Here is a 67,761-nt window from a genome sequence, read left to right as displayed (position 1 = left end):
AGAAGGAAGTCTAAGGTGGCTTCATCTGGTATTTTTTATTGGGTAAGGCAGCTGAAAACCCTCAGTATTTATGTACAAATCATAAACTCTTCCAAACTATAGGGACAATTTTAGATAGTTTAGGTTTCTAATGGGTATGAACTGGGAGACTTTATTTTATTTTGAAGATTTTTTTTTTTGAGAGAGAGACCTACACACGCACGCACACACACACGCACATGCGCACACCCATGAGCAGTGGAGAGGGGCAGAGGCAGAGGCAGACAGCCCCATGAGCAGGGAACCCCACAAGGGGCTGAATACCAGGGCGGAGAAGTAGCAGGCTGAGACTACATCATGTAGCAGGAGATCAGCTAGATACCTTATCTAAACATTGCAAACACCTACAAATCCAACAGGAGATCGAAGAGAAGAAGAACAGCAATTTTCGAAATGGAAAATCAACCACTTTCTGAAAGGTAGAACTGGCGGAGATGAATCCAAAGCGACGGGAAATAGAATGCGGGGGTGGGGGGCGGGGAAGAGGCTGGCTCCCGACAAGCAGCAGAGCAATGGAGCACGAAATCAGGACTTTTAAAAGTCTGTTCAACTGAGGGACATCGCTCCAGAGGCTAAACCGGGGTGAAGCCCACACAGCATCAGTGTGGCCGCAGGTCCCACTGGGTCATAGAAGGATCGGGGTGTCTGAGTGTTGCAGAGCTTGCAGGTATTAGAATGGGGAAGCTGGCTACAGAGATCAAGCCAAGGAGTGAGTTCTCACCTTGGGGTTACCGTGAACCGGTCGCAGGCTGGATGAGCTCAGAGCGCGGCCAGAGGCCAGGGAGACGGTAGTGATTGGGCACTATTCTCTGAGGGCGTGCTGAGGAGTGGGGCTCCGAGCTCTTGGATCCTCTGGTCCAGAAACTGGGAGTCCGACATTTTCATTCCCGTCCTCCAGAACTCTACGGAAAGCGTTTAGGGAACAAAAGCTCCCAAAAGTGAACCCGAGCGGATTACTTAGCCCAGCCCCTGGTAAGGGCGGTGCAATTCCGCCGTGGGCAAAGACACTTGAGAATCACTACAACAGGCCTCTCCCCCAGAAGATCAACAAGAAATCCAGCCAGGACCAACTTAACCTACCATGGAGAGCAGGTTCAATACCAAGGAAAGCAGCGGAATTCCACAGGAGGAGAAAGCAAAGCACAGAACTCATGGCTTTCTCCCCATGATACTTTAGTCTTGTGGTAAATTTAATTTTTTTTTCTTCTTCTGCTAAATTTTTTTTAAACTTTTACCCTTTTCTCTTTTAACGTTTTTTAACTAGTTTATCTAATATATATATATATTCATTTTTATATTTTTCTTTATTTGTTTTCTTTTTTAATTTTTTTTCTGAACCTCTTTTTATCCCCTTTCTCCCCTCCATGATTTGCGTCTCTTCTGATTTGGTTAAGCACATTTTCCCTGGGGTCTTTGCCACCCTTTTAGTATTTTACTTGCTCCTTCATATACTCTTATCTGGACAAAATGGCAAGGCGGAAAAATTCACCACAAAAAAAAAGAACAAGGGGCAGTACCAAAGGCTAGGTACCTAATCAATACAGACATTGGTAATATGTCGGATCTAGAGTTCAGAATGACGATTTTCAAGGTTCTAGCCTGGCTCGAAAAAGGCATGGAAGATATTAGAGAAATCCTCTCTGGAGATGTAAAAGCCCTTTCTGGAGAAATAAAAGAACTAAAATCTAACCAAGTTGAAATCAAAAAAGCTATTAATGAGGTGGTGCAATCAAAAATGGAGGCTCTCACTGCTCGGATAAATGAGGTAGAAGAAAGAATTAGTGATATAGGAGACCAAATGACAGAGAATAAAGAAGCTGAGCAAAAGAGGGACAAACAGCTACTGGACCACCAGGGGAGAATTCGAGAGATAAGTGACACCATCAGAGAAAACAACATTAGAATAATTGGGATTCCAGAAGAAGAATAAAGAGAGAGGGGAGCAGAAGTTCTATTGAAGAGAATCATTGGAGAGAATTTCCCTAATATGGCAAAGGGAACAAGCATCAAAATCCAGGAGGGGCAGAGAACCCCTCCTCAAAATCAACAAGAATAGGTCCGCACCCTGTCACCTAATAAATTGTAAAATTTACAAGTCTTAGTGACACAGAGAAAATCCTGAAAGCAGCCTGTAACATACAATGGTAAAAATATTAGATTGGCAGCAGACTTATCCACAGAGACCTGGCAGGCCAGAAAGAGCTGGCATGATATATTCAGAGCACTAAACGAGAAAAACATGCAGCCAAGAATACTCTATCCAGCTAGGCTATCATTGAAAATAGAAGGAGAGATAAAAAGCTTCCAGGACAAACAAACACTGAAAGAATTTGCAAACACCAAAACAGCTCTACAGGAAATATTGAAAGGGGTCCTCTAAGCAAAGAGAGAGCCTAAAAGTAGTAGATCAGAAAGGTACAGAGACAATATACAGTAACAGTCACCTTACAGGCAATACAATGGCACTAAATTCATATCTCTCAATCGTTACCCTGAATGTTAGTGGGCTAAATACCGCAATCAAAGACACAGGGTATCAGAATGGATAAAAAAACAAAACCCATCTATATGTTGCCTACAAGAAACTCATTTTAGATGCGAAGAAACCTCCCGATTTAAAGTGAGGGGGTGGAAAACAATGTACCATGATAATGAGCATCAGAAGATAGCTGGGGTGGCAATCCTTACATCAGATCAATTAAATTTTAAGCCAAAGACTATAATAAGAGATGAGGAAGGACACTATATCATACTCCAAGGGTCTGTCCAACAAGAAGATCTAACAATTTTAAATATCTATGCCTCTAACGTGGGAGCAGCCAACTATATAAACAAATTAATAACAAAATCAAAAAAACACATCAACAATAATACAATAATAGAAGGGGACTTTAACACTCCCCTCACTGAAATGGACAGATCATCCAAGGAAAAGATCAACAAGGAAATGAAGGCCCTAAATGACACACTGGACCAGATGGACATCACAGATATATTCAGAACCTTTCATCCCAAAGCAACAGAATACACATTCTTCTCTAGTGCACATGGAACCTTCTCCAGAATAGATCCCATCCTGGGTCCTAAATCAGGTCTCAAGTGGTATCAAAAGATTGGGATCATTCCCTGCATATTTTCAGACCACAATGCTCTGAAGCTAGAACTCAATCAAAAGAGGAAATTTGGAAAGAACCCAAATATATGGAGGCTAAACTGCATCCTTCTAACGAATGAATGGGCCATCCAGGAAATTAAAGAAGAATTGAAAAAATTCATGGAAAGAAATGATAATGAAAACACAAGGGTCCAAAATCTGTGGGACACAGCAAAGGCAGTCCTGAGAGGAAAATATATAGCGGTACAAGCCTTTCTCAAGAAACAAGAAAGGTCTCAAATACACAACCCAACCCTACACCTAAAGGAGCTGGAGAAAGAACAAGAAAGAATCCCTAAACCCAGCAGGAGAAGAGAAATCATAAAGATCAGAGCAGAAATCAATGAAATAGAAACAAAAAAAAAAACAACACAAAAAAAACCCCAATAGAACAAATCAATGAAACTAGGAGCTGTTTCTTTGAATGAATTAATAAGATTGATAACCCCCTGGCCAGACTTATCACAAAGAAAAGAGAAAGGAACCAAATTAATAAAATCATGAATGAAAGAGTAGAGATCACACTAACACCAAAGAAATACAGACAATTATAAGAACATACTATGAAGAACTCTAGTCAACTAATTTGACAATCTGGAAGAAATGGATGCCATCCTAGAGACATATAAGCTACTACAACTGAACCACAAAGAAATAGAAAACTTGAACAGACCCATAACCAGTAAGGAGATGGAAACAACCATCAAGAATATCCAAACAAACAAAAGCCCAGGGCCAGATGGCTTCCCAGGGGAATTCTACCAAACATTTAAAGAAGAACTAATTGCTATTCTCCTGAATCTGTTCCAAAAAATAGAAATGGAAGGAAAACTTCCAAACTCATTTTATGAGGCCAGCATCACCTTGACCCCAAACCAGATTAGGATCCCATCAAAAAAGAGAACTATAGACCAATATCGTTGATGAACACAGATGCGAAAATTCTCACCAAAATACTAGCCAATAGGATCCAACAGTACATTAAAAGGATTATTCACCACGACCAAGTGGGATTTATTCCAGGGCTGCAAGGTTGGTTCAACATCCATAAATCAATCAATGTGATACAACACTTTAATAAAAGAAAGAACAAGGACCGTATGATACTCTCAATAGATGCTGAAAAAACATTTGGCAAAGTACAGCATCCCTTCCTGATCAAAACTCTTCAAAGCATAGGGATAGAGGTCACATACCTCAATATTATCAAAGCCATCTATGCAAAACTCACCGCAAACATCATTCTCAATGGAGAAAAACTGAAAGCTTTTCCGCTAAGATCAGGAACACGGCAGGGATGTCCATTATCACCACTGCTATTCAACATAGTACTAGAAGTCCTAGCCTCAGCAATCAGACATCAAAAGGAAATTAAAGGCATCCAAATTGGCAAAGAAGAAGTCAAACTATCACTCTTTGCAGATGATAAGATACTATATGTGGAAAACCCAAAAGACTCCACTCCAAAACTGCTAGAACTTGTACAGGAATTCAGTAATGTGTCAGGATATAAAATCAATGCACAGAAACCAGTTACATTTCTGTACACCAACAACAAGACAGAAGAAAGAGAAATTCAGGAGTCTATCCCATTTACAATTGCACCCAAAACCATAAGATACCTAGGAATAAACCTAACCAAAGAGGCTAAGAATCTATACTCAGAAAACTATAAAGTACTCATGGAAGAAATTGAGGAAGACACAAAGAAATGGAAAAATGTTCCATGCTCCTGGATTGGAAGAACAAATGTTGTGAAAATGTCTATGCTACCTAAAGCAGTCTACATATTTAATGCAATCCCTATCAAAATACCATCCATCTTTTTCAAAGAAATGCAACAAATAATCCTAAAATTTATATGGAACCAGAAAAGACCTCGAATAACCAAAGGAATATTGAAAAAGAAAGCCAACGTTGGTGGCATCACAATTCCGGACTTCAAGCTCTATTACAAAGCTGTCATCATCAAGACATCATGGTACTCGCACAAAAACAGACTCATAGATCAATGGAACAGAATAGAGAGCCCAGAAATAAACCCTCAGGTTATGAAGGGGCTGCGGGAGGGGGGTGGGGTGGGGTGGGAGGTTGAGGAACCAGGTGGTGGGTAATAGGGAGGGCACGTACTGCATGGAGCACTGGGTGTGATGCCAAAACAATGAACACTGTTATGCTGTAAATAAGCAAATAAAAATAAATAAAAAAATTATCTGTATATATATAAAAAAAAGAACCAGAATATTGGTAAAGGGTTAAAAAATAAAAGTTGTATTTATGAAGTAAAAAAAAAAAAAGAAATAAACCCTCAACTCTATGGTCAACTAATCATCGACACTGCAGGAAAGAATGTCCAATGGAAAAAAGACAGCCTCTTCAATAAATGGTGTTGGGAATATTGGATGGCCACATGCAGAAAAATGAAATTGGACCATTTCCTTACACCACACACAAAAATAGACTCCAAATGGATGAAGGACCTCAATGTGAGAAAGGAATCCATCAAAATCCTTGAGGAGAACACAGGCGGCAACCTCTTTGACCTCAGCCGCAGCAACGTCTTCCTAGGAACATCGCCAAAGGCAAGAGAAGCAAGGGCAAAAAATGAACTCTTGGGATTTCATCAAGATCAAAAGCTTCTGCACAGCAAAGGAAACAGTTAACAAAACCAAAAGACCACTGACAGAATGGGAGAAGATATTTGCAAATGACATATCAGATAAAGGGCTAGTGTCCAAAATCTTTAAAGAAATTAGCAAACTCAACACCCAAAGAACCAATAATCCAATCAAGAAATGGGCAGAAGAGGGGCACCTGGTTGGCTCAGTGGATTAAAGCCTCTGCTTTTGGCTCAGGTCATGATCCCACGGTCCTGGGATCGAGCCCTGCATCGAGCTCTCTGCTCATTGGGGAGCCTGCTTCCTCCAATCACTCTCTCTGCCTACTTAAAATGTGATTTCTGTCTGTCAAATAAATAAAAAAGTGATCTTTAAAAAAATAAAAAGAAATGGGCCGAAGACATGAACAGACATTTCTGCAAAGAAGACATCCAGATGGCCAACAGACACATGAAAAAGTGCTCCACATCACTCGGCATCAGGGAAATACAAATCAAACCACAATGAGTTATCACCTCACACCAGTCAGAATGGCTAAAATTAACAAGTCAGAAAATGACAGATGCAGGCGAGCTTGCGGAGAAAGGGGAACCCTCCTACACTGTTGGTGGGAATGCAAGCTGGTGCAACCACTCTGGAAAACAGCATGGAGGTTCCTCAAAAAGTTGAAAATAGAGCTACCCTATGACCCAGCAGTTGCACTACTGGGTATTTACCCTAAAGATATAAACGTAGTGTTCTGAAGGGACACGTGCACCCGAATATTTATAGCAGCAATGTGTACAATAGCCAAACTTGAAGTCCACCAATAGATGAATGGCTAAAGAAAGGTGGTATATATACACAATGGAATACTATGCAGTCATCAAAAGAAATGAAATCTTGCCATTTGAGACACTGTGGATGGAACTAGAGGGTATCATGCTTAGTGAAATAAGTCAATCGGAGAAAGACAACTATCATATGATCTCCCTGATATGAGGACGTGGAGATGCACCATGTGGGGGAGTAGGAGGTAGGAGAAGAATAAATGAAACAAGATGGGATTGGGCGGGAGACAAACCATAAGTGACTCTTAATCTCACAAAACAAACTGAGGGTTGCTGGGGGAATGGGGGTTGGGTTATGGACATTGGGGAGGGCATGTGCTATAGTGGGTGCTGTGAAGTGTGTAAACCTGGCGATTCACAGACCTGTACTCCTGGGGATAAAAATACATTATATATTTATAAAAAAATAAAAAAATAAAATTAAAAAAATCCCGAAAGGTATCACCGTCCCTGATTTCAAACTACATCACAAAGCTGTAGTTAAAGAGTATGTTACTGGCACTAACACAAACACACAGATGAATGGAACATACTGAGAGCCTAGATAAGCCCCACACATATATGAACAATTTGTCTCTGATGACAAAGGAACCAAGAACATAGAATGGAAGTGTTAGGGTCTGTGATCAAAGGAATGAGACTGACACAAAGAAAAAATCAAGCAAAGCTTTATTTCGCGCCATGCATCAGAAACCAAACTGACCAGTAGGTGCCCGAGCCTTGCTGGGGGCCACCGCCTCCCAGACCCTGCGGTCCCTCCTGGAGGCTCCCTGCCCCACCCTCACTGTACCACAGGCCACTCCTGGCGAGGCTGCTCCCCGGACGAGGCCACAGCCAACGAGGCTCCCAGCAATGCTGCTCCTGACAAGGCTGCACCGTCGGCTCCTGAGAGGCTGCTCCCGGAGGCGACACTGTCTGAGGTGGCAAGGCTACTTGCAGCAGCGCTGCTTCTGTTGCTGCTGATGATGCTCCTGCTTGGGGCGACGCTACTGCTGTTGCTGCTGCTGATGCTCCTGCTTGGGGCGGCGCTGCTGCTGCTGTTGCTGCTGCTGCTCGAGGCGACGAGGCTGCTCCCAATGACACCCCTACCAGCTACTCTGACTCCTCCTGCTCCCCTCTGCACCCTCACAGACCAGCTTTTATAGAGGTGGTTGAGCCCGGCCCACACACAGGTGGCCAATTGAATTTCAATTTACCCTAGTAGATATCTTTGCTCCCCATGGATTGGATGTATTCACCTGGCCTGAGCCGCCCTTGTATTTAGACTTTGCTAGTAAGTTCCCCTGGGAGGGGTGGGGTCAATCTAAATTCACTACATAAACACAAAATGACTCCCTCTGGCCAATCAGGCCCTACAGGAAGAAAGATAGTTTCTTCAACAACTGGTGTTGGGAAAACTGGAGAGCCACATGCAAAAGAATGAAACTGGAACACTGTCTTGCACCACACACAAAAAGTAACTCAAAATGAATCAAGACTTGAATGTAAGTCCTGAAACCGTAAAATTCCCAGGAGAAAACCAAGGCAGTAAACCCCTTGACATGTGCTTTAGTGACATCTTTGTGGGTATGACTCCAAAGGCAAGGGAAACAAAAGCAAAAATAAACAAATGGGACTCCATCAAACAAAAAATCTTCTGCCCAGCAAAGAAAACCATCATCGAAATGAAAAGGTAACCTACCAAATGGGAGACGACATTTGCAAACCGTGTATCTGATAATGGGTTAATATCCAAAATACATAAGGCACTCATACAACTCAACTACAAAAAGACAAACAACCTGATTAAAAAATGTGTAGGAAACCTAATAGACATTTCTCCAAAGGAGACAGATGGCCAAAGGCACTAGAAAAGATGCTCGACATCACTAAGTCATCACCCTGTTCATATCTATGTATCTATATATCTATATCTATATATCTATGTATATAGATATCTGTGTGTGTGTAAGGTCCAGATGTACAGCTCTGTAATTCAACATCCATATACACTACAGTGTGATCACCATTACAAGCATCACCATACAGTTGGCTTCCTTCACACCATTTACCCCCTTCTCCTCTGGTAACCACTAATCTATTCTGGTATCTTTGAGATTAATTTTGTTGGTTTGGGTTTCTTGGGTTCTTCTTCTTATTATTTTTTTTTTTTAGATTTCAGATAGGAGAGAAATACAGTATTTGTCTTTCTCCGCGTATTTTACTTAACATAATACTCTCACATTCCACCCATGTTGTTGCAAATGGTAAGATTTCATTCTTTTCTGTGGCTGAGTAATATTCCACGAAGCATCTGCCTTCAGCTCAGGTCATGATCTCAGGGTCCTGGGATCAAGTCCCTACGTCGTACTCCCTGCTCAGTGGGGAGTCTGCTTCTCCCTCTCTCTCTGCCCCTCCTCCAGCTTGTGCTCTCTGTCTCAAATAAAGAAATAAAATATTTTTAAAAAAATGAACAGGAAGAAACTGTGAACAACCTAGAAATGGACACTCAGAAATACAACCTTTCTCTTGGTTATTTTAGGGATTTCTGCCCTTGTTTGGGAGCTGGTGATCCTCTTCTGTGAAGGATCTGGCTCTTTACTATCAAGAGCCAGATAGTAAATATTTTCTGCTTCACAAGCTAGACTCTCTGTGTCCCAAGGACTCAGCTCTGCTTGTACAGCAGGAGGGCAGTCAGGGAGAACAGCTAAGTAAAGAGGTGTGGCTAGGATCCAATAAAACTCTATTCACAGAAACAGGACATCTGCCAGATGAGTCTGTGTATTTAGGAAAGCAAGCAATTGTCATAGCCCTTGACAAAAAGCTCTACCTGGCAGTGAGGGAACAATGCTTCAGAGCACTTCCCTGTTTCTTTGAGATGAACAGGAAGGTGTTGGGAGCCTGGCCCTGCCCCATGCAAGGCACAGCTTGCTTCCTTATGTGATGCACAACTGTTTTATTTTTCTTCCCTGATGTGGCCAATTGTTAATGTAGATTAACTTTGGGACACCCTGTGTAGAATTATCCCAAGTCCTCTGGTGTAACAGGTAGCCCAGAAGGAGGAGGCTCTGAGATGGGGTGGGTGATACACAGTACTCCAGGACACTGCTTGAATATGCACATTGGTATCCACCAGAAATCTTGGTGCAAACGACAGAAGCTGACCCTAAGCGTGGGAAGCAGAAATCAGACCGTATTAGCAGGCTCTCTAGGACTTAGGGAAATGCTATGTGGCCAGGTGTGCTATGAACAGGAGCACAGCACAGTGGCTACAGTGATGGATGTCCTCCCCCACCATCCACCGCCCAATCCTCGGGGCCCCTGCTTTGGAGTCAAAGCCCTGGGCACAGACTGTGAGCCACATGCCATGCCTGGCTGCCACAGAGGTGGAATCAGAGCATGGGCCTTCCTGGTTCTGTTTGCCACCTGCCCTAAGACCACACTTCATGGTGGGGTGGGATTGCCTCAAAGCAAGATCAGGTAGCAAAAAGAAAGAAGATGGACAAAATGTTTTCATCTGCTACAAGCCACACATCTGGATTTCATAGTCTGCCTGCCAGGGAACAGTAAAACCCACTGTGAACTTGATGAAGGGAAGGGCTGTGTCTCTACTGGCTTTCTTAGGCCTGTCTTAGGTGACTGCCTCAGTCCTCGAGCGATACAGGCTCATCGCTGAACATCTGGGAAGCACACCATGGCCTCTGGGAGCTCTGGCCTGCTGCAGCATTCTTAGGGCTGCGGTGATGAATCAGTATGGAGTCACTGCCAATACTGCAGTAGGTCACACCCCCGGTTTTTTTGGTTTTTCTTTCCTTTGAGAGGGAAAGAAAGCATAGGGAGGGGAGGGACAAGGAAAGAGAATGAAGCAGTTTCCATGCCCAGTGCAGAGCCCAGTGCTGGCTGGATCTCAGAACCATGAGACTGTGAACTGAGCTGAAATCAACAGTCAGATGTTGAACCGACTCCACCGCCCAGGTGCGCCATAACTTCAATTATTAAATAAAATTATAAAATAAAATAGAATGAGGGGAACCTGGGTGCCTCAGTGGGTTAAACCTCTGCTTTCGGGTCAGGTCATGATCCCATGGTCCTGAGATCGAGCCCCACATCGGGCTCTCTGCTCAGCAGGGAGCCTGTTTCCCAACCCCTTTGCCTGCCTCTCTGCCTACTTGTGATCTCTGTCTGTCAAATAAATAAAAATAAAATCTTTAAAAAAAAGATGCTTGACATCACTTATCATCAGGGATATGCAAATCAAAACTACAATGAGACATCACCTCACACCCTTTCAGAATGGCTAATCTTAAAAAATGCATGGAAAAACAAGTATTGGCGAGAATGAAATCTGGTACAGCCACTCTGGAAAACAGTATGGAAGTTTCTCAAAACTTTAAAAATAGAACTACCCTAAGATCCAGCAATCACACTACTGGGGTATTTACCCCCCACATACAGAAACACGGATTCAAAAGGGCTATGTGCACCCCTATTTATAGCAGCATTATTTACAGCAGCCAAAGGATGGAAAGAGCCCAAGTGTCCATCAATTGATCAAGGGATAAAGAAGAGGCGATATGTATACACAATGGAATATTAACCAACCATAAAAAAGAACGAAATCTTGCCATTTGCAATGACGTGGATGGAGCTAGAGAGTATAATGCTAAGGAAATCAGTCCATCAGGGAAAGACAAATACCATAGGATCTCACTCAAATGTGGAATTCAAGAAGTGAAACAAATGCTCAAAGGAAAAAAAAGAGAGTCGAACCAAGAAACAGATTCTTAGCTATAGAAAACAAACTGCTGCTTACTGGGGGGTGGGGTGGGGATGAGAAAAATAGGTGAAGGGGATTAAGCTCATTGGGGAGCTTGTTTCCCCTTCTCTCTCTGCCTGGTTCTCTGCCTGCGTGTGATCTCTGTCTGTCAAATAAATAAATAAAATGTTTAAAAAAAGTCACTGAGGTGAGCTAAACTAAGAGAAATATCAAATGAGAGGTGTAGCTTATAAAAAATTGGCATAGGGACACCTGGGTGGTTTAGTCGGTTGGGCATCTAAGAGTTCAGCTCGGCTCCTGATCTCAGGGTCATGAGATGGAACCCTGAGTCTGGTCCGTGCTCAGTAGGAGGTCTGCTTTTCTCCTCCGTCTCCCTCTTCCCCTCCCCCACTCGGATTCTCTGTCTCTCAAAAATAATCTTTTTAAAAAGATTGGCATATACTTATATATATATATATATAGACACATATATAATTAGTTTTACATAATATATACATATATATAGTGGTACAAAATGTATCTTCTCAGTTACTATATCCTAGACATAAATTCCTATCATTTTCTATCATAATTCCCAATCATAGATCACAGAAATATCCCCATTCATGTTAACCCTAATGTAGTTTTTTTTTTGAAAAATTTATTTATTTATTTATTTGACAACAGACATCACAGGTAGTCAGAGAGGCAGGCAGAGAGAGAGGAAGGGAATCAGGCTCCATGCTAAGCAGAGAGCCCGATGCGGGGCTCGATCCCAGGACCCTGGGATCATGATCTAAGCGGAAGGCAGAGGCTTTAACCCAATCAGCCACCCCGACGCCCCTGTGGTTTTCCATTGTATGGCTGCAGGATACTCAGTTGCTGAAATATAGATGAATACTGAAGATATTCCCAAATGTCTCCAGTCCATTCACCTTAAGTTTTCTTCAGTGCTAACCCTTGGAATGTTGAAAACCTCGATATTGTACATCCATACCCTAGCTTGTAAGATTTGAGGATTTTTTTTTTGAAGTTTATGTAAATAATCTCTACACCCCACGTGGGCTTGAACTCATGATCCCAAGACAAAGAGTCACATGCTCCTTAGACTGAGCCAGCCAGGTGCCCCAAGATCTGAGGATTTTAAGAGTAGCTATTTAGGATGCCTGGGTGGCTCAGGCAGTTAAGCATCTACCTTCAGCTCAGGGCTTGATCCCAGTGTCTTGGGATCCAGTCCCTCATCAGGCTCCTTGTTCCAACTATACATGAATGGAGAAAAATACACAGGATTTTAACAAAAGTTTTCTCCCAGAGAACAGGATCATGAGTGAATTTTAGTTTTGAAAAATTCTTTCTCTAGTTTCCATTTTTCTACAATGCATATGTTCTACATTTGATCACAAAACATCAGAGCTTAAATATATATATATACACACATATATATTTTTAAAAATATATATTTTTTAAAGTTTTATTTGTTCATTTGAGAGTGAGTGAGAGAAAATACAAGCGGGTGGAGGGGAAGAGGCAGAGGGAGAAGCCGACTCCCCACTGGGACCCCAGGATCCCGACCTGAGCCCAAGGCAGATGCTTAACTGACTGAGCCACCCAGACACCCCCGAACATGTGTACATATATGAAAATTATAAATGCCGTGCTGGAATATACACAAGGGGCCCTGGAAGGCTGAATGTTCTAGCAGGACTGACAGGTCTCTTCATTCTTGGGCAATTTGTCATCAGGACCATTTACCCTGCTTCCCCCAGCAGAGTCTCCTGGTGCCTTTCTCCCTCTCCTCTGGCCACACACACGCCCTGGGGAGAAGTTCCGCCTGCAGCATGCCTGCCCTTGCGAGAGTCTTACTGTCTTTCTCCCCAGCTAAGGCGTGAATGCTCTGCTCACAGGAAGGGTGGCTGTCCACACTTTTCCTCTTCTTTGCAGACAGCCCTGCACAAGTGAGGTGCTCAAGGAGTGTGCGAAGACCACGATCTTTATGGGACAGATTCTAAATTTGTAATTCGAGTCCAAAGGAATGGAAATGAGTGGAGTGTTTGCTTTGGTATGTGTGAGTGTGTGTGTGTGTGTGTGTGTGTGTGTTTCTTCCTTTCCTCCAATTTTTTTGCTTCATTCTTCCCTCTCTGTTTCATCACAAAATATGAGAGATCAGCGGTGCTCAGCAGAAAGGGAGTAGGGATGGTCAGATGTCGGCACCTGGAGAGATTTTTTCCTTGGGTTTGAGGGCTCACCCAAATAATCCAGGATGATCTCATCTTGAGATCTTTAATCATACCCACAAAGACACTTTTTCCAAACAAGGTCACTTTCACCCTTTTTGGGGATTAGGACATAAACATACTTCTTTTTTTGTGGGTGAGCATGACTGTTGAGGGGAGAAGCTCAGGAATTCTGTTTTGAGATGTCGGTTAGACGATGTGGAAGCAGGGTCTGGAATCCTCTGGAGAGTTCAGGCCAAAGATATAACTTTGGGGATCATCAGGTTACAGAAGGAAATTAAAGTCACAAGATGGAGATTACTGGGAAAGCGATGTGTATAGAAAAGAATTGTCAAAGGAGCCTGGGCATGAGGGAGACCCAGTGAAGGAGGCTGAGAAGGAACAGGGAGGGAAGTCGCATGTGTGTTTTGCTTGGTCCTGTGATGCTTGGGGTCTAATAAGCTCCAAAATGAGAATCGACCTTTGGGTGCAGCACATGGTAATCGCTGGTCCACTTTGACAGGCACTTTGGGCAGAATGGAAGATGGATGGGCTTCCAAAGAAAAGGAGAAGAGAAAAACTGGAGACAGGGAATGTACACAATTTTTTCAAACTTTGCTGCAGAAAGAATGCAGAAATGTATGAGTGAGAGATGGAGGAAATGTCATCTTGAAGGCAGGGAGCCTCGAAGAGATGGGAAGCTGACAGCAGGCTTCTATGCTAATGGTGGAAGAGGGGATCCAACAGGGTGGAAAAGAAAAGGAGAATCGCTTGCACAAGGTTCTGGACTAGTCAAGACAGGAGATAGGTGTCACTGCCCAAGGGGAGGGCTGGCCTTCGCTGGGAGCGCTGAACTGCCCCCATAGCTGAGACAGTCCAGGATGGGGAGAGCTGCAGGTAATGGCCAAGATGCTGGCTTCTGTTTGATGCATGAATGAATCTGACCAACTTTAAACCTTGGTCCTGAATTACTGGAATATGATCATCTCTTCTTCTCAGGGAAGAATGTCATATTGGAATCTGGGATTGATTGCAATTTCTCCTTCATATAATGAAAGAGTTTGGGGGCACCTGGCTGGCTCAGTTGGTGGGGCATGAAATGCTTGGTCTCAGGATGTGAGCTTTGGCCTGAGCTGGGTACAGAGATTACTTAAAAATAAAATCTTTAAAAAATGGTCATAAGTGTGCACAACTCTTAAACAATTTAATTCAAGTTTCTTTGGTTTTGCTATTTTTTTTAACTGCTCAAAGAGTCTATTCTTTAAAAATCATCTTCTATAATTTCTTACACATGTGGGGAGAAGTATTCCTCATATGGTTTTGAAAGCCATTGTGTTTCAATATTTGTCTTCAAGGATACTTTCAGTGCTTGGGGAAACATAGCACATTGCTTGAAGAGGATGGGAAAAGGTGATTTTTCAGTGATCTTCAAAATTCCAACTTTTTTTTTTTTTTTGACAGAGAGAGATCACAAGTAGGCAGAGAGGCAGGCAGAGAGGCAGGCAGAGAGAGAGGAAGGGAAGCAGGCTCCCTGCTGAGCAGAGAGCCCGATGCGGGACTCGATCCCAGGACCCTGAGATCATGACCTGAGCCAAAGGCAGCGGCTTAATCCACTGAGCCACCCAGGCACCCCAAAATCCAGCTTTATTAAGAATAAATACCAAATGCTGAAGGAGGAAGAAATGATCATTCTTGTGATAATGTTGGTTTCATTAGTGTTTCCATTTCAAATGTTCTCAGGTATTTTTATCTTAATAGCACAATGATTAAAGATGTGAACTTAAGGAATTTCCACATAATCCAAATCGCTGTTTTTAAAACTGGGAACATTCATCAAATTACCTACGGAGAAATTATTGTTCTAATTCCCCCATGGGATCTTCCATGAGACATTTTAAACCCATCATCCTTTAATTTAAAAGAGGCAGACAACAATTGGAAGCATTCAATTTCCTTCTTCTGTCTTAAAAATCATCCACTTAAACCAGCTCACAGTAGAGTGGTAGGGATATACATACTTGTAAAACGAGGAATTTGGTTGGTGGGGGGCATTAAAACTACAGGTGTAGGTAGTCTCATCTCACTGTCTTTCCAATTGGTCAGGGAAGTCAATAACTTTCAGGGCCTGTGTGGGTAAAGGCCTTGACCTTTAAATAATCTGGGTTGGCCTGAATTTAATTTACATTTGCAGTGCCCACTTTCCACCAGGCGAGGGCGGTAAGGACTCACAGATTCACCCATGCGAGGTCCAGGAGCCCTTTTCCTCAGAAGCAGAAAGATGGAGAATCCCTTTCCTTTACTTACCAAAGGCCAGATACTTCACTTTAAACTATGATAAACATAAGCGCCTCTCCTGAAGACCCCTGGCAATCCAGTCAACGAGTTCAGGATCAGGTTCCAGCTCTGGGATGATCAATTTGTGGACGATGAGGTGAAGCACTAATGAGGGAAGGCCCAGGACATTTCTGTCAACCTAAACAAATCTGAGAGTCTGGGTGGGGAGGAATCATGGAAAAAGGGAGAGAGAACCCAAAGATGAAGGCCAAAGGGCTAGTCTTGCTCTGGGTGTTGACGATAGTCCACCCTTCCTCAGAGCAAATAGGCAGCAGCTAAGAAACTCTCTTCTGAGTCCTGGTCTGCTTTTGTCCGTGAGTATGGCAGTTTCACCACATTCCATAAAGACATCCCTTAAGAAACTCTAACATGTTTAGGGGCATCCAGGTGGCTCAATGTGTGAACTGGCTGGCTCTTGATTTCAGCTCAGGTGGTGTTCTTATGGTCTTGAGATCGAGCCTGGCCTCTGGCTCAGCACTCAGCACGGAGTCTGCCAGTTCCTCTCCCTCTGCTCCTCCCCCTGCTTTCTCTCTCTCTCAAATGAATAAATAAATATATATAATCTTTAAAAAAAAGAAATAACATGTTTATAAAGTGAGACATTCTGGAAGTTACTCTTTAAGACAAAGAAATAATGAGAAAAATGAGGGAGAGCAAAGAAACAGTGACATGCCTTGTCAGTCATCTGCAGAGACTGGGTGGGAAAGATATTGCAGAAAGAATTTCTAGTTCTTATAGCTTTTAGGGACAACAGTATGGAAGGTCCTCAAAAAATTAAAAATAGTTCTATCATATGATCCAGGAATCCCACTGGATTCCAGTTCCAAAGGAACTGAAATTAGATTTCAAAGAGATATCTGCACTCCTATGTTCATTGCAACACTTTTCACAAGAGCCAAGATATGGCAATAACCTCAGCATCTGTCATCAAGTGAAAGGATAAAGAAAATATGGTAGGCACACACAATGGAATGTGATCCAACCCTAATTAGGGAAGAGACCCTGCAGTTTGTGACTACAAATGACATTGTGACAACATGGATTTAGCTTGAGGGCACAATGCTAAGCAAAATAAGCCAATCACAGGATTAGTACTACCTGCTACCACTTATAGGAGGACTTTAAGAGCCAAACTCCTAGAAGCAGAGAAAATGGTGGTTACTAGAGGTGAAGGGAGGGGAGAATGGAGAGGGGATGGTTTTAGGCTACCAAGTTTCAGGTATGCTAGGTACATAGTTCTGGAGATCTACAATACAGTATAGTGTCCCTAGCTCACAATGTTTCTTTATCTACTGAGAATTTGCTAAGGGAGTAGATCTTATGGTTGTGTTCTTACCACATACACACAAAATAATGAGGGCAAGAGCGTGGGAGGGAACTTTGAGAGGTGATGGATGTGTATGACCTTGATGATGGTGGCCGGAATCCTGGTTACTTGTCCCTGATGTATTTAAACTGTTGGAAAAAGAAGAAAAAGAGACAGAGAAAGAAAGAGAGAAAAGAAAAAGAGGGACAAGAGAAAAAATGAGAGAAAGAAGGAAGAAGGGGTAGGGAAAGGAGGGAAGATGGAGGAAAGGTGGAAAGCAGCAAGAGAGGGGGAGAAAGAGAAAGGAAGGGAGGGAGAAAGGAAGGGAAGAATGAAGGAGTTTCTGGCTGGCTTGCTTGGTGGAACGGGTACCTCCTCACGCTAGGATCATGAATTCCAACACCAAGTTGGGTTATATGATTATTCAAATAAACGTAGAAAAAAAGAAAGGAAGAAAAAGAACTTGTAGTTTTTTTTATTCCCCCGTTTTTAAAAGATTTTATTTATTTGAGAGACAGAGGTCACAAGTAGGCAGAGAGACAGGCAGAGAGAGAGAGGAAGCAGGCTCCCTGCACAGCAGAGAGCCTGATGCAGGGCTCTATCCCAGGACCCTGGGATCATGACCAAGCCAAAGGCAGAGGCTTTAACCCACTGAGCCACCCAGGCGCCCCTAGAACTTGTAATTCTCAAGGAAATTTAAAATAATACTAGACTATGTGGATCAGACTCATTTCACAAAGTCATTTATTTCATGTACCTTTTTTCCTTTTTCAATGAAAGCCAATGTGTTTCTAATATTTCACACTGGATTCCCAACAAATTAAAAGACTTTTTTGAACAGCACCTTACAGGTTTCTAATATTTCACACTGGATTCCCAATACATTAAACGCATTTTCTGAACAGCACATTACTTATAGGGCTGAACATCTGAATTGCTACTTCAGCAGCAGAGAGACAGACACGTGGGGTAAACTAGACTGAAGAGTTTGGAAATGTGGGTCATGTTTTGGCTCGTTTCTCATTGGGCGGCCTTAACCCTGTTGCTAAACCCTCCAAAATCAGTTTCCCTTCTTTGTGCGGCAGGATCTCTGTGATCGCGGAGGAGCTGGACACGCGGACACGAAGTCCGCTCTGGACGGTGGCCCAGTGCGTGGACCGTGGTCGCCCCGTGCGACCCCCTACAAGGCGGAATCCCCGGAGTTCCGAGCGCTGAGCCGAGCCCCTTTGGCTGGTCACCCAGCCTGCCGGTCCCAGTGAAGACTGAGGCCAGGCTGACTTGTCTCCTCGCGGGAGCCATGAACCAGTCCCATGCAGGCACCCGCCTTTGCATGGTGCTGGGACTCCTGGGCCGGCGCTAGGCCGGCCTTGGCTATCCGATGGGCTACGCGGGTCTCGGGCTACAAGTGTGGTGGCCTCCAGGGCTCATGGCACAGCCGCCCAGCGACTCTTCCACCTTCCTCCAGGCCCGTGTTGGGTATTGCTGTCAGTACTTCTGGGCGCCCGGGGTCCAGGAGGCAGGGGAGCCTGTTCTAGAGTGTTCGCAGCTCGGGTAGCCCCAAGTTCCCAGCGGGGGACCCGCCGTGCCCGCTGTGCTGCCCCGTGACAATGCCGGCCTCAGGGGCTGATGTGGCACTGCCCCAGGCTTCTTGGCCCACCTAGGGCCTGTTTCCCTGCCTTGCCCAGGGAGAATGGAAGTTCTTCCTGAGGGCCTGCTCTCAGCTAGTGTGGCGTTTTCTGCACTTGGCCGTGCGTGATCCGACCGCCCAGAGCCCGAGGCACGCGAAGCACAGTCACAGCCGCTTGGTTTGTAAACAGGAGCGCGGGGCTGCCTGGAGCGCCCTGGGCGGCGGGCCTGCAGGAGGACACTCTGGCAGCAGCACACTCTGGCGGGGGTTGGGAAGGAGGCGAGGGCTGACACCCTCTGGTCTTCCTTGAGGAGAGCTGTGCGTGCTGCTCCGCTGGGTGTTCGTGAACCCCACAGAAATGGATACAATCTCTCCCGGTTGGCCTTTCGGAGTTACTCTGGGAGGCGATGTGTGCGCCATCCGTGTCGGATCCCGGAAAATTTCACTAGGGGACACGGATGTCAGATGCTTTATGAATTGTTTCTCCTTCTCCGATTAAGTGTTCTCTTTCAGGGGGTACTTTGGGGGCGAGGAGGACACTGCGTGGGATTTCCCCGTAAGTGATGGGATTAGTCTCTATGTTGCTGTGTGCAGGATCCTGACGTCCTTCCTAAAAATGATTCTACGAATGTCTCTTGTTACTTTTATTTCACTTTTACTACCAGCCACGATGTAGCAGAACCACTGTCAACCTGGAATCTGTCGCGGATCAAGGTGAATATGTAATCTCATTTGACCAGTGGAAACTGCAGAAACCCAGGCCAGGAGACATTAAAACTTTGGACCAAAGACATTTAATTAACGGAACCAGTGGTTGACAAAGTGTGTTCCTAGGACCCGCAACAATAACATCCCCCAGAAACTGGTTAGACATGCGGATTCCCAGGCTCATGTGGACTCTACATACCCCGGAGTGGGGCCCCGCAATCTGTTCTCACTTGTTTCTGATACATGCCCACGCTGAGAACCACCAACGTATGGGGACTGAGGGTATTTGGAACTAGAATGAAGATTTCCAGGTCCAGTCTGGCACTACTATGAAAATTCTGGTGTGCCTGGGTGGCTCAGTCCCAGAGACCTCTCTTGATTCTGGCTCAGCTATTGATCTCAGGGTTGTGACTGCAAGCCTGGCTTTGGGCTCCATGATGGGCAGTGAGCCTACTTAAAAAATAATAATAATTAAAAAAATATTCGGATCCTGCTGGTGCTTCTCTAATAGTATTATGTTAGAGCTTCTTTGTCATCTGTGTTTCCTAGAAGAGCACTATCCTATCAACCTTCTGCCATGGTGGAGATGTTCTGCACCAGCACTATCCAGATCCATTGCTATGAGCCCCATGTGGCCATTGAGGACTTGAAATATGCCTAGGGCCATTTTCCTTTTCATTCTCCTTTTTTTTTTTTTTTTGGTAGATTTCATTTAATTATTTGGGAGAGATCACAAGTAGGCTGGGAGGCAGGCAGAGAGATAGGAGGAGTCAGGCTCCCTGCTGAGTAGAGAACCCAATGCAGGTCTTGATCCCAGGACCCCAGGATCATGACCTGAGCCAAAGGCAGGGGCTTTAACCCACTGAGCCACCCAGGCACTCCTTCATTCTCTTCAATTTAAAGAGACAGATGAGGCCAGGGACTCTGGTATTGGACAACTCTGCTGAAACAGTTAGTGAACGTGCGTATGGTTGGGGCTTAAAAACAATCCTGGGGGCACCTGGGTGGCTCAGTGGGTTAAAGCTTCTGTCTTAGGCTCAGGTCATGTTCCCAGGGTCCTGGGATCGAGCCCCACATCGGGCTCTCTGCTCAGCAAGCAGCCTGCTTTCCTCTCTCTCTGCCTGCCTCTCTGCCTACTTGTGCTCTCTTTCTGTAGAATAAACATCTAAAATAAATAAATATATATAAAAAAATCCTGGAAATCATGTGGCCTTCTCTTCCCAGCCTTACCTGGTTCTAAAGAGACGTGGGTTCTGTCATAAACCAGTGGTCTTAATGCATAAAACACAATGCATTTTTTAAATGCAGAGATGCATCGAGAAGAAACCAAATATGACCTATATTTCCATCTCTCACGGACCATTATCAGTCAATGTTTTAGTGTGTTTCTTTTCTGTGCATTTACATAATTACAGCCATCCTGTAGAGATAGCTTTTTGACCCATTTTTTCATGTTTACTAATATTATGTAGTTAGGACGTGAAACATTTCTGCATCATTAAAGAAACTCTCCGAGGAAAGCAGTCACCACCACCAGAACCCACAATGGTAAGGAGAAGAATTGTGGACTGAAATATTGCCTTCTGACCACCACATCTTGCTAGTAGCTGACAAAGGTCATTAACTCTTTGCCTAGGAAAACAGGATTATACTGTCCCCAGTTACATAAAGACATGACAAAAACATGAAAAAATGAGTTATGACATTCTTACGCTCACTCCTAAGCTAAAGAAACAATGAAAACAATTGAGAAGAAGCTAAGTAAATTTTCTGTCATTCTCTGGATAGAAAACTAGAAAGAATTTCTAGCTCTTTAAGATAGTTAAAATTATACTAAACTATGTGGATCATATTTTCATAGAGCCTAGCCACTATTTAATAGACTTTTTTTTTTTTTTTAAAGAGTAACAAGCCTAATGGTTTCTTGTATTTCAGAATTGATTCCCACTAAATTCAATTTCTCTTTGGAAGATCACATTTCTTCTTACTGTTAGATTTGAACCTTACAATTTTTATTTGTTCGGCAGTTTAGTGGAAGGAATAGTATGTGGAAGAAACTGGTGAAAGCTATGAAGTAAAGAGTCTGGGTCGAGTCTGGCCTGAGGCATTTTCTGCTGGATGATCTTGGACCCAGTTACTGAGCCGTGTGAGTCTCATTCTCCTGTTCTGGGCATCAGGAAAGGTGATGAAGGTCTTGGGACTTCCAGCCCCTGCTCTGGGCTCTCTGAAATGAGATGATGTAAGCAACTGTGCGTACCTGTCCGCAGCTGTGAGTGCAACCCAGTCTTCCCTGATGAGAGCTAATTCAGGGCCGACTGTTATTTCTAGAAAAGGTTGACTCTTAAATTTCATTTTATTTACCTTAATTCACTGCCTAGGTAGCCCACTCCACTTCAGCGGCTGTTTCTCCTAACAGTTTCCATCCTCCACAATTCCAGTAAGTAGATCGAATTGTCATTCTTTTTTTTTTCTTTTTTTTTTATTCGTTTATTTGTTTATTTACAGCATTGTTTTGGCATCTCACCCAGTGCTCCATGCAGTATGTGCCCTCCCTATTACCCACCACCTGGTTCCTCAACCTCCCACCGCCCCCTGCCCCTTCAAAACCCTCTGGTTGTTTTTTCAGAGTCCATAGTCTCTCATGGTTCATCTCCCCTTCCAATTTCCCTCAACTCCCTCTCCTCTCCATCTCCCCATGTCCTCCATGTTATTTGTTATGCTCCACAAATAAGTGAGACCATATGATACTTGACTCTCTCTGCTTAACTTATTTCGCTCAGCATAATTTCTTCCAGTCCCGTCCATGTTGCTACAAAAGTTGGGTATTCATCCTTTCTGATGGAGGTATAACACTCTATCCTGTATATGGACCACATCTTCCTTATCCATTCATCCGTTGAAGGGCATCTTGGTTCTTTCCACAGTTTGGTGACCGTAGCCATTGCTGCAATAAACATTGGGGTACAGATGGCCCTTCTTTTCACTCCATCTGTATCTTTGGGGTAAATACCCAGCAGTACAATTGCAGGGTCATAGGGAAGCTCTATTCTTAATTTCTTCAGGAATCTCCACACTGTTCTCCAAAGTGGCTGCACTAACTTGCATTCCCACCAACAGTGTAAGAGGTTTCCCCTTCTGCACATCCTCTCCAACACACGTTGTTTCCTGTCTTGCTAATTTTGGCCATTCTAACTGGTGTCAGGTGGTATCTCAATGTGGTTTTAATTTGAATCTCCCTGATGGCTAGTGATGATGAACATTTTTTCATGTGTCTGATAGTCATTTGTATGTCTTCGTTGGAGAAGAGTCTGTTCATATCTTCTGACCTTTTTTTGATATGATTATCTGTTTTGTGTGTGTTGAGTTTGAGAATATCTTTATAGATCCTGGATATCAACCTTTTGTCTGTACTGTCATTTGCAAATATCTTCTCCCATTCCGTGGGTTGCCTTTTTGTTTTGTTGACTGTTTCCTTTGCTGTGCAGAAACTTTTGACCTTGATGAAGTCCCAAAAGTTCATTTTTGCTTTTGTTTCCTTGGCCTTTGGAGACATATCTTGAAAGAAGTTGCTGTGGCTGATATTGAAGAGGTTACTGCCTATGTTCTCCTCTAGGATTCTGATAGATTCCTGTCTCACGTTGAGGTCTTTTATCCATTTCGAGTTTATCTTTGTGTACGGTGTAAGAGAATGGTCGAGTTTCATTCTTCTACATATCGCTGTCCAGTTTTCCCAGCACCATTTATTGAAGAGACTGTCTTTTTTCCATTGAATATTTTTTCCTGTTTTGTCGAAGATTATTTCACCATAGAGTTTAGGGTCCATATCTGGGCTCTCCACTCTGTTCCACTGGTCTATGTGTCTGTTTTTATGCCAGTACCACGCTGTCTTGGTGATCACAGCTTTGTAGTAAAGCTTGAAATCGGGTAACGTGATGCCGCCAGTTTTGTTTTTGTTTTTCAACATTTCCTTAGCAATTCGGGGTCTCTTCTGATTCCATACAAATTTTAGGATTATTTGCTCCAGCTCTTTGAAAAATATCGGTGGAATTTTGATCGGAATGGCATTAAAAGTATAGATTGCTCTAGGCAGTATAGACATTTTAACAATGTTTATTCTTCTAATCCAAGAGCATGGAACAGTCTTCCATCTTTTTGTGTCTTCTTCAATTTCTTTCATGAGTGTTCTGTAGTTCCTCGAGTACAGGTCCTTTACCTCTTTGGTTAGGTTTATTCCCAGGTATCTTATGGTTCTTGGTGCTATAGTAAATGGAATCGATACTCTAATTTCCCTTTCTGTATTTTCATTGTTAGTGTATAAGAAAGCCACTGATTTCTGTACATTGACTTTGTATCCTGCCACGTTACTGAATTGTTGTATGAGTTCTAGTAGTTTGGGGGTGGAGTCTTTGGAGTTTTCCATATAAAGAATCATGTCATCTGCGAAGAGAGAGAGTTTGACTTCTTCCTTGCCAATCTGGATACCTTTTATTTCTCTTTGTTGTCTGATTGCCGTTGCTAGAACTTCTAATACTATGTTGAACAAGAGTGGTGAGAGTGGGCATCCTTGTCGTGTTCCTGATCTCAACGGGAAGGCTGCAAGCTTTTTCCCATTGAGGATGATATTTGCTGTGGGTCTTTCATAGATAGATTTTATGAAGTTCAGGAATGTTCCCTCTATCCCTATACTTTGAAGCCTTTTCATCAGGAACGGATGCTGGATTTTGTCAAATGCTTTTTCTGCATCAATTGAGAGGACCATGTGGTTCTTCTCTCTTCTCTTATTGATTTGTTCTATCACATTGATTGATTTGCTTATGTTGAACCAACCTTGCAACCCAGGGATGAAATCCACCTGGTCATGGTGGATAATCTTTTGAATGTGCTGCTGGATCCTGTTTGCTAGGATCTTGTTGAGAATCTTTGCATCCATATTCATCAGTGATATTGGTCTGAAATTCTCCTTTTTGGTAGGGTCTTTGCCTGGTTTGGGGATCAGGGTAATGCTGGCTTCATAAAAAGAGTCTGGAAGTTTTCCTTCTGCTTCAATTTTTTGGAACAGCTTCAGGAGAATTGGTGTTATTTCTTCTTTGAAAGTTTGGTAGAATTCCTACCGAGAATCCGTCAGGTCCTGGGCTCTTGTTTTTTGAGAGGTTTTTGATCACTGCTTCAATCTCATTACTAGATATCGGTCTATTCAGGTTGTCAATTTCTTCCTGGTTCAATTTTGGGAGTTTGTAGTTTTCCAAGAATGCATCCATTTCGTCTAGGTTGCTTAGCTTATTGGCATATAACTGTTGGTAATAATTTCTGATGATTGTTTCTATTTCCTTGGTGTTAGTTGTGATCTCTCCCTTTTCATTCATAATTTTATTAATTTGGGCTTTCTCTCTTTTCTTTTGGATTAGTGTGGCCAATGGTTTATCGATCTTATTGATTCTTTCAAAAAACCAGCTCCTACTTTCATTGATACATTCTACTGTATCTCTCGTTTCCACCTCATTGATCTCTGCTCTAATCTTGATTATTTCCCTTCTTGCATGTGGATTTGGTTTGATTTGTTATTGATTCTCCAGTTCTTTAAGGTGTAGAGACAGCTGGTGTATTCTGGATTTTTCAATGTTTTTGAGGGAGGCTTGGATGGCTATGTATTTCCCCCTTAGAACCGCCTTTGCTGTATCCCATAGGTTTTGGACCAAAGTGTCTTCATTCTCATTGGTTTCCATGAATTGTTTAAGTTCATCTTTGATCTACTGGTTGATCCAAGCATTCTTAAGCAAGGTGGTCTTTAGCTTCCAGGTGTTTGAGTTCCTTTGAACTTTTCCTTGTGATTGAGTTCCAGTTTCAAAGCATTGTGATCTGAGAATATGCAGGGAATAATGTCAGTCTTTTGGTATCGGTTGAGTTCTGCTTTGTGACCCAGTATGTGGTCTATTCTGGAGAAGGTTCCATGTGCACTTGAGAAGAATGGGTATTCTGTTGTTTTAGGGTGGAATGTTCTGTATACGTCGATGAGGTCCATCTGGTCCAAAGTTTCATTCAATGCTCTTATTTCTTTATTAATTTTCTGCTTCGATGATCTGTCTATTTCTGAGAGAGGCGTATTAAGATCTCCTACTATTATTGTATTCATATCAATATGACTCTTTATCTTGATTAATAGTTTTCTTATGTAATTGGGTGCTCCCATATTGGGGGCATAGATATTCACAGTTGTTACATCGTCTTGTCGGATAGTCCCTTTAAGAATTATGTAGTGTCCTTTTGTATCTCTGACTACAGTCTTTAGTTTAAAATCTAATTTATCTGATATGAGAATCGCTACTCTGGCCTTCTTTTGAGGCCCATTGGCATGAAAGATGCTTCTCCATCCCTTCACTTTCAGTCTGGGTGTATCCTTAGGTTCAAAATGGGTCTCTTGTAGACAACATATGGATGGGTCCTGTCATTTTATCCAATCTGCAACCCTGTGTCATTTTATGGGCGCATTTAGGCCATTCACATTGAGAGTGATTATTGAGAGATAGGTTTTTATTGACATCGTGTTGCCTTTGAAGTCTTTCTGTCTGTAGATCGTTTCTATATTTCTGTTCAATGATATTCTTAGGATTTTTCTCTCTTTTATAGGACCCCCCTTAATATTTCCTGCAGTGTTGGCTTGGTGGTTGCATAGTCTTTTAAGCCTTGCCGGTCTTGGAAACTCTTTATCTCTCCATCCATTTTAAATGTCAGTCTTGCTGGGTAGAGTATTCTTGGTTGCATGTTCTTCTCATTTAGTACTCTGAATATATTTTGCCAGCCCTTCCTGGCTTGCCAGGTCTCTGTGGAAAGGTCTGACGTTATTCTAATGGGCTTTCCTCTGTACGTAAGGAGCTTTTTTGTCCTAGCTGCTTTTAAGAGGGTCTCGCTTGTAACATAATTCCTCATTCTAACTATAAGGTGTTGTGAGGACTTTCGATAATTTAAAATCTTGGGAGGAAATCTCTCTGCCTCTAGTACATGAACGTTGTTTCCATTCGTGAGATTGGGAAAATTTTCATAGACAACTTCTTCCACTATATCTTCTAGACTTCTTTCTTTTTCCTCCCCTTCAGGGATTCCAATAATTCTGATGTTGGAACGTTTCATGGCATCATTTATTTCCCTGATTCTGTTTTCGTGGCTTCTGAGCTGTTTGTTCCAGGCTTCCTCCTGATCCTTTCTCTCTATCTGTTTGTCCTCCAGATCACTAATTCTATCTTCTGTCTCAGTTACCCTAGCTTTTAGAGAATTTAGATTAGATTGGAACTCATGGAGAGCATTTTGAACATCATCCCTGGTGGCTTTCAGTTCTGCCCTAACATTGTGAACATCATCCCTGGTGGCTTTCACTTCTTCCCTAACATTGTGAACATCATCCCTGGTGGTTTTCAGTTCTGCCCTAATCAATTATCTTTGGTCATCCATGGCTTTCTCCAACCTAGCTATTGCCTGGATAATTGTTAGTCTGAATTCCTTTTCTGACATATTGTCTATGTCGATAGCCATTAGCTCTGTTGCAGAAGGCCCATCCTCTGTATTTTTCTTCTGTTGGGTATTCCTCCTCCTAGTCATTTTGGAAAGAGATGACTGAACAGATGCAGCTGGACTTATCGATTGTGGTGCAGTCAATGTTCACCCTGGAACGCTTCTGTGCAATCAGGATTCCCCACTCAAATGAGAGAAAAAAGAAAAGAAAAAGAAATAGAGAAGAAGAAAGAAAAAGAAGGGGAAAGAAAAAAGGAAAAAAGAGAGAGAGAGAGAGAGATAGGAAAAAAAGGGAAGATAAAAGAGAAGGCTCAGCCCAAATGGGCCACAAGGTAAGATTTATGAAGTATACAAACAAAAACAGACAAACAAAAATACTGATAAAAGTATATGACAAGAGAAAAAAAAATATATATATATAAGCAAAAAAAAAAAAAAAGGGAAGAACCTCATCCGAAAGAACCCCAAGTTTAAGATTTATATATTATCAGGACAAACACAAATTCACAGAAACACCGACAGAAGGAAAAATTGGGAAAGTGGTTATAAATTCTCAGTGTGGGTGAGGAAGGTTATTTTGATTCTTCCTGAAGGTATCTTGATGTTTTTGTTAAGGGACTCAACTTTCCTAAGTTACAGGGGGATTAGAAACTGGTTTGTCTATAGGGGTAGCATTGATTGGGGAAAGGGGATTACCTTGACGTTTAACTCTATATGTATAGTAGAAAATAAAAATTAAAAAAGAATAAACTAGACTAAACTAAATTAAAATTAAAAAAGAATTTAAAAATTAGAAAAGCAAAAGAAAAACACGGGTGTATGTATCAAAAAGTTCAGGTTAGAAGCTTATTAAAGAATTTGATGTACTGGACATCTCAGTGTGGTGGTAAATAGCTTAAAAATTATCTGTATGTATAAAAAAAAAGAACCAGAATATTGGTAAAGAATTAAAAATAAAAATTGTATTTATGAAGTAGTGGTGGTTGTTCTCTTGTAGTCTTTTTTTTTTTTTTCTTTCTTCCTGGTTGGTTTTCTGGGGGAGGGGCCTGCCACGTGGGTTTTCAGACAATGATGTTCCCTGAGTTAGGTCCTCCCTCTCCCCTCAAGGGGGTGGGATCTGAGGAAACTGTTTTTTTCAGCCTCTTGTTCTCTGGGGGTTTTTATGTTCTTTCATCTGCTTTCTCTCGCTTGACAGCTTTTGATGGTTTTTCGAGGTTTAGAGGAGAGCAAACTGCATCCCGACCTCCCTCTCAGAGAGAAGCCCCAGAATGTTTTGGAAATGCTGCTGGCTGAGTCGGTTCTGAGTCACTGTCCCTGGGGATGCAGGAGCTCCTCCTTGTACCCAAAACCAGGGCAGTGGCGGCTGTCTAGGCAGCTCCAGACCGCCAGAGAGGTTCTGAGCAGAGATCGCACACTGAGATTTTCCCGCTGTCCCGGGCTGGGAACGTCTGGTTTTTCCAGATGCCAGAGCTCCAGGCTAGCACCTATAAGCACCTATCTCAAGGGAGGGTGTGGGATGCGCGCGTTTCAGGATTGCCGTCTGGCCCGGCTCCCAGCCCCTCACGGGATCCAGACCCCACTCGTTCTCGGGCACATTGGCGTTCAGGGGGACTGGCTGCTCAGGGACGGAGACCTGATTTCTCTGCCGCACTCTCTCTGGCTCAGCACCAGGGGAGGCTGTCCTGGGTCCGGGGACTTAGGTCCCTGACTCTAACCGCCCAGGTTCCCACTATTACCCCCAGTGATCCTTTGCTCTTTGTTTTTTGAGTGCTTTCAACCAGACCCCAAGTTAATGCTGGTCCCCAGATGCAGAGCACTCTCGTGTTGGGGTATTACTTTCCAATCGGTCACCTCTGGTGGCTCCCTCCCCCTTTTGTTTATCTTCAGATATCAGTCCGAGGCTCCCCATCTGCTTTACCTGCCACTGGCTTCTTCTGCTCCTGTAGAGATCCAGACGTGTATAATTCTGATCTCAGGCTGATTTCATGGGTGGTCAGAGTTCTTTGGTAGGTAATCAGCTCACTTTAGGGTACAGGTTGAAAAGGTGCCTCCTCCTACTTCCCCGCCATCTTGACCTACAGTGAGAATCTTAAACAGGCTCCATGCCCAGTGCACAGCCTGATGCAGGGCTTGATTTCATGACCTTGAAATCATAACCTGACCCAAAGTCAAGATTTGGGCACTGAACTGATTGAGCCACCTATGTTTCCCATATTGATGCTTTTAATTCTTGCAACAACTCTACAGTTGAAACACAATCGTTATCCCTATTTTACAAAGGAAACAACTCAGTACAGAAAGGTTAAGTAACATGCCTAAAATCACCTAGCTAGCAAGTGGTGGGGCCAGGATTGGAACCCCAAAAACTGGGCTGCAGAGTCCTTGCCGCTTGGTCATTGGAATAACGCATTAAATGATCATTTATACAATTTCAGTGAATGATTTTATTCCATATAATGTTGAGAACCTCAAATTTTTCCAAAATTTCAGCTATTCTACAATTCAACTTGTATTTCTTGAAATGCAACAGTGCCAAACAATAAGAGTAATCTTTAATATAGATATTGATCGTGTTTATGGTAGTCAGCATTGTAAAGGGATTCTATTGAATGCACAGAAACCGTGTCATGCAATCCATTGATAAATAGTGGGGAATGAATAGTTTACAGAATCAGAATACATAAGACATAACAGAGAAGGTCTTAAGGATCATGTAGTCCAATTGCCTGATTTCATTCATTCATTCAATTATCCACACTCTGTGTGCAGGCATAAACTGCACATGAATCACATAAAGATGATTAGGACATGCTTTCTGACTTCAAGGAAATCACCACTGGGCTATGAGAGCCCTCAGCTCAAAGGGTGGTGGTGGTGGGTTTTGTGTCTGGGTTCATACCTGTGTCTGCAATGTACTGATTGTTAACTAAGAAAGGAGAACTAAAAACCCCCAATGGTACTTTACTGTTATATATAAACCGTTCTATAGAAACATCTATAATAATTTAATTTCTATAAAGAGAATGTGTTCATATATTCCAGTAGTTAAAAATTAATTTTTAAAAGTTCATGCAAATGGACTCTTGGTGGTAAAACCACAATGTGTTTGATTGCACTAGGCTAATAAGCAATTGTTTTATTCTGTTTTGTCCCACAAAAATTAGCAGATACCAATACAGAAGCAAGTCATTAAGTCTGAATCTGGTTGAGTTGGGCAAGTTCAAACCTTGGTTGTAGAGCCAGTATGAGCACAGGGGGACCTTTATGATGAGTATCCTGGGTCACTCCATGACATGGAGAGAGTTGGACCGCAGGCCCCCTGGCCAGGGACATAGTGCTTCAGGGACTCCAAGTCTTCCCTTCTCCAGCAGCTGCTTCAACCTCTCTCCCCACAAACTAGCTTCTCCTGGGTCCCAGCTGATGCTAGAAATGGGCTTTCACCACAGTGCTGAGTTGATGTCTCTCCAGTCCAACAGAGTAGTCAGACAGTAAAAATCTCTGTTTAAATTTCAGATTCTTTGCCATCCCTATCAAAATACCAACAGCATTTTTCACCAAACTTAAACCATCCTAAAATTTATATGGAATCACAAAAGACCACAAGTAGCCAAAACAATTTTGAAAAAGAAAAACAAAACTGGACGTATCACAATTCCAGGCTTTACATTGTATGACAAAGCTGTAGTCAAAACAGTATAGTACTGCACAAAAAAAGACATACAGATCAATGGAACAGAATAAAGACCCCAGAAATAAGCCCACAATTATATGGTCAATTAATCTTGGATAAGGCACGAACAAATATCCAATGGGAAAAAAGTCTCTTCAACAAATGGTGCTGTGAAAACTGAGCAGCTATATGCAAAAGAATGAAACTGGACCACTTTCTTACATCATTTATAAAAGTAAATTTGAAATGGATTAAAGACCTAAATATGAGATAGGAAACCATTAAAATCCTAGCAGAGTGCACAGGCAGTAACTTCTCTGAAATCAGCCATAGCAACATTTTTCTACATATGTCTCCTGAGACGAGGGAAATAAAAGCAAAAACAAAGTATTGTGACTACATCAAAATAAAAAGCTCCTTCATTGCAAAGGAAACACAACAAAACTAAAAGGCAACATATGGTATGGGAGAAGGTATCTGCAAATGACATATCCAACTAAGGTTTAGTATCCTAAATCTATGAAGAACTTCTGCAACCCAATAGCCCCAAACAAATGATCCAACTAAAAAAAATGGGGGAAAAAATGAACAGACAACTCTCCAAGGACATACAGATGGCCAATAAGACGAATGAAAAGACACTCGACAGGGTGCCTGGCTGGCTCAGTGGGTTAAAGCCTCTGCTTTCGGCTCAGGTCACCATCCCAAGGTCCTGGGATCCAGCCCCACATGGGGCTCTCTGCTCAGCAGGGAGCCTGTTTCTCCCCACCCCGCCCCCATGCCTGCCTCTCTGCCTACTTGTGATCTCTGTCTGTCAAATAAATAAAAATAAAATCTTTTTTAAAAAAAAAGATGCTCGACATCACTTATCCTCAAGGATATGCAAATCAAAACGGCAATGAGACATCACCTCACACCTTTCAGAATGGCTAACATAAAAAAACGCATGGAAAAACAAGTATTGGTGAGAATGAAAACTGGTACAGCCACTCTGGAAAACAGTATGGAAGTTTCTCAAAACGTTAAAAATAGAACTACCCTAAGATCCAGCAATCACACTACTGGGGCGCTTACCCCCCAAATACAGAAACACGAATTCAAAAGGGTTACGTGCACCCCTGTTTATAGCAGCATTATTTACAGCAGCCAAATGATGGAAAGAGCACAAGTGTCCATCAATTGACCAAGGGATAAAGAAGAGGTGATATGTATACACAATGGAATATTAACCAACTATAAAAAAGAATGAAATCTTACCATTTGCAATGACATGGATGGAGCTAGAGAGTATAATGATAAGAAAGTCAGTCCATCAGGGAAAAACAAATACCATAGGATCTCACTCAAATGTGGAATTTAAGAAATGAAACAAAAGCTGAAAGGAAAAAAAAAAAGAGAGAGAGACAAACCAAGACACAGATTCTTAGCTATAATAAACAAACTGCTGCTTACTGGGGAGTTGGGTGGGGATGGGTAAAATAGGTGAAGGGCTTAAGTAATGCACTTGTTGTGATCATCACGAGTGATGTACAGAATAGATGAATCATTGTATTGTGCACCTGAAACTCCAGATTCCTAGGAAAGAAACTCACTGGCTCATTTTAGTTCAGGTGCCCTGCCCTGATCCAATGATTTCTCAGCATGATCTGCTTATCCCTTAAATAATGTTAGCAGTAGATAGTAGTCCCAGTCAAGCGTGTCAGGGTGTGGGGGAGGAAGGTTGAGGAACAAGAGGTATGGGTTAGGTGAAGCAAAGGCAGGGAGAAAAGCTGACCAGACGATGTAGCTGTGGCTAGGACAGTCTGTACACTAGGAAACACATCTCTATTAAAAATGCACTGATCCAGGTGTACTTGGCTGGCTCAATCAGAAGAGCATTCAACTCTTGATCTTGGGGTTGGGATTTTGAGCCCTACTTTGGGATTAGAGACTACTAAAAGCAAACTAACTAACTAACTAATTGAATTTTTTAAAAAAGGAAAGAAAGAAAGAAACTTGCATTAAAAACTAATGTGGGGTGCCTGGGAGTCTCAGTGGGTCAAGCCTCTGTCTTTGGCTCAGGTCATGATCTCAGGGTCTGGGGATCGAGCTACACATTGGGCTCTCTGCTCAGTGGGAAGCTTGTTTCCCCCCACTCTCTGCCTGTCTCTCTGCCTACTTGTGATCTCTCTCAAGTAAATAAAATCTGAAAAAAATCTCTGAAAAAAAAATGCACTGGAGGTACCTAGTGGCTCAGTCAGTTGTTTCTGCCTTTGGCTAAGGGCATGATCCTGGGGTCTTGGGATCGAGTCCCACGACACACTCCCTGGTCAGCAGAGAGCCTGCTTCTCCCTCTGCCTCTGCCCCTCCCTCCACTCATGCTTGCATTTCTGTTCTCTCCCTCATGTTCAAATCAATAAATAAAATCGTAAAAAAAAAAAAAGGCACTGATCCGATCTAGCAACTCCATTTCTGGGTGGATATCTAAAGGAACTGAAAACAAAGTCTCCAAGAGATGTCTGTATGCCTGTGTTCACAGCAGCATTACTTAGAGTAGCCAAAAGGCAGAAGCAACTGTACATCAAGAGGTCAGTGCATAAACCAATGGGTACACACACAGTAGAATATTATTCAGCCTTAAAAAGGGAGGAAATTCTGACTCATGCAAGCACATGGATGCCCCAAGGGGACGTTATGCCAAAGGGAAAAAAAAGTCATTCACAAGCAAAAACAGTGCATGAGTCCATCTCTATGAGGTAGCTAGAGCAGTCACGCTCATAGAGACAGCAGAATGGCCAGGGGCTGGAGGCAGGGAGGATGGGGAGTTAGTGTTTCATAGGGACAGGAGTTTCAGTTTGGGAAAATGGAGAGAGGCCTACGTGAATGGGGTGATGGGTGTAGAAAGGGCTAAGTCTAATGGTTGAGGCGTTCATAGTAACTTTTACTTAATGGTAATGTAATGGTAACTCCTCCATTATGTGCATTTTACCAAAATCTTAAAAAACAAAATAAAAAATTTTAATACAGAAAAAAGAAAACACTCAAATGTCCTAAGATACTAGAAAGGAGTATACACTCTGCCACTTCCTGACGGTGCACGGGAGAAGAATGAGGCACAAACAAGTCAGCCACAAAGAAAGGGAGCAGGGGACAGCAGTAGAAAAGACTTTGTCCTGAAAAACTCCTCAGTCCCTCTTTTATTAGATAGAAACTGTAACCCACAGAAAAGCCAAAGAAGGCCAAACATTAGCCTTGTAGATAAACAAGAAGGAAGGCAAAATATGTCTGGTCAAGCAGTAGAAAGTTTAGAGTTGAACAAGCACATTCAAAGGACTTATCTAACTAGCCACAGGTGCTCCCCGGGGTAGAAAGGGGAGAAAATGGGAAAATGAAGCATCCCCCGCTGGTCAGCTTCAAGACCGTACATCGTCGTCTCCCAGAAAGTAGAGTACGTGTTTTTCTTCTTTTTTTTTTTATGAAAAAGATGTTATTTATTTCGTTGACAGAGATCACAAGCAGGCAGAGGCAGGCAGAGAGAGACAGAGAGAGAGGAGGAAGCATCTCCCCACTGAGCTGAGAGCCCAATATGGGACTGAGTGGAAGGCAAATGCTCTAACCTACTGCCCCACCCAGGTGCCCCAGTATATGTTTTTCTTAAAGCTATATCTAACATACATGTTAACGAGTAAAATTTCCCATGGGTTCTATTTTAAGAAATACCTTGTTCTGAGGGACCATTGCAACCCCCCACCCTAATAATCTGATGGCAAAGTCTTCTCCCCACTTGCAAAGATTTCGACAGGGGCCATGTGTGAAGTCCGCCCACAGCTGGGTGCTCCTGCCTTCAGGGCCATGTGGTGCCAGTCAGTCCTGAGCAGAAGCAGAACAGACCGTTCTGCACACTGTTCAGCACAGACTCTGGATGCTTTGTGATTCAGTCCTGCAGGGGTGGCTTACCCTCTGAAGAAACACTTTTCTCCTCACCAGGTGCCTTGGAGTCTCTCCTCATGGTATAAAACCTGCATTTCCTGGCGATGTCCCAGACCAGCGATAGCACAAAAGAAGCCAAAGTAAAACCAGAACAGTCCTCAGCTTTCCTTGGAGATTCCCTTAGGAATCCTCCTCAGACAGGCCAGAGGTGATATCCCAGCTGTGTTATTTACTCGCTGTGCCTGTCCCTCCACATCTTAGACCTCAGTTTCTTCATTTACAAGATGGAGCTTCATGGGGGTAGTTAGGGAATGAAATAAGAGCATTGGCTACATTTTTTTCCTGTTCTTATTGTTTGTTGAGACGTCTACTCAGACTTCACTTTAGCAAAGAAGATCTTAAAAAATGAGGTCCATAAACGCCTGTGTGGTGCAGTGGGTTAAGCCTCTGCCTTTAGCTTAGGTCATGGTCTCGGGGTCCTGGGATCCAGCCTCGTGTCAGGCTCTCGGCTCAGCAGGGAGCCTGCTTCCTCCTCTCTCTCTGTCTGCATCGCTGCCTACTTGTGATCTCTGTCTGTCAAATAAATAAAATCTAAAACACATACACATGCACACACACACGAATCAGATACATCTATAACGGATTTCTCAAGTATTAATATGAGACTGTTAACCAGGACATTAGAAAGTTATCAATAAAGGGGCACCCTGGTGGCTCTGTTGGTTGGGCATCTGACTCTTGGTTTCCATTTAGGTTGTGACCTCAGGGTCATGGGTTCAAGTCCCACATTGGGCTCAGAACTTAGCGGGAAGTCTATTTGGATTCTCTCCTTCTCCCCCTCCCCTACTCCCCTGCACAGGTGCATGAGAGTCTCTCTCTAAGAAATGAAGACATCTTTAAAAATTTTAAAAGTAAAATTAAATAGCCATCATCCACCTCAGAGAGTCAAATCAGTCTTGTAAATCCACTTCCAGTAAGTTTGTGGGGTGCTTAAAATCCAGATGACATTTCTTTCTGTTTCCCAACTTTTTATTTTGAGCAAGTTTAAGCAAGAACTAACAAAATAGTAGAACAGATACCTTTAGAAATGTTAAGTTGCTGATGTCCTACCACACCTGCATATGTAGAACATATGCACACAGACATGCACACATACGGACATAGACTTAAACATTCCTTTGTTGTTTTGGTAGGGTCACTGTCATAAGTAAACTGCAGACATTGTGACACTGTCAAGTGGTGGGTGGGGACATCCCCAGACGATCAGATGATATCAGGTGATCAGAGTGCCTTGAATCTAGCCACAGCTTTACCATGGCAGATTTTATAGTATGCGAAAACTTCTGGCTATAAAATCACAGAGGTAATGAGCGCCTGGGGGGCTCAGTGGGTTAAAGCCTCTGCCTTCGGGTCAGGTCATGATCCCAGGGTCCTAGGATCAAGCCCCCTGTCAGGCTCTCTGCCTGGTGGCACACCTACTTCCTCCTCTCTCTCCGCCTGCTTCTCTGCCTACTTTGATCTCTGTCGGTCAAATAAATAAATAAAATCTTTTAAAAAAAATCACTGAGGTGAGCTAAACTAAGAGAAATACCAAATGAGAGGTGCAGCTCTCAAAAAATTGGCATAGGATCACCTGGGTGGCTCAGTCAGTTGGGCATCTAAGAGTTCAGCTCAGCTCCTGATCTTAGGGTCCTGAGATGGAGCCCTGAGTCTGGTCCGTGCTCAGTAGGAGGTCTGCTTTTCTCCTCCCTCTCCCTCTTCCCCTCCCCCACTCGTGTTATCTGTCTTTCTAAAATAATCTTTTTTAAAAATTGGCATATACTTATGTATATATATATAGTCACATATATAGTTAGTTTTACTAATATATATATATATATATATAGTTGTTAAAAGTGTTTCTTCTCAGTTACTATGTCCTAGACATAACTTCCTATCATTTTCTATCATAATTCCCAATCATAGATCACAGAAATATTCACATTCATGTTAACCCTAATGTAGGTTTTTTTTTAAGATTTTATTGATTTACTTATTTGACAGACAGATCTAACAGGTAGTCAGAGAGGCAGGCAGAGAGAGAGGAAGGAAAGCATTCTCCCCGCTGAGCAGAGAGTCTGATGCGGAGCTCAATCCCAGGACCCTGAAATCATGACTTGAGCCAAAGGCAGAGGCTTTAACCCACTCAGCCACCCTGACGCCCCTGTGGTTTTCCATTGCATGGCTGCAGGATACTCAGTTGCTGAAATATAGATAAATACTGAAGATATTCCCAAATGTCTCCAGTCCATTCACCTTAAGTTTTGTTCAGTACTAATCCTTGGAATGTTGAAAACCTCAATATTGTACATCCATACCCTAGCTAGTAAGATTTGAGGATTTTTTTTTTGAAGTTTATGTAATTAATCTCTACACCCCACGTGGGCTTGAACTCATGAGCCTGAGACAAAGAGTCACATGCTCCTTAGACTGAGCCAGGCAGGTGCCCCAAGATCTGAGGATTTTAAAAGTAGCTATTTAGGATTCCTGGGTGTCTCAGGCAGTTAAGCATCTACCTTCAGCTCAGGGCTAGATCCCAGTGTCTTGGGATCCAGTCCCTCGTCAGGCTCCTTGTTCCAACTATATATGAAAGGATAAAAATACAAGGGTTTTTATAAATTTTTTATTTTTCTAATTTTTTAATAAACGTATAATATTTATTATCCCCAGGGGTACAGGTCTGTGAATCACCAGGTTTACACACTTCAAAGCACTCACCATAGCACATACCCTCCCCAATGTCCATAACCCACTTCCCCTCTCCCAACCCCACCTCCCCCCAGCAACCCCCAGTTTGTTTTGTGAGATTAAGGGTCATTTATGATTTGTCTCCCTCCCAATCCCATCTTGTTTCATTTATTCTTCTCCTATCCCCCTAACCCCCCATGTTGCATCTCCACATCCTCATATCAGGGAGATCATATGATAGTTGTCTTTCTCCGATTGACTAATTTCACTAAGCATGATACCCTCTAGTTCAATCCACGTTGTCGCAAATGGCATGATTTCATTTCTTTTGATGGCTGCATAGTATTCCATTGGGTATATATACCACTTCTTCTTTATCCGTTCATCTGTTGATGGACATCTAGGTTCTTTCCATAGTTTGGCTATTGTAGACATTGCTTATATAAACATTTGGGTGCACATGCCCCTTCGGATCACTACGTTTGTATCTTTAGGGTAAATACCCAGTAGTGCAATTGCTGGGTCATAGGATAGTTCTATTTTCAACATTTTGTGGAACCTCCATGCTGTTTTTCAGAGTGGTTACACCAGCTTGCATTCCCACCAAGAGTGGAGGAGGGTTCCCCTTTCTCCGCATCCTTGACAGCATCTGTCATTTCCTGACTTGTTAATTTTAGCCATTCTGACTGGTGTGAGGTGATATCTCATTGTGGTTTTGATTTGTATTTCCCTGATGCCGAGTGATGTGGAGCACTTTTTCATGTTTCTGTTGGCCATCTGGATGTCTTCTTTGCAGAAATGTCTGTTCATGTCCTCTGCCCATTTCTTGATTGGATTGTTTGTTCTTTGGGTGTTGAGTTTGCTAAGTTCCTTATAGATTTTGGATACTAGCCCTTTATCTGATATGTCGTTTGCAAATAACTTCTCCCATTCTGTCAGTTGTCTTTTGGTTTTGTTAACTGTTTCCTTTGCTGTGCAAAAGCTTTTGATCTTGATGAAATCCCAATAGTTCATTTTTGCCCTTGCTTCCCTTGCCTTTGCCGTTGTTCCTAGGAAGATGTTGCTGCAGCTGAGGTCGAAGAGGTTGCTGCCTGCGTTCTCCTCAAGGATTTTGATGGATTCCTTTCTCACATTGAGGTCCTTCATCCATTTGGAGTCTATTTTCGTGTGTGGTGTAAGGAAGTGGTCCAATTTCATTTTTCTGCATGTGGCTGTCCAATTTTCCCAGCACCATTTATTGAAGAGGCTGTCTTTTTTCCATTGGACATTCTTTCCTGCTTTGTCGAAGATTAGTTGACCATAGAGTTGAGGGTCTATTTCTGCGCTCTCTATTCTGTTCCATTGATCTATGTGTCTGTTTTTGTGCCAGTACCATGCTGTCTTGATGATGACAGCTTTGTAATAGAGCTTGAAGTCTGGAATTGTGATGGCACCATCTTTGGCTTTCTTTTTCAATATTCCTTTGGCTATTCGAGGTCTTTTCTGGTTCCATATAAATTTGAGGATTATTTGTTCCATTTCTTTGAAAAAAATGGATGGGATATTGATAGGGATTGCATTAAATGTGTAGATTGCTTCAGATAGCATAGACATTTTCACAATATTTGTTCTTCTATCTTCCATCCAGGAGCATGGAACATTTTTCCATTTCTTTGTGTCTTCCTCAATTTCTTTCATGAGTACTTTGTAGTTTTCTGCATATAGGTTCTTAGTCTCTTTGGTTAGGTTTATTCCTAGGTATCTTATAGTTTTCGGTGCAATTGTAAATGGGATTGACTCCTGAATTTCTCTTTCTTCTGTCTTGTTGTTGGTGTACAGAAGTGCAACTGATTTCTGTGCATTGATTTTATATCCTGACACTTTACTGAATTCCTGTACAAGTTCTAGCAGTTTTGGAGTGGAGTCCTTTGGGTTTTCCACATATAGTATATCATCTGTGAAGAGTGATAGTTTGACTTCTTCTTTGCCAATTTGGATGCCTTTAATTTCCTTTTGTTGTCTGATTTCTGAGGCTAGGTCTTCTAGTACTGTGTTGAATAGCAGTGGTGATAATGGACATCCCTGCCGTGTTCCTGACCTTAGCGGAAAAGCTTTCAGTTTTTCTCCATTGATAATGATATTTGTGGTGGGTTTTTCATAGATGGCTTTGATAATATTGAGGTATGTGCCCTCTATCCCTACACTTTGAAGAGTTTTGATCAGGAAGGGATGCTGTACTTTGTCAAATGCTTTTTCAGCACCTATGGAGAGTATTATATGGTTCTTGTTCTTTCTTTTATTAATGTGTTCTATCACATTGATTGATTTGCGGATGTTGAGCCAACCCCGCAGCCCTGGAATAAATCCCATGTGGACGTGGTGAATAATCCTTTTAATGTACTGTTGAATCCTATTGGCTAGTATTTTGGTGAGAATTTTTGCATCTGTGTTCATCAAGGATATTGGTCTGTAGTTCTCTTTTTTGGTATGATCCTTGTCTGGTTTTGGGATCAAGGTGATGCTGGCCTCATAAAATGAGTTTGGAAGTTGTCCTTCCATGTCTATTTTTTTGGAACAGTTTCAGGAGAATAGGAATGAGTTCTTCTTTAAATGTTTGGTAGAATTCCCCTAGGAAGCCGTCTGGCCCTGGGCTTTTGTTTGTTTGGAGATTTTTGATGACTGTTTCAATCTCCTTACTGGTTATGGGCTTGTTCAGGTTTTCTATTTCTTCCTGGTTCAGTTGTGGTAGTTTATATGTCTCTAGGAATGCATCCATTTCTTCCAAATTGTCCAATTTGTTGGCGTAGAGTTGCTCATAGTATGTTCTTATAATTGTCTGTATTTCTTTGGTGTTAGTTGTGATCTCTCCTCTTTCATTCATGATTTTATTTATTTGGGTCCTTTCTCCTTTCTGTTTGATAAGTCTGGCCAGGGGGTTATCCATCTTTTTGATTCTTTCAAAGAACCAGCTCCTAGTTTCAATGTTTTCTTTTTTTTCCTTTTTTTTTTTTTTTTGGTTTCTATTTCATTGATTTCTGCTCTGATCTTTATGATTTCTCTTCTCCTGCTGGGTTTAGGGTTTCTTTCTTCTTCTTTCTCCAGCTCCTTTACGTGTAGGGTTAGGTTGTGTACTTGAGACCTTTCTTGTTTCTTGAGAAAGGCTTGTACCGCTATACATTTTCCTCTCAGGACTGCCTTTGCTATGTCCCACAGATTTTGAACTGTTGTGTTTTCATTGTCATTTGTTTCCATGAATTTTTTCAATTCTTCTTTAATTTCCTGGATACCCATTCATTCTTTAGAAGGTTGCTGTTTAGTCTCCATGTATTTGGGTTCTTTCCAGTTTTCCTCTTGTGATTGAGTTCTAGCTTCAGAGCATTGTGGTCTGAAAATATGCATGGAAGGATCCCAAACTTTTGATACCGGTTGAGACATGATTTGTGACCCAGGATGTGATCTATTCTGGAGAAGGTTCCATGTGCACTAGAGAAGAATGTGTATTCTGTTGCTTTGGGATGAAATGTTCTGAATATATCTGTGATGTCCATCTGGTCCAGTGTGTCATTGAAGGCCTTCATTTCCTTGTTGATCTTTTGCTTGGATGATCTGTCCATTTCAGTGAGAGGAGGGTTAAAGTCCCCTACTATTATTGTATTATTGTTGATGTGTTTCTTTGATTTTGTTATTAATTGGTTGATATAGTTGGCTGCTCCCACGTTAGGGGCATAGATATATAAAATGGTTAGATCTTCTTGTTGGACAGACCCTTGGAGTAGGATATAGTGTCCTTCCCCATCTCTTATTATCGTCTTTGGCTTAAATTTGAATTTGATCTGATATAAGGATTGCCACCCCAGCTTTCTTCTGATGCCCATTAGCATGGTAAATTGTTTTCCACCCCCTCACTTTAAATCTGGAGGGGTCTTCGCGTCTAAAATGAGTTTCTTGTAGGCAACATACTGATGGGTTTTGTTTTTTTATCCATTCTGATCCCCTGTGTCTTTTGATTGGGGCATTTAGCCCATTAACATTCAGGGTAACTATTGAGAGATATGAATTTAGTGCCATTATTAGCCTGTAAGATGACTGTTACTGTGTATTGTCTCTGTGCCTCTCTGATCTACTCCTTTTAGGCTCTCTCTTTGCTTAGAGGACCCCTTTCAATATTTCCTGGAGAGCTGGTTTGGTGTTTGCAAATTCTTTCAGTTTTTGTTTGTCCTGGAAGCTTTTGATCTCTCCTTCTATTTTCAATGATAGCCTAGCTGGATAGAGTATTCTTGGCTGCATGTTTTTCTCGTTTAGTGCTCTGAATATATCATGCCAGCTCTTTCTGGCCTGCCAGGTCTCTGTGGATAAGTCTGCTGCCAATCTAATATTTTTACCATTGTATGTTACAGACTTCTTTTCTCGGGCTGCTTTCAGGATTTTCTCTTTGTCACTAAGACTTGTCAATTTTACTATTAGGTGACGGGGTGTGGACCTATTCTTGTTGACTTTGAGGGGGGTTCTCTGCATCTCCTGGATTTTGATGCTTGTTCCCTTTGCCATATTAGGGAAATTCTCTCCAATGATTCTCTCCAATAGACCTTCTGCTCCCCTCTCTGTTTCTTCTTCTTCTGGAATCCCAATTATTCTAATGTTGTTTCGTCTTATGGTGTCACTTATCTCTCGAATTCTCCCCTCATGGTCCAGTAGCTGTTTATCCCTCTTTTGTTCGGCTTCTTTATTCTCTGTCATTTGGTCTTCTATATCACTAATTCTTTCTTCTGCCTCATTGATCCTAGCAGTGAGAGCCTCCATTTTTTATTGCACCTCATTAAGAGCTTTTTGATTTCAACTTGGTTAGATTTTAGTTCTTTAATTTCTCCAGAAAGGGCTTTTATATCTCCAGAGAGCGTTTCTCTACTATCTTACATGCCTTTTTCGAGCCCGGCTAGAACCTTCAGAATCGTCATTCTGAACTCTAGATCTGACATATTACCAATATCTGTGTTGATTAGGTCCCTAGCCTTCGGTACTGCCTCTTGTTCTTTTGTTTTTGGTGATATTTTCCGCCTTGTCATTTTATCCAGATAAGAGGATATGAAGGATCAAATAAAATACTTAAAGGTTGGCAAAGACCCCAGAAAAATTCGCTGTAACCAAATCAGAAGAGACCCCAAATTGTGGGGTGGAGAAAGGGGATAAAAAGAGGTTCAAAAAAAAAAAGAAAAAAAATTTAAAAAATAAAACAAATAAAGAAAAAATATAAAAAAGAAAGAAAAAATATATATTTTAGATAAACTAGTTAAAAAACGCTAAAAAAGATAAGGGTAAAAGTTATAAAAAAATTTAGCAGAAGAAGAAAAAAGAAAGAAGAACAGAAACAAAAAAAAAATTGAATTAACTGCAAGACTAAAGAATCCTGGGAAGAAAGCCATGAGTTCCGTGCTTTGCTTTCTCCTCCTCTGGAATTCCGCTGCTGTCCTAGGTATTGAACCTGCTTTCCTTGATAAATGAACTTCATCCTGGCTGGATATTTTGTTGATCTTCTGGGGGAGGGGCCTGTTGTAGTGACTCTCAAGTGTCTTTGCCTGAGGCGGAACTGCACCTCCCTTACCGGGGGCCAGACTAAGTAATCTGCTTGGGTTCGCTTTTCAGAGCTTTTGTTCCCTGAATGCTTTCTGTAGAGTTCTGGAGGACAGGAATGAAAATGTTGGCCTCCCAGTCTCCGGCCCAGAGAAGCCAAGAGCCTGGGGCCCCACTCCTCAGTGCGCCCCCAGAGAACAGCACCCAATCACTCCCATATCCCCAGCCTCCAGCCATGCTCCCAGCTCACCCAGTCCGTGACCAGTTCAAGGTAACCCCGAGCTGAGAGTTCAGTCCTCGGCTCTGTCTCTGTAGCCAGCTTCTCCATTCTAATACCTGTAAGCTCTGCGACACTCTGACACCCCCGAACCTTCTGTGACCCTGCGGGACGTGGGGCCACGTTGACCTCGCATGGGCTTCACTTCGGTTTAGCCTCTGGAGCAATGTCCCTCAGTGGAACAGACTTTTAAAAGTCCTGATTTTGTGCTCCGTTGCTCCACCACTTGCCGGGAGCCAGCCCCTTCCCCCGTGGTCTATCTTCCTGTCGTTTTAGATTCACTTCTCCACCAGTCCTACCTTTCAGAAAGTGGTTGATTTTCTGTTTCTAGAATGGCTGTTCTTCTTCTCTTCAATCTCCCGTTGGATTTGTACGTGTTTGCAATGTTTAGATAAGGTATCGAGCTGATCTCCTGCTACCAGATGTAGTCTCAGCCTGCTACTTCTCTGCCATCTTGACTCCTCCAATACAAGGGATTTTAACACAAGTTTTCTCCCAGAGAGCAGGATCATGAGTGAATTTTAGTTTTGAAAAATTCTTTCTCTAGTTTCCATTTTTCTACAATGCATATGTACTACACTTATCACAAGACATCAGACCTTAAATATATATATATATATATACATGTTTTTTAAATATATATTTTAAAGTTTTATTTATTCATTTGAGAGTTAGTGAGAGAAAATATAAGTGGGTGGAGGGGAAGAGGCAGAGGGAGAAGCTGACTCCCCAATGGGACCACAGGATCAGGACCTGAGCCGAAGGCAGATGCTTAACTGACTGAGCCACCCAGACACCCCCAAACATGTGTTCATATATGAAAATTATAAATGCTGAGCTGGAATATACACAAGGGGCCATAGAAGGCTGAATGTTCCAGCAGAACTGACAGGTCTCTTCATTTTTGGGCAATTTGTCATCAGGACCGTTAACCCTGCTTCCCCCAGCAGAGTATCCTGGTGCCTGTCTCCCTCTCCTGTGGCTGCACACATGCCCTGGGGAGAAGTTCCACCTGCAGCATGCCTGCCCTTGCCAGAGTCTTACTGTCTTTCTCCCCAGGTAGGGCGAGAGCGCTCTGCTCACAGGAAGGGTGGCTGTCCACTCTTTTCCTCTTCTTTGCAGACAGCCCTGCACAAGTGAGGTGCTCAAGGAGTGTGCAAAGTTTTGTGGGTTGATATTTCTTCACTTCATGCTAGGTAATTACCCCAGGCCTCTTGACATTTCTCAACCAGAACAATTCTGTAAGTGGTGATTTTATCCTTTCATCTTCTGCTGGATTGATATGTATGTATCTTTGAGGTTCGAGTTCATGCTGAAAGATCACAAATCTGGGCAGCGCACACCCTGCCAGTCCGTCAGACTAGTTTAAATTATGGCTGATACTGGAAACAGGCTCGGAGAAAATACACTTGTGTCTCTTTGTGTGGAAATGATTTATAGAAAGCTTGTCTTATAGCTACAACACATAGCTAAATTATATTTGTGCTCCTAGAATTAGATTTATCCTGTTTTTCTTAATTTTTTTTTTCATGTGAGAAGACCATGATCTTTATGGGACAGATTCTAAAATTGTAATTCGGGTCCAAAGGAATGGAAATGAGTGGAGGTTTTGCTTGGGTACATGTGTGTGTGTGTGTGTGTGTGTGTGTGTGTGTGTGTGTGTGTGTGTGTGTTTCTTCCTTTCCTCCAATTTTTTTGTTTCTTTCCTCCCGCTCTGTTTCATCACAAAATACAAGAGATCAGTGGTGCTCAGCAGAAAGGCTGTGGGGATGGTCAGATGTCGTTACCTGGAGAGGTTTTTTCCTTGGGTTTGAGGGCTCACCCAAATAATCCAGGATGATCTCATCTTGAGATCCTTAAGCATACCCACAAAGACACTTTTTTCCAAACAAGGTCACTTTCACCCTTTTTGGGGGTTAGGACATAAACATACTTTTTTTTGTGTGGGTAAGCATGACTGTTGAGGGGAGAAGTTCGGGAATTCTGTTTTGAGATGTCTGTTAGACGATGTGGAAGCAGGGTCTGGAATCCTCTGGAGAGTTCAGGCCAAAGATATAACTTTGGGGATCATCAGGTTACAGAAGGAAATTAAAGTCACAAGATGGAGATTACTGGGAAAGCGGTGTGTATACAAAAGAATTGTCAAAGGAGCCTGGGCGTGAGGGAGACCCAGTGAAGGAGGCTGAGAAGGAACAGGGAGGGAAGTTGTGTGTGTGTTTTGCTGAGTCCTGTGATGCTTGGGGTCTAATAAGCTCCAAAATGAGAATCGACCTTTGGGCAGAATGGAAGATGGACGGGCTTCCAAAGAAAAGGAGAGGAGAGAAACTGGAGACAGGGAATGTACACAATTTTTTCAAACTTTGCTGCAGAAAGAATGCAGAAATGTGTGAGTGAGAGATGGAGGAAATGGCATCTTGAAGGCAGAGAGCCTCGAAGAGATGGGAACCTGACAGCAGGTTTCTATGCTAATGGTGGAAGAGGGGATCCAACAGGGTGGAAAAGAAAAGGAGAATCACTTGCACAAGGTTCTGGACTAGGCAAGACAGGAGATATGTGTCACTGCCCAAGGGGAGGGCTGGCCTTCGCTGGGAGCGCTGAACTGCCCGCATAGCTGAGACAGTCCAGGATGGGGAGAGCTGCAGGTAATGGCCAAGATGCTGGCTTCTGTTTGATGCATGAATGAATCTGACCAACTTTAAACCTTGCTCTTAAATTACTGGAATACGATCATCTCTTCTTCTCAGGGAAGAATGGCATATTGGAATCTGGGATTGATTGCAATTTCTCCTTCATATAATGAAAGAGTTTGGGGGCACCTGGCTAGCTCAGTTGGTGGAGCATGAAATGCTTGGTCTCAGGATGTGAGCTTTGGCCTGAGCTGGGTACAGAGATTACTTAAAAATAAAATCTTTAAAAATTGGTCATAAGTGTGTACAACTCTTAAACAATTCAAGTTTCTTTGCTTTTCCTAATTTTTTTTAACTCCTCAGATAGTCTATTCTTTAAAAATCATCTTCTTTAACTTCTTACACATGTGGGGAGAAGTATTCCTCAGATGGTTTTGAAAACCATTGTGTTTCAATATTTGACTTCAAGGAAACTTTCGGTGCTTGGGGAAACATAGCACATTGCTTGAAGAGGATGGGAAAAGGTGATTTTGAAGTGGTCTTCAAAATTCCAACTTTAATAAGAATAAATACCTAATGCTGAAAGAGAAAGAAATGATCATTCTTGTAATAATGTTGGTTTCATTAGTGTTTCCATTTTTCCATTGGTCAGGGAAGTCAATAACTTTCAGGGCCTGTGTGGGTAAATGCCTTGACCTTTAAATAATCTGGTTTGGCCTGAATTTAATTTACATTTGCAGTGCCCACTTTCCACCAGGCGAGGGCGGTAAGGACTCACAGATTCACCCATGCCAGGTCCAGGAGCCCCTTTTCTCAGAAGCAGAAAGATGGAGAATCCCTTTCCTTTACCTACCAGGAAACTGCACGACTGGACCACAGAAGCGGGGATAGAAAACAGAAAAGATTGCATGATTCAGCATCCAATGGGGGCACCTAAAACACTGGTCACAGGAAGCGAAAGTTGGAAACTTAACTTTATGTACAAAATTAGGTAAACAAAACCCCCAGAAGATAACCCCACAAATACTCTTTTTCTTCCAGTGGTTAGAAGATTAATCACATTTACCCCCCTTTTCCTCCTAACCTCTGTTCCTGTTACTAGCTTGAAAAATGGAATAAGATCAAACTAGTGGTCACCCAAGAAGACGTCAAGTTGGCGTACCAGGAGGCGATGATGAACATGGCGAGGCTTAACAGAACAGGTATTGGGGTGGGAGTGCTCATCTGGTTATGGAGCGGTAACTTGCTCAGGGCCCCACAGTGCTTTAGTGGGGACCCGGGGTTTTAAACTACCACTTACAATGCATTCAAGTATTATTATCTGTCATCTCTGAACAGTTAAGTAAGAGATTGAGGCTATTCCATAGTCTTTATGCACGGTAAGTGAGTGAATGCTTTGGTACTACACTAAGTTTCAGAAGCAGATTAAGATGAAACAGGAAAGTTCAAGAACCACAATTCATCTTCTAGAAAGCAGCAAGGCTTGCCAAGGGAATTACTTGATATAGTTCAAGCATCTTATACTCCCTCCCCCCTTTTTTGACTTTCATATGGATGTAGAAAATATCAGGCATATTGTGTAATTAAGAAGGAAGCTCTTCTCCTGGGTCTTTGAAGTCCTGACCTCTGACATGCCAGAGGAAGTGTTTCTAGAAAAGCATCTGTGCAAATGATTTGGAAGCGAACCAGCATGTAGAATGTCAGCTTCCAGAGGGCAGGGATTTCCACTGGTTTTGTTCACTGTGGTGGCCCCAGCGCTTCGAAGAACGAGGGACTCATTCTCACTGTAGGTCTTCGTTAAATATGGACTGGATGAGTTCACTTTGTATACCATGTGCTAGCTTTCTTTATGATACTTCACAGACCTTTTTTTCATAATCATGAGAACGTGAACTTGTTTCTCCCCTTTGCCCGAGAGGAAATGCATTAATACGGGCAGATCCTGTTCTCAGACCCAAAACTGTATAACTATAAACACAGCTCTTTCTGTAGTACCACATTTCATCAATGTTGATAAGCTCAGTGATGGAAATTATTATGATTTTTTTTCTGGAAATACCAGTTTTCTTTCTCATCATTATTGCCATGTTGTATTTAAGGATGTGGGTTGGGTGACATTTTATTTTGTAACTTGAAAAATGAAGTTCAGAAATCTTTTCCTTAAAAAGGTCACTTTTGGGGGCACCTGGGTGGCTCAGTTGGTTGAGCATCAGGCTCTCAATCTCAGCTCAGGTCTTGATCTCAGGGTCGTGAATTCAAGCCCTGCACTGAGCTCCATGCAGGGCATGGAGCCTACTTTAAAAACAAAAAACAAAAACACTCTTTGTTTAGTTTTTCTGGGTTCACTAAGCCGCCAACCAGAAATGGATTTGAATGTGAGGCGCCTGGGTGATTCGGAGGGTTAAGAGTCCGACTGTTGATTTCAGCTTACATCACGGTCTCTCAGGGTCATGGATCGAGCCCCGAGTTAGGCTCCTTGCTGGGTGTGGAGCCTGCTTGAGATCCTGCCTCTCTTAAAAAAAAAAAAAAAGAAATGCATTTGAATGGATTTTCTCTGCCTTATTCCCTCTATTCTTCGCCTTTCTCCAAATGATTTTGAACGAAATGTATATAATACTTAACCGTGGAGTCTTTGGTTATTTAAAAGAAGAAGAAATGTTAGGGTTGATTAGCAGATCTGAAAAGATCTTGATGACTGACACTCTGATTTTAAAGGTACTTAAAAATGTGAGAACATTTTTTTTTCCAGTATTTGCCTTTCCCTTCTTAAGTTAAATTTTTTTATGAGATCCCAAGTTGATACAAAAGAACTTTATAAAATCTGTGCAGGGCTTCAGGATCAGCAGTGCAGCACCATCTGGTATGAGAAACAGAGTCTGGCCTTGGAAGCCCAGAGGTACCCCTCCCACACTCAGCTCCGGGACTGCTGCCGGGGTGGGGCGGGGCGGGGTGGGAGCAGCTACTGCTCTGAATTTCATGTTCATTCTCTGCACTGTAAAGTCTTCATCGCAGAGACTTCTATCTTTAAGCAATTAGTTTTTAAATTTTTGCTTATTTGAATCCTACCTGTGTGTTTTTCTTGCTGTTTTGTTCCTGAGCATTACTCCTGGTGTGTGTACTTGTGTTTAATTCATTTTCTCCACTGTATACTTTTCCACTTCATGACTGACTTATATGGTCTGTTGCTGGTGGCCATTCATTCCTGCTGAGAACATTCTAGGCCAGGGCTTCTGGGATACTACGTGTAAGAGGTCAGCGGTGCTGTGGCTTTTGTGGCCGGCGCTCACTGTTTCCGGGGGGCCTACACACGATGGCATCCAGTGATCCGCTGCATTCAGAAAATGTCTGTAATGTGTTTTTTCTTCCTACTTATTGTATATATATATTTTACTGTAATAATATGACAGGCGGATTATAGAAGTTCTTAGAAAATGAAAAAAGGAGAGAAGAAACTTTTTCCATAGTCTCACCATCCAAAACACCTTCTCTTACTGTATATTTGTGTTTCCTTCTAGGGTTTTTTTTTTCCTCTGGTTGATAGGGGCTTTCTGTATCATTGCTTTATTGTTCATGTTCTCAGCTAGTAGTTATCATACATTTTATTTGTATTCGAGTCTGCTTTTTGAGTTCTTTTTTTCACATTATATAACCCTAGGACACAGTTTTTAATGACTGGATGGTCTACCAAAGAGGTACACCATAATTTACCTTTTGCTCACTCCTGAATAGTTTTTTGGGGCATCAGATTTTTCCATAGTTTGTTTTCTGCATTCCAGGAATATTTCTTTGGCCCTATTCCAAAGTGAAATCGTAATTCATTAATTCTTTGTCCCCTGATGCTCTCTTCACGTACCACCAAGGCTTTTCCTTTCTATTCCTGTGCCATTTAAACTGTACAAGGAGTCTTTTTCCCTTTTCTGATTCTTTAAGGTAAGTCGTTTAACAGTAAGGGATTTGTAATGGATTAATTTTTATTTGCAGTAATTTTCAAATTTTCAGTTTCCTTGTATTTGAGCATTTAAGATTCCCTGTCCTTACTTTTTGTGCACAGCTGGTAGTGACAATATGGCAGAAGCTTATGGGGGAGTATTTGATCATATGTAGCAAATTATGTGTACATTTATTTTGACCTAAGCAGTCCTACTTCTATAACTGCCTCAAAGCTGCAGTGGCCAAAATATGAAATGGCATGTCTATAAGACTATGCATTGAAGCACCGATTATAATTGCAAAAAAGGGGAACAATCTACATGTCCACCAGTAGGTTACAGAGTGTTTGGTTGTGTTAAGTTGTCTAGTCTGTGTGTTCACTGTGGAATACTATACAGCCATGAAAGGAAAGCAGGCTCTTTATTCCTGGATGCTCTAAGATACAATCAAACAAGAAAGGGACAGAAGAACATATATGGTCTGCTACATTTTGTGCATTCTTATGTGAATAATATGTATTTTATACTTTCACAAAGGAACAATGGGAAAATGAATCATGAATAAAAATAGCCATGTAGGGGCACCTGGGTGGCTCAGTGGGTTAAACCCTTCAGCTCAGGTCATGATCTCAGGGTCCTCAGATTGAGCCCCACATCGGGCTCTCTGCTCAGCAGGGAGCCTGCTTCCCCCTCTATCTGCCTGCCTCTCTGCCTACTTGTGATATCTCTCTCTGTCTTTGTCTCTATCTCTCTCTCTCTGTTAAATAAATAAATGAAATATTTAAAAAAAAAAGTTCCATGTAAGAGGAGATAGAACTCTCTGTAGTTTGCCTTCAAAATGAATGTTTTCTATGGTTAAATATTATGTAAAAAATAGCATTGCTTACAATTCTAAACCAGTTTTTTTTTTTTTAAAGCTGCCTAACATACTAAATTAGTGGCAAAACCACTGGGGGAAGAATTATTTCAAGTCACTTTGAGCCTGCTATTTTCAATGTGTATCCTTGGGACAAAAACCCAAAAAGAAATCTCATTGTATTCACCGGGCTTGCGTTTGTGAGAATATTGATTTGTTTTGAGAGAGAGAGAGCCATCAGCAGGTGAGAGGGGCAGAGGGAGAGGGAGAAGCAAACTCCCCACTGAGCAGGGAGCCCAACAGGCTTTGATCCTAGGACCCCAGGATCATGACCTGAGTCAAAGGCAGATGCTCAACTGACTGAGCCACTCAGGCACCCCCGAAAGCAAGTAAGTTAATACAGTTTAGAAGAAAAGATTTGAAGAATAAAAAGAAGACTGAAGAAGTTAAGTTAAAGACTATAATCTTTACTTTGGAATTATCAGTATGAACTCAGGACTATTCCCCCCCCCCCCAAATATGTTTATCTCTAAGCCTAGAAGCGATAATAAGCCTGTAGTAATGAACTTCTAGAGCCCAGATTCTAATCTGAAAATTAACATTTCCACGAAAAAGTGCCAGCACTCCCGGGGGAAACGGCTGATTCCAGCTCTGGGAAAGGAAGTGCAGAAGATAAGGCTGGGACCTCCTGTGCCTGAAAGTAACGGAGGTGTCAACTAACAGGGTCATGTCACTGCACCGGAACTTGGGGAGGCTCCCACCAATCCAGCGGGGAGAGGGGCCATGTGGACATCAGCAAGAAGAGTGACTGAAGCCAGCTGAAGCACATACCTAAACATCAGTGAAACCATAACAATAATTAACATTTTGGGCCGCCACCTTTGGAAGTTGCTAGAACACCAATGCATCCTGAAAATAAAAATCAATCACACATTTCACCTTTCTTGTATGGGCTGTACTTCGGGAAGTCCAAATAATTGTTTTTTAAACTCTTTAGAATAATCACTTCTCATAAATGCAGGAAGAGTGATTGAATCACACACTTGCCACTTTTGCTGCCCACTTTGATTTAAGGAATCTCAACAAGCATTAACAGCTGCTAAAACCGTTAGGCGAAGGGTTCGGGTAGAGGTGACAAGTGCTCCTTATCCCCACCAATGAAGTACTCTTGCCAGAAAAAAGAACTTGAATCTATCTCATCAGGGAGGACAGCCAAATCCAGAATGCAGGAAATTCTACTGACTCCATTTCCATAACAAAGAGGGCGTCTGGGAGAAAAGGGGAAGCTTAAAAATTCAGAGGTTTAAGAGAGATCTGTTACATACAATATTAATTGCATTGGAATAACAGTGGTATTGTGGTTAAGACATATTTGATACGTAACTCCTTAAGAGCTACATATCAAAATATTTACAGGTGAAGTAGTAGGACTAGGGTTTGCTTTAAAGTGAGCCACCCCTTGGGCGCCTGAGTGGCTCAGTGAGTTAAACCTCTGCCTTCAGCTCAGGTCATATTAGGGTCCTGGGATCGAACCCCACATTGGGATCTCTGCTCAGCGGGGAGCCTGCTTTCTCCCCCGTTCTCTCTGCCTGCCTCTCTGCTTACTTGTGATCTCTCTCTCTGTGTCAAATAAATAAATAAATAAAATAAAGTGATCCATCCTCCTTTCTGACATCCCCAAACAAGTAGTCCAGAAGAGAGGGAACCCTAGTGGAAAGGTGGTAGTCGATGAAGCTGGGTGTTGTGTGGCACACAGGAGTTTGTTAGAATGTACTATTCTTCTCGGCTTCTGTGTTTCGTTAAAATTTCCATAGGAAATGTTAGCAGCAGTAGTTTCCTTTGCAGGGACAAGGTGGTGATGATACCTAAAAATGGAATCCCTGTTACTGACTAGGATTCAGCATGTCCATTTGTATCCTCTGGGCCTCTAAGCTCACCCAAGATGACACCAGGAAGAGCTTCTGAAGTGCAGGTCTTGGCTTCTTCCCCCACTGCCGTGGGGCAAATGCATTAATAGAATGGGATGTCTGCTTGCGTAACTACCACGATGGACCAGAAAATGTCAAGTCTTCTCTCCACCTCTGTGGTTGAGAATGTTGGACTACAAAGAGAATATTTACCAAAAAACCACATTCCCTCCAGGGTATTCCTGTAAATGTAGGATGTATTTCATTTCATGAGAAAGAGATACTTAATTTTCAAAAAACTAGACTTTCAGTTACTCCCCCCAAAGTGAAATACTTGAGTATGAATCTAACCAGTATGTGCACGCTCCATATGAGGAAAACTGCAAAACTGACGGCAGAAGTCAGAGGATGTAAATAATGGAGAAGTATTCCAGGTGCAGGGATAGAAAGCCTCAATATTGTCAAGATGTCACTTCTTCCCAACCTGGTGTATGGATTCAGTGTAGTCGCATTCAGAATCCTAGCCAGTTATTACTGATTCTGAGGGGTTCTTTGTTTGTTTTTTTAAGAACTTATTTATTTGAGAGAGAGAGATTGAGAGAATGAATGGGAGGAGGGGCAGAGGGAGAAGCAGGCTCCCTGCTGAACAAGGAGCCCAATGCGAACCTTGATCCCAGGACCCTGGGATCATGACTTGACCTGAAGGCAGATGCTTAACCCACTGAGCCACCCAGGCACCCCTGATTCTGAGTTTATATACAGAGGGGAAAGATTCAGAACAGCCAACACAGTGTTGAGCATTTGGAGGACAGATACCAAAGAGTAGTTTCAAGACACTGTAAGCTACAGTGTGATATTGGTCTGAGAATAGTAGATGTATTGGTGGAACAGAATACACAGTCCAGAGATGGACCCACATGAATTGTAGTTTGATCTTTGACAGAGGAAACGTAGTTCAGTGGAGAAAGGATCATCCTTTCAACAAACGGCTCAGAACAACTGGCCATTCACAGGCAGAAATCCAAGTCAGTGACCTTACACTTCTAATAAAAACTAACTCAAAATGGATCATAGGCCCAAACTCTTAAATTTCTAGAAGGTAACCTCGGAGAAGATGTAGGTGACCTTAGGTTTAGTGATGACTTTTTTAGATACAGCACTGAAAGCATGATCCATTAAAGAAAAAATTGACAAATTGGACTTTATAAAAAACTTCTCCGTGAAAGACACTAAGAAAGGAGACCAGCCACAGACTGGGAGAAAGTCCTTATACCACACATAATAATACAATAAACACTAATACGATCCAGCAGTCATGCTCCTTGGTATTTACCAAACTGAACTGAAACCTCTCCACCCGGAAACCTGCACACGATGTTTGTCCTAGCTTTATTCATATTTGCCAAGACTTGGAAGCAACCAAGAAGTCCTTCAGCAGGTGAATGGGTAAGTAAACAGGTCCGTCCAGACAATGGAATATTATTCAGTTCTAAAAAGAAATGAGCTATCAAGCCATAAAAGACGTGGAGGAAACTTAAAAGCATCTTTCTGAGTGAAAAATGCCAATCTGAAAAGAGAAAATATTCTGATTCCAGTTCTGGTATTTTGGAAAAGGCACTACTGTGGAGACAGTTGGAAGATTAGTGGTTGCCAGGAGTTGGGGAGAGGGGTGGGATGAGCACAGGATTCCTATGGTAGTGAAATTAGTGTATATGATACTGTAATCATGGGTCCACATCGTACACTCATCAGCACCCAGAGATTGTACAGCATCAAAAGTGGGTGTTTATGTAAACTATGAACTTCACTTAATAATGCATCATTATTAATGTAATGGCTTGGATCCCTTGTAACAGGTGTAGATGTTAATAATGGGAAAAGAGGGGGCACCCGGGTGGCTCAGTGGGTTAAGCGTCTGCCTTTGGCCCAGGTCATGATCTCAGGGTCTTGGGATTGAACCCCACATAGGGCTCTCTGCTCAGCGGGGAGCTTGCTTCTTCCTCTCTCTCCTCCTGCCTCTCTGCCTACTCTGATCTTTCTATCTGTCAAATAAATAAATAAAATCTTAAAAAAATAATAAGAATAATGGGAGAAGGCAGGACTATATGGGAACCTCTGGTAATCCTGCTCAATTTTCTTTAAACCTAAAACTAGAGAACTATTTTTTTAATTAGAAAATTAACCTTCTAGGCAAGTCACTTTTAAGAGTGCTTTGAATCATGTCTGTCTTACAAAGTCTTGTTCTTTGATTTTAGAATGGCTTAGATCTGATTCTTCCGGACAGATTTTTTTTTTTTTAAGTTTACTGGAAAATTACTGTTGATTGAAGCTGCTAATAGTTCTAAATGATTCTTGTAGAATATGAAACAAGCTTTCAGGGCACCTGGGTGGCTCAGTCAGTTAAGCATCTGCCTCCAGCTCAGGTCGTGTTCTCAGGGTCCTGGGATTGAGCCCCATGTCAGGCCCTCTCCTCAGGAGAGCGTGCTTTTCCTTCTGCCTCTCCCCATGGCTCATGCTCTCTCTCTTCTCTTGCTTTATCTCAAATAAGTAAAATCTTAAAAAAAAATCTGCATTCAAAATTTCACTCTGGTCTTTTTTTTGTTTTGTTTTAGAATTTACATTTTCATTATTCCAATATGCCACATCCCTGACAAATTTGCAATTTTGAGATCAAAGTGTGTACAATTTTGAGTTGAGGAAAGGTGGCTTTTTTGTCCATCTTCATTTATGTCAGCAGATCATAAATGGCTCCTCTCTTTTCTCTTAGCTCTAGGGCTCATACACACGTTCAATGCCCACACTGACACTGATATCACAGGCTTTGGAATTTTGGGTCATGCTCAGAACCTGGCCAAGCAGCAGAGGAACGAGGTGTCCTTCGTGATCCACAACCTTCCTGTCCTGGCCAAGATGGCTGCTGTGAGCAAGGCCTGTGGAAACATGTTTGGCCTCATGCACGGGACTTGCCCGGAGACATCAGGTGCAAGGATCCTGGGCCCAGATCTGAGGATTAAACTAGCGAGGCTAGTGGAAAGTCCCCTGACAAGGAGGAAGCCGAGTACATGAGCACGACCCCACTGTGTGTGAGGTCAGTGCTGGCAGATAACCTAGGCCTTCACATGAATGTCCTCAGCGGCCCTGGGGGCTGAGATCACCTGACTCCTGCCCGTCTGTGTGTGAGCCGGCGGCATGAAATTCTGTGGCTTTTTTTGGTGACAGGACAGGAGGGAGGGAGAATATGGGAAAATGAGTCCTTCCTCGGCTTTCCTGGGAAACTTAGCATTTGAATGAACTGTGATTCCCTATAGGTTACATTGAACATGCTATTTTTTTCCTTGAAGAAAATGTCCAAAATTGCTGTTTTAAGAATGAGATAGTATAGGTGCGCCCGGGTGGCTCAGTGGGTTAAAGCCTCTGCCTTTGGCTCAGGTCATGATCCCAGGGTCCTGGGGTCATGCCCCACACTGGGCTTTCTGCTCAGCAGGGAGCCTGCTTCCCCCCCCCCCCTGCCCCCGTCTGCTTCTCTGACTACTTGTGATCTCTGTCTGTCAAATAAATAAATAAAATCTTTAAAAAAAAAAAAAAGAATGAGATAGTATCTGATGTCTCCAGAGTGCCCTTTACCTGGACTCTTGTATTTTGCTCTGGATGTCCTCCCACTCTTTTCAATTTTTCTTATTTCTCTTTTCTTTCGAACTTTGTAGTTTCCCTACCCTAACAAAGCAGTGAAATCATCTGGGGATTTAAAAATACCAGTACCGAGACCTGACCACCAGGAAACCTGACTGTGGCAGTCTGGGGTGGGCCTGGTGTGCAGGAATTCTACCAGCACCCCAGTGGGCTTCTGGGGGTACAGCCAGAGGTGAGACCACAGAGCTCTGCCCACCCACCAGCTAGACAGGCCTGTGCTTCGCCTACAGGCTTCCCATGGCCTCTGTCCAGGAGCCTGCAGTTTCCTGTCCTGAAAACAACAACAAACCAAAATCCAGTTTCTAGTAAGAAAGTTCCAGGCGGACAGTGGGAACGGTTGGTTCTGCATCGGGCTAGAACAGTGCCCGCCACCTGGTGGGCCTGGAGTAAGTGTTGAATGAACAAACAAATAGTACCGTCAAATTCCATTTGTTTCCTTTACTCAAAAATGAGAAGTTTCTACTTTTTAATAAGTATGGATCTATATTTTTTCCTGATTGTATTATTTCTGCTTACGAATACATAAATTTTCTGTCCTAGCTAGCGACATTGCGGTGAAGGCTTTTGTAACATATTTTATGCTTTTTCTCTTTTGGAGGTGACAGAGCCAGTGACAGGACCTTTGGTACTTTGAGACATGCACTCCTTCGTGGTCTTAACTTTTAAGTTAAACAAATATATGTAGAGAAAGTCTTTTTTATAAAAGGAGGAATCCACGTAGAAAATCAAGTCAGAAAAGTTCTCTTTCGGTGTCAAGTACTTTCAGTGTGGGAAGAAGAAAGTAGCTACCACGTGTGTTACTGAGCCCTGACACCCCTCACTCGTGCACGATGTTCAGGGATTCACGAGGTCATTTTCAGAGTTTAAGGTTCACTGCGTGTGTTCCTCTAATAGAGTAAGCAGTTCACCAGGAAGCCGCACATTGCTCTACCGTGTCATCAGCGAAAAGTCCGTTGACTGAAAAGGGCGGCTCACTTAGAGGCAGAAACGGGTTGGTGGCCAGCCGGCGGTGGGGGTGGACGTGCCCTGGAAAGCCAGGGGCCGAGAAACCGCCAACAGGGCATCCCAGTAGACGATGATCCTTTCTCTCTCTTTTTCCCTTTGCCAGGAGGCCTCCTCATCTGTTACCGCGAGAGCAAGCCGCCCGGTTCTGCACAGAGATCAAGTCTCCCGAATACGGGGAAGGCCACCAAGCATGGATTATTGGGATCATGGAGAAGGGCAACCGCACGGCCAGAATCATAGACAAGCCCCGGATCATGGAAGTCGCACCGCAGGTGGCCACTCAGAACGTGAACCCCACCCTGGGGGCCACCTCTTAATCTCGACCCAAGTAGCTCTTTGGTTTTGTTTTTAAATAGATCTATTTCCTTTTTCATCATTTCAATTAAAGACTATAAACGGCCACAAAAAAATCTCATTGTGTCTACACATCTGGTGACCTTAGGTCGATTTGTGAGTGGATGCAATTAATAAAATAAAATCCATCGCCTTTTTTTCCTGTTACATTAACTGAAGATGCACCTAATCTTGAGGCAGCTTCTGAGTTGAGAATTATATTGTTATCCAATACTGTTGATTCATTTTGAATCTTTAGACACTTATCTCTTGCCGCATAGGCTCTTTTTAAAGGTGCTTTCCCGTAGCACAGACATGCCCGTCGTGGTCTCAGATAGCAGTTGGTGTCTTTCCATTTTGTGCGTATTTATCATTCTCAGTCTGGTCTTTTGTAAGTGTCTTGGATGGTATTCTGGAAAGATGGAATTGGTAAGTGACACAGTGGTATCCCATGAGTGAGAGGGTTGCATGGTTCCTTCTAGTCCTTGCTTTGTAAAGCCCAGTCTCCTCATTCGAGAGTGTCTCTTTGGACCCAGGACATTTCCCCAGTAGTGTGTTCAGTTCAGCAAGGCAAGTGCTTAACTCTGCATGGAAAGCACTTTGAAGACAAAAAAAGAAAGCTAGTTTCTTTTTTTTGTAGCCTTCCTAATATTTACAGTAATACTATTCACTGTTTTCTTTATGGACAGCAAGCAAGGATCCTTACTGCAATGTAATTAGATGTTCGCTAGTGCAACAAGGAATCAGCCTTCCGGAAGGGGGTTTATGTATAATACTCATTTACAATTCAGTCTATTATTAACTACACAAATAATTTTGAAATATAATCAATAATAAAGACTGTTCTGTGGATGGTAGTGGTTACTACATTTTATACTTTGTATAGTGATTTCAATCTTTTTGTTTTCCTGAACTCAGCAGTTCTTTAGCCGAATTCTTAGCATTATTTGTCCTTGGCGCCAGTACGTTTTTGTGCACGCTTTTTGTGATCTGTGTTAAAAATCTGCGTTGCCAACGTCGCAGCTCGAACTGAAACTTGTTATTCAAATAAATATTTAATTTTTTTTATTGTTCTTGTATAATCAGATGCCCCCTTTAGTATCATTTGAGAAGTGTTGGGAGGGTTTTGGCTAAAAGTACAATTTATTGGGGAAAACTAGATTTTAGTTTTATAAAACTTTTAAGTCTTTCATGGGACCTATATTTTCTTGAATTAAATTTTGTAGTGCTAGAACAAATAGACGATCTAAAAAGGTGTTTATCTGTGTTACTTAAAAACAGAGGCTTCCTTCTATTTTAACCCACTAAACCATAAGGAGGGATCATGGTCAGTAAGCAGTGCGCTAACTCCTCGAGTGTCCGCCTGAGGGAAGCAGCCACCCGCCCTGCGAGTCTCTGATGCCTCCTGCGCCCGGGCACCAAAGCCGTGACGACACATCTTCTTGCCAAAGGAAGCCACCCCTGTGGAGAGGACACCCCCGAAGAGGTTTCCCTTTGGATGCGCCCTCCGTCAGGAGCCAGAAGGCAGCCTTTTGGCAAGTGTAGCTGGATCTCAAGCCAAAAGTACAGTGTGCGGGACCCAAAAGGCTGCTTCGGAACGGACATTCGTTGGACGTTTTCTAGGGATTTATACAGATGTTGGTCCTCAAAAGCTAAAGACCAGTGGTCGACAAAAATAAAATGTGTTGGAAACCTCTGAGTAAGGTGAACAGACTGTTGGGCTTTTTTTTTTTTTTAAATTTCACTAGTGATGACTAACTCTGAATTCTTTTTAATGTTGATCGTGTCTTGAATGCTGATTTCCTCAGTGGCAAGCCTGCTGAGAGGAAGGGAGCTAAGCAGATTATGCACCCGAAGATTTGTATTTAGAAAATGCTGGGTACCTGGTGGTCTGGGTAATTCCTGTGATCCCGAGGGGGAAGAACGGGTCTCTAAAGTGGGGTTTCCCAGAGAGCATTCCAGATCACCTGCCTTAGCATCAGCTGGGGCTGCTTGTCACAAGAACATTCTCCAGTCACGCCACAGACGTGCAGAGTCTGAGCTTGGGTGGTCTAGGGAATCCGACCTGGACACACACCCCCAATGTGGCCAAGCGTGCCAAAGTTAGGTACCAAGGGCCAGGAGAGGCCAAGGAGGGAGGACAGTGGAGTTGCTCTCATAGTGCACTTGTCCTGGAATTGTTCTTTCCCATTTTGAATACGCTGGGGATTGACATCTGGGCCCAACAAAACACACAAAAAAACCCCACGTTATTTTGAAAGTTTCTTGAATCAAGTGATGCATCTTTGACTTCTAGCAAAATCTGTGTAAGGTATCTTAAAATTTGGTGAGTAGTTAATAGACAATTATTTGGCTTCCTGGTAGTACTTTCAAACTTCACAATGATCTCGGTATAGTGATTTATTTTCTTTAAATCCTATGGTGTAGCTGCATCCAAAAATACAGCTTGTTAAAATGTACCGAATTTTTATTTTATTTTATTTCCTTTCAGCGTAACAGTATTCATTGTTTTTGCACCACACCCAGTGCTCCATGCAACACGTGCCCTCCCCAATACCCACCACCTGGTTCCTCCAACCTCCCACCCCCTGCCCCTTCAAAACCCTCAGGTTGTTTTTCAGAGTCCATAGTCTCTCATGGTCATCTCCCCTTCCAATTTCCCTCAACTCCCTTCTCTCCATCTCCCCATGTCCTCCATGTTATTTGTTATGCTCCACAAATAAGTGAAACTATATGATACTTGACTCTCTCTGCTTGACTTATTTCACTCAGCATAATCACTTTCAGTCCCGTCCATGTTGCTACAAAAGTTGGGTATTCATCCTTTCTGATGGAGGCATAATACTCCATAGTGTATATGGACCACATCTTCCTTATCCATTTGTCCATTGAAGAGCATCTTGGTTCTTTACACAGTTTGGTAACCGTGGCTATTGATGCTATAAACATTGGGGTAAAGATGGCCCTTCTTTTGTTTTTTTAATTTTAATTAATTTATTTTTTCAGCATAACAGTATTCATTGCTTTTGCCACACACCCAGTGCTCCATGCAATACGTGCACTCCCTATTACCCACCACCTGGTTCCCCCAACCTCCCACCCCCGCCCCTTCAAAACCCTCAGGTTGTTTTTCAGAGTCCATAGTCTCTCATGGTTCACCTCCCCTTCCAATTTCCCTCAACTCCCTTCTCCTCTCTATCTCCCAATGTCCTCCATGTTCTTTGTTATGCTCCACAAATAAGTGAAACCATATGATACTTGACTCTCTCTGCTTGACTTATTTCACTCAGCATAATCACTTCCAGTCCCATCCATGTTGCTACAAAAGTTGGGTATTAATCCTTTTTTTTTTTAATAAACATATAATGTATTTTTATCCCCAGGGGTACAAGTCTGTGAATCATCATGTTTACACATTTCACAGCACTCACGATAGCACATACCCTCCCCAATGTCCATAACCCCCTCCCCGCTCCCAATCCCACCTCCCCCCAGCAACCCCCAGTTTGTTTTGTGAGATTAAGAGTCATTTATGGTTTGTCTCCCTCCCAATCCCATACTATGCAACCATCAAAAGAAATGAAATCTTGCCATTTGCGACGATGTGGATGGAACTAGAGGGTATCATGCTTAGTGAAATAAGTCAATCGGAGAAAGACAACTATCATATGATCTCCTTGATATGAGGACATGTACCGAATTTTTTTACATACAGTCTGAAAAGGCGGGACCCTGGTGAGCTCAATTATCCTTCGGGCCACAGGAGTGACTTCCCAAGAATATCCAAGCTTAGCTTGTTATTTGCACAGGCTGTGTGGAAACACGGACTGTCCAGTATTTCTTTCCAGGAAGAGACTCTAAAATACTGTGTAAGCAATATGTACTTTTTGGGCAATATTTTTTGAACTAGTACTCTCTAGTCTCCCAAGCTCAGCATGCCTTATGATGAATAAATGTGAGTGTTTAAGTTCTGATTTTAGATGAATGAGCCAGCAGTTTCAATCTGAATTTAGCGTTGCCTTTAAAAGAGTTAAATCTGAATTCTAAGTTTTACAGTTCTGCATAAAGAGAGACAGAATAGCTATACTATACTCCTAGTACTACTGTATTTTATTTTCAGAAGTAATAAAGCAAGCACAAATAATGATGCTTCAGATAACTAACTGTCATGTGTGTGCAAGTGTGTGTATACATAGAAAGATCTGGATTTCTCTCTACCTACGTCCCTGAGCTGCTCATTTCACATGCTCAGATGAGCGTTTTTCTCTAGATGAGGTATTGGTGGCCCAGATAATATAATTTTATTTTCAACGGGAAGTCGTACCTTTTCTCATAAAAAGTCAACACATGAACAATTGAAATTTTTGAACCTGCCAAGGTGCACAAGGAAAGCCAACAGATTCAAAAACCAGTTCCTTAAAGTGGAGCGTGATGAATAGCATTTTGCCTCTGGTTGAGTCTCCATGTCTTGAATGTAAACGTGGCTCAACCTAGTGAACCATAGTCTCGCTTGGCCATCCCCAAGTGAAACCATCGGTGGGACAGGGTGCCCTTGGAGGTCTAGATGTGCTCAAGAGTTTCACAGTCCAAGTCTCCCAGTTGCTTTGGGTAGGTCCGTGGTCATCAGGTGAATAGTTCTCAGGTGTGTTCTCTGTAGGGTTTCTTGTATTTCCTATTTTTAAGTTCGTCAATATTTGATCTCTGACTTGGTACAGAGTGGGTGTTTCTAGTGGTTTCTGATTGTCCTTCCCAGTCCTGTTGTTTGTGGAAGGAGGTTCCTGCTTGGGAGGCTGGCATATAATGAAGCCCGCCAAAACTTTGTGGAAGGAAAGAGAAAATTCCCTGTTCTAGCGATCTGGTTGCAGGATAGCCAACATATTTTTAATCCGTATTTCAAGAACATAAGCAAATGTGTCTAGAGGTTCATGGAGACCTATGAAATAGTAAGTTAATATCACATCTTATATTTTGCCTGGTTAGTAGAGAAGAATGATGTATAGTGGTTTCTGGAACATGGCCCCACTTTGGTCCATCTGAATAATTAAGAAAATGATAGTAGTCGACCCTACCATGCTCATGCTGTGCTCCCCACGAGTACAGCTACCATCTGTCACCACTATTAAAATAATAACTATATTCCCTCTGCTGTACCATTCCTCCCTGTATCTTACCTTTTCCATCACTGGACACTTGTCCCCGCCCCCCCCCTTCTCCTTCACCCACTTTGCCCATCCCTGCACCAGTCTCCCCTCTGGTAACTGTCAGCACTCTGTCTTTATGGGTCTATTTCTGCTTTTTGTTTGTTTTTAAGATTCCACATATTTAAAAAAATAGATTCTACATATAAGTGAAATCATATGGTACAGTTTTCTCTGACTTAGCAGAATACCCTCTAGATCCATCCATGAACTCCTGTTTTAAGTTTCAAGTAAAAAGCTAGATTCTGTTTCTAGCACATTAAGAAATAACACAAAGAAGGGGTGCCTGGGTGGCTGAGTGGTTAAAGCCTAGCGTTCGCCTCAGGTCATGATCCCAGGGTCCTGGGATTGAGCCCAACATCAGGCTCTCCACTCAGCGGGGAACCTGCTTCCTCCTCTCTCTCTGCCTGCCTCTCTGCCTACTTGTCATCTCTGTCTGTCAAATAAATAAATAAAATAAAAAAAAACCCCACCAGACACAAAGGAATCAGATACATCTATAAAGGATTTCTTAAGTATTAGAATGAGACTGTTAACCAGGACGTTAAAATGTTACCGATAAAGGGGCACCCTGGTGGCTGTGTTGGTTGGGCATCTGACTCTTGGTTTCCATTTAGGTTGTGACCTCAGGGCCATGGGACCAAGTCCCACATTGGGCTCAGCATTTAGCGGAAAGTCTATTTGAATTCTCTCCTTCTCCCCCTCCTCTACTCCCCTGCACAGGTGCATGAGAGTCTCTCTCTAAGAAATAAATAAATCTTTAAAAATTTTAAAAATAAAACTAAATAGCCATCATCCAACTCAGCGAGTCAAATCAGTCTAGTAAATCCACTTCCAGTAAGTTTGTGGGGTGCTTAAAATCCAGATGACATTTCTTTCTGTTTCCCAACTTTTTATTTTGAGCAAGTTTAAGCAAAAACTAACAAAATAGTAGAACAGATACCTCTAGAAATGTTAAGTTGCTGATATCCTACCACACCTGCGTATGTAGAACATATGCACACAGACACGCACACATACGGACATAGACGTAAACATTCCTTTGTTGTTTTGGTAGGGTCACTGTCATAAGTAAACTGCAGACATTGTGACACTGTCAAGTGGCGGGTGGGGACATCCCCAGACGATCAGATGATTTCAGGTGATGAGAGTGCCGTGAATCTAGCCACAGCATTACCATGGCAGATTTTATAGTATGCGAGAACTTCCAGCCATAAAATCACTGAGGTGAGCAAAAATAAGAGAAATATCAAATGAGAGGTGCAGCTTTTAAAAAATTGGCATTGGGACAGTGTCTCAGTCAGTTGGGCGTCTAAGTTTCAACTCGGCTCCTAATCTCAGGGTCACGAGATGGAGCCCTGAGTCTGCTCCGTGCACAGTAGGAGGTCTGCCTTTGTCCTCCCTCTCCCTCTTCCCCTCCCCCACTCATGTTCTCTGTCTTTCTAAAATAATCTTTTTAAAAAAATTAGCATATACTTACATATATAGTCACATATATAATTATTTTTACATAATATATACATATATAGTTATGCAAAGTGTTTCTTCTCAGTTACTATATCCTACACATAACTTCCTATCATTTTCTATCATAATTCCCAATCATAGTTCACAGAAATATCCCCATTCATGTTAACCCTAATGTAGTTTTTTTTTTTTGAAAAATTTATTTATTTATTTGACAACAGACATCACAGGTAAGAGAGGCAGGCAGAGAGAGAGGAAGGGAAACAGGCTCCATGCTGAGCAGAGAGCCCGATGCAGGGCTCGATCCCAGGACCCTGGGATCATGACCTAAGCGGAAGGCAGAGGCTTTAACCCAATCAGCCACCCCGACGCCCCTGTGGTTTTTCCATTGTATGGCTGCAGGATACTCAGTTGCTGAAATATAGATGAATACTGAAGATATTCCCAAATGTCTCCAGTCCATTCACCTTAAGTTTTGTTCAGTGCTAATCCTTGGAAGGTTGAAAACCTCGATATTGTACATCCATACCCTAGCTTGTAAGATTTGAGGATTTTTTTTTTGAAGTTTATGTAAATAATCTCTACACCCCACGTGGGCTTGAACTGATGAGCCCAAGACAAAGAGTCACATGCTCCTTAGACTGAGCCAGCCAGGTGCCCCAAGATCTGAGGATTTTAAGAGTAGCTATTTAGGATGCCTGGGTGGCTCAGGCAGTTAAGCATCTACCTTCAGCTCAGGGCTTGATCCCAGTGTCTTGGGATCCAGTCCCTCGTCAGTCTCCTTGTACCAACTATACATGAATGGAGAAAAATACACGGGATTTTTTTCCCATTTTATTTATTTTTTTTCAGCATAACAGTATTCATTGTTTTTGCACAACACCCAGTGCTCCATGCAAAACGTGCCCTCCCCATTACCCACCACCTGTTCCCCCAACCTCCCACCCCTGACCCTTCAAAACCCTCAGGTTGTTTTTCAGAGTCCATAGTCTCTTATGGTTCGCCTCCCCTCCCCAATGTCCATAGACCCCTCCCCCTCTCCCAATCCACCTCCCCCCAGCAACCCCCAGTTTGTTTTGTGAGATTAAGAGACATTTATGGTTTGTCTCACTCCCAATCCCATCTTGTTTTATTTATTCTTCTCCTATCCCCCTAGCCCCCCATGTTGCTTCTCCATGTCCTCATATCAGGGAGATCATATGACAGTTGTCTTTCTCCGATTGACTTATTTCACTAAGCATGACACGCTCTAGTTCCATCCACGTCATCGCAAATGGCAAGATTTCATTTCTTTTGATGGCTGCATAGTATTCCATTGTGTATATATACCACATCTTCTTGATCCATTCATCTGTTGATGGACATCTAGGTTCTTTCCATAGTTTGGCTATTGTAGACATTGCTGCTATAAACATTTGGGTACACGTGCCCCTTCGGATCACTACTTCTGTATCTTTAGGGTAAATACCCAGTAGTGCTATTGCTGGGTCATAGGGTAGTTCTATTTTCAACATTTTGAGGAACCTCCATGCTGTTTTCCAGAGTGGTTGCACCAGCTTGCATTCCCACCAAGAGTGGAGGAGGGTTCCCCTTTCTCCGCATCCTCACCAGCATCTGTCATTTTCTGACTTGTTAATTTTAGTCATTCTGACTGGTGTGAGGTGATATCTCATTGTGGTTTTGATTTGTATTTCCTGATGCCGAGTGACGTGGAGCACTTTTTCATGTTTCTGTTGGCCATCTGGATGTCTTCTTTGCAGAAATGTCTGTTCATGTCCTCTGCCCATTTCTTGATTGGATTGTTTGTTCTTTGGGTGTTGAGTTTGCTAAGTTCCTTATAGATTTTGGATACTAGCCCTTTATCTGATATGTCGTTTGCAAATATCTTCTCCCATTCTGTCAGTTGTCTTTTGGTTTTGTTAACTGTTTCCTTTGCTGTGCAAAAGCTTTTGATCTTGATGAAATCCCAATAGTTCATTTTTGCCCTTGCTTCCCTTGCCTTTGCCGTTGTTCCTAGGAAGATGTTGCTGCGGCTGAGGTCAAAGAGGTTGCTGCCTGCATTCTCCTCAAGGATTTTGATGGATTCCTTTCTCACATTGAGGTCCTTCATCCATTTGGAGTCTATTTTCGTGTGTGGTGTAAGGAAGTGGTCCAATTTCATTTTTCTGCATGTGGCTGTCCAATTTTCCCAGCACCATTTATTGAAGAGGCTGTCTTTTTTCCATTGGACATTCTTTCCTGCTTTGTCGAAGATTAGTTGACCATAGAGTTGAGGGTCCATTTCTGGGCTCTCTATTCTGTTCCATTGATCTATGTGTCTGTTTTTGTGCCAGTACCATGCTGTCTTGATGATGACAGCTTTGTAATAGAGCTTGAAGTAGGGAATGGTGATGCCACCAACTTTGGCTTTCTTTTTCAATATTCCTTTGGCTATTCGAGGTCTTTTCTGGTTCCATATAAATTTGAGGATTATTTGTTCCATTTCTTTGAAAAAAATGGACGGTATTTTGATAGGGATTGCATTAAATATGTAGATTGCTTTAGGTAGCATGGACATTTTCACAATATTTATTCTTCCAATCCAGGAGCATGGAACATTTTTCCATTTTTTTGTGTCTTCCTCAATTTCTTTCATGAGTACTTTATAATTTTCTGTATATAGATTCTTAGCCTCTTTGGTTAGGTTTATTCCTAGGTATCTTATAGTTTTGGGTGCAATTGTAAATGGGATGGACTCCTTAATTTCTCTTTCTTCTCTCTTGTTGTTGGTGTACAGAAATGCAACTGATTTCTGTGCATTGATTTTATATCCTGACACTTTACTGAATTCCTGTACAAGTTCTAGCAGTTTTGGAGTGGAGTCTTTTGGGTTTTCCACATATAGTATCATATCATCTGCGAAGAGTGATAGTTTGACTTCTTCTTTACCAATTTGGATGCCTTTAATTTCTTTTTGTTGTCTGATTGCTGAGGCTAGGACTTCTAGTACTATGTTGAATAGCAGTGGTGATAATGGACATCCCTGCCGTGTTCCTGACCTTAGCGGAAAAGCTTTCAGTTTTTCTCCATTGAGAATGATATTTGCGGTGGGTTTTTCATAGATGGCTTTGATAATATTGAGGTATGTGCCCTCTATCCCTACACTTTGAAGAGTTTTGATCAGGAAGGGATGCTGTACTTTGTCAAATGCTTTTTCAGCATCTATGGAGAGTATCATATGGTTCTTGTTCTTTCTTTTATTAATGTGTTGTATCACATTGATTGATTTTCGGATGTTGAACCAACCCTGCAGCCCTGGAATAAATCCCACTTGATCGTGGTGAATAATCCTTTTAATATACTGTTGAATCCTATTGGCTAGTATTTTGGCGAGAATTTTTGCGTCTGAGTTCATCAAGGATATTGGTCTGTAGTTCTCTTTTTTGGTGGGATCCTTGTCTGGTTTTTGGGATCAAGGTGATGCTGGCCTCATAGAATGAGTTTGGAAGTTTTCCTTCCATTTCTATTTTTTTGGAACAGTTTCAGGAGAATAGGAATTAGTTCTTCTTTAAA

At 42.4% G+C, this 67,761-nt stretch overlaps 1 pseudogene; it reads left to right on the top strand.

Moving 5' to 3' along the window:
- Positions 1 to 43,155: 43,155 nt before the first annotated feature.
- LOC123946494 lies at positions 43,156 to 58,544 on the top strand (annotated as a pseudogene).
- Positions 58,545 to 67,761: the final 9,217 nt, after the last annotated feature.

Source organism: Meles meles, chromosome 7, assembly GCF_922984935.1.
Source record: "Meles meles chromosome 7, mMelMel3.1 paternal haplotype, whole genome shotgun sequence".
NCBI lineage: Eukaryota > Metazoa > Chordata > Mammalia > Carnivora > Mustelidae > Meles > Meles meles.
This window is presented reverse-complemented; position numbering and strand designations above follow the sequence as displayed.